This window comes from Notechis scutatus, unplaced genomic scaffold (genome assembly GCF_049901735.1).
Source record: "Notechis scutatus isolate UNSWTSFEM ecotype Mainland unplaced genomic scaffold, rNotScu1.2 NSCUCTG39, whole genome shotgun sequence".
NCBI lineage: Eukaryota > Metazoa > Chordata > Lepidosauria > Squamata > Elapidae > Notechis > Notechis scutatus.
Genome location: NW_028263116.1, coordinates 71,018 through 143,106, shown reverse-complemented (window position 1 = coordinate 143,106; position 72,089 = coordinate 71,018). Strand labels below are relative to the sequence as shown.

The following is a 72,089-nucleotide window of genomic DNA, read 5'->3' as shown; positions in this document are numbered from 1 at the left end:
ACTTAGGCCTTCTGAAACATTTTGGGATGTGGCTTCTTGTAATTCATTGAAAGCAAGAAACAAAACACAGATATAAAACCACTATTAGACCAATATCTTTAAGGAAAATTTAAGGCAGTTACATGAGGGAAGCTAAGAAGTAATTCTCCATCACAATCTTCTTCCAAAAGCTTTATTCAATTCCCACAACAACATAACTGTGGATGCTATCATGCTTCAAGGGGGGCTAGTATGATTGTTTCCCAATTTCTGGACAACCATCTTATCCATAACACCAACATCTGGGTCTCAACCATCCAGATTTGGAACAGTAGAAATTAGTGGGTATTTTCCTCTATTTTTTTTAAAAACATATTTCTGAAGAATATTAGGATGGTTGGCAAATTTTTTTCACTCAAATATATTATGAGGCTTATGGGTTCCACGACACAAATTCAATAATTATGAGACAACTGAACATTGTAATATTAAAAACCAATTTTTAAACACAATTATCTTCTTGATTAATTATTCCCATTTATTCTTATTGGAGCTCAGAATAATGATGTAATAGTTCAAAAAGAAAAGATTCATGGAAACTCTCTAGGTCCTAAAGTTAACTTGGAAATATAATCACAGCTAATGCATTGAAAGTCGCCTTCTTGTGTGACTCTACCGCAATACCTTTCTACAAATCCAGAAAATTATGAAAAAGTTGTTATAGAAGAGAAAAATGTCTGAATGTTAAATGAGAGTTTGCAGTCACACAGGTTCTCTGTATGTTTATTTTTCCAGTACTGTCCAACTTCCTGGTTTGTCTTATTTTCATGGGAATCTTCATGCAAAGCAAGAGTGACATGCTAAATTATCTGTCATAGTTTCACAGAGTGAGTGTAATAGGGATATATATCTGTGTCCCTATATATCAAGGTATTGTCTTATATGTCACATTGATATGCTGATATGAGGGAATAACACAGAATCCCCAAAGCACCCCCCAAAACCCAAACCCTTTCTATTATATGGAAAATAACCAATTTATCTTCATTCAAGATATAAATATCAGTTTTATTTTTTTATTAATTGCTCCTTCTTATTCAAATCAGGTCTCAGAATAATGATATAGCACTTGGGAGAAAAAATGCAGCCCAGCAATCCAGCTGCTGAAGCCAAAATAGAGAAGATCTCCACAGCAACCACGTATTTTCCCTTGGTGCTCAAATAGGTGGGAACAAATGACACCCAGACACTGCAAAAGACCAACATGCTGAAGGTGATGAATTTGGCTTCGTTGAAGCTGTCAGGTAAATTCCTAGCCAAGTAGGCCACTGTGAAAGTGACAGCAGTCAAGAGCCCCATAAAGCCAAGGACAGTATAAAACATGTATGAATGTAACCCTTCGTTACATTCTAGGACAATTTCTTCAACCATGGAATGCATGTCTGAATCTGGAAATGGGGGAGACATTGCCAACCACACTACACAGATGGTGAACTGAACCGTGAAGACAGATAGGACAATAATTTTGGCCATCCTTCTCCCCACCCATTTCCTCATTTTGGAGCCTGGCTTTGTGGCCATGAAAGCAAGAACTACTATGGTTGTTTTACCCAAAATACAAGAAAGAGCTATAGAGAAAGTGATGCCAAACGTAGTTTGTCGCAGGAGACATTTCACTCAATCAGGTTGCCCAATGAAGAGCAGAGTGCAAAGGAAAGAGAGCGGGAGAGCAATGAGAAGTGTGTGTAGGTGAGGTTCCTGTTGTTGGCTTTGACAATGGGAGTGTCCTGGTGTTTAATGAAGATTCCCAGGACCACAGCTGAGATGACAGAAAAGGAGACTGCAATCATTACCAAAGAAATACCCAACAGCTCTTGGAAAATTAAATAAGTTACAGTTTTTTGAAGGCAATTATCTTGACTCTTGTTTGGATATTGATCCTCTGAACATGGGAAACAGTCATCTAAGTCTGGGGAAAAAGAACAAATAAAACTGTTTCACAGAACCATGATAGGTTTTAAGTATGAAGAATTAATAGCATACTTTATTTACTAAGTTATTATGACTTAATATTATTTTTTTGAAAATAATATAGAAAATGCAGTAAAGTATACAACCTATCAGATAAGATTTTCAGACACCATAATACTTATACTTAATAAATTTATATTTATTAAATTATCCATATATTCAACATGTTCCTTTGTTTACCCATTTGGTCAGCTATCTTCCCTTCTGGACACTGTCTACAGTCATAGCAGCAGGATAATTTCCCTTCAATTTTTACCTTGCTGGAGCCAGAAGGACATTTCTCATTACAGATGGAAAGAGGCATTGTCTGTTATAAATAAAATGAGATTTCTTTCATATGTATAATGTATGTGTTGGGAGTGTCCATTTCATCAATTATACATACCCAAACTCTTCCCATCCTTATCAATCCTTAGTGTCCAATTTCACCATTTTCTTCCTTTTTTTTTTTTTTTGAAGTTTGGAATTGAAGCCCACACCTCATAAATTTGCTGAGTTTGGGAAACAAGCACCTGCTGTTTTTGATCTGAAATATTCATTTTAATATATATTTGCATTCTATTTTATCATATACCAATTTATCTTATTGCTTTGTCTTAGCTTATCTCAATTTCATTGCATAGAACTCAATGCTCATGCACTGATATGCTCAACTGACTAATCATAAAATCCAGTACTACAATTACTGAGATGATTTTGCATTGGAGATAATCAAAGGTTATGGGCATTTCAATTTTAAGTCACCCGTTTATATTTTAGCAGTTTATGTTCACATCACATATAAAAAATATTGAGGCTGCTAAATCCAAAGGTTGTTGTCATGATAGTCATTTAATCATTCATTTCTTTTTTTTTAAGTAAAAGTTTTATTGACTTTAACAACAAACAAAAACACATAAAACATAAGACATCAAACATAAAAGCATCATCCTCCTTCATAAATTTACAGACAGTGTATCGGTTGGTTTGCCACTCTTTTTTGTGCATCCATTTCATAGTCACCATTGCAATTATGTTACACAATAACTCATATTATCAATCAAAAATTATATATCCTAATATTATTATTAAACAGTCATTTGACTATAATTTTATTAATTCATACTTAAGCGAGATAACTATAATTTACTTAATTTATTTTATAACAAATCATAAAATCATACCAAGTCTATCTTAATAAAATTTTATAAAGATGTTATCAAAACAAAAGAAAACAAAAAAATGTATATTCATTATTATTTCCTAGGTTTCTAAATATTCTATTATTATATTGTATTATCTAACCATTGATAAAAAAGATCCCAAACTTCATAAAATTGTTTATCTTCTTGTTCTCTAATTTCAAATGTCAATCTGCTCATTTCAGCACATTCCAATATTTTCTTAATAATTTCTTCCTCTGATGGTATTTTCTCACTCTTCCAATTTTTAGCAAATACAATCCTAGCCGTTGTTAATACATTTACAATCAAATACTTTAAGTTTTTATTATATGTATCAGGTAAGATTTCCAATAAAAAAATCTCTGGTTTCAAATCTATATGTTTCTTTGTCATTTTTTCCAACCATATGCGAATTCTAGTCCAGTATTTTCTGGCCTCCTCACAAGTCCACCACATATGGTAATATGAACCAGCTATCTGATGACATTTCCAGCACTTTTCAGATTTATTCTTGAACATTCTTGCTATTCATGTCGGGGGAAAGCGCCACCTGTAAAACATCTTATACAAATTTTCTTTATATGCTGTTGACATTGTCATTTTATAATTTTGAGACCACAATTTTTGCCATTTCTCTAAATCAATCCCATATCCAAAATTCTTCCCCCAAGCAATCATTGTTTCTTTAACTTGTTCTTCCTCTAATTTAATTTCCAGCAAATAACTATATAATTTTTTAATCACTTTTTCATCAATACCTGTCAAAATCCTATCTAAGTCAGTCAATTTATCATAAAATCCTTCTGTTTTAGAATCTTTAAGATACCTTGAATGTATTTGCGCATATGAAAACCAATTCATCTTTATACCTAGTTCTTCTAAATTTTGCATCGTTTTTAAGTTCACCCTTTTCATCCAGTATTTCCCCATATCTAACTGTTTGTTCCTTCTTATATGTTATGGGATAAGAAAAAGCTTCAATAGTTGATAACCAAACTGGAATTTTCAAATAACATTGTTTCTTAATTTTCTCCCAATTCAACCATAACGATTCCCGTATGTAATGCCTTCTAAAATAGCCCTGTAATTTAGTTCCCTTATACCATAGAAAAGCATGCCAGCCCAATAATAAGTCATGTCCTTCTAATGTCAACAATCTAGTCTTTCTTAACTTTATCCATTCTTTGACCCACATTAAATTTGCAGCTTGGTAATACAACTCCCAATTAGGAAGGCCGAATCCTCCTCTGATTCTAGCATCTTGTAAGAGTTTTAATTTTATTCTCGCTTTCTTACCTTGCCATATATACTTCAACACAATTTTATTTAATTCTTCAAAGTAATCTTTACCTAACCTAATTGGTATTGTTTGAAACAAATATAAAATTCTGGGTAAAATATTCATCTTGATTGTTGAAATTCTACCTATCAATGACAATTGTAGGTTTTCCCATTTTTTCAGATCAGATGCTATCTGCTGTTTAAGTTTAATATAGTTATTCTCTTTCAATGTAATACATCTAGACGTCAAATGTATCCCCAAATATTTAACTTTGTTCGTAACTTGAATTTTCATATGAAGAATGTATGTGTTGGGATTGTCCATTTCATCAGTTATACATACCCAAACTCTTCCCATCCTTATCAATCCTTAGTGTCCAATTTCACCATTTTCTTTTCTTTTTTTTTTTCTTTTTTGAAGTTTGGAATTGAAGCCCACACCTCATAAATTTGCTGAGTTTGGGAAATAAGCACCTGCTGTTTTTGATCTGAAATATTCATTTTAATATATATTTGCATTCTATTTTATCATATACCAATTTATTTTATTGCTTTGTCTTAGCTTATCTCAATTTCATTGCATAGAACTCAATGCTCATGCACTGATATGCTCAACTGACTAATCACAAAATCCAGTACTACAATTACTGAGATGATTTTGCATTGGAGATAATCAAAGGTTATGGGCATTTCAATTTTAACTCACCCGTTTATATTTTAGCAGTTTATGTTCACATCACATATAAAAAATATTGAGGCTGCTAAATCCAAAGGTTGTTGTCATGATAGTCATTTAATCATTTATTTCTGTGGATGAATGAATACGTGATTTCTTAAAAACTGAAAAACGAGACACACAAGGGGCTAAACAGCATCCATGGTAGAAATGGTGTAGAACTTGTCTGGGGGAGCCATGGGATCAATGCTTCCAATTTGGACTCTTAGAAACGACTTGTTTGGAAATGTGACCCAATTAAAAACATCAAACCCAGTTTCAAATTCTCCATTGGGGCCAAAAGAAACCTGTTCTCCAGCACTGTTGTTAAAAGAGACTTGCTGCAAAAATGGTGGAGCTGAATGAAAAATCAAAATAATATAATTATTAACAGGATTCCTTGAAATCTTATGGAGAAATCTCAGTTCCTTCTGTTTTGCTTACAGTCAATGGAATGCCATTTTTTTCATTAATCTACACTGTTTTTAATTGAAAAACAAATAAATAAAAAATAATTGAGAACAATTTAAATTTGAAATTTTCTTCATGCTATTGATTGACAAAGTTTTTACCTTTGAAACTGTTAAATATACAGGTTGTAGATTAAATAAGATCTTTTACATATTATTTCATACATAAAGTACATATTCAGAGTTTTGCAGCATTAATTTAGCTCCAGAAAAATAAACACAGATGGCTGTGTTTATTTACAGCACTTATAAACATAATACGTAGATTTTATAAACCAGTTGTAGATTTTTCCAACATGCAGCAAACTCAGACAGAAACATATTGCAAGTCACTTCAGCAGACAAGCAAATTAGTTTGTCTTTTACTTTAGTTCAGCAGGCAAGCAGAAGAGAGAAGAAGTTCATTTCAATAGACAGATTCAGAACTCAATGGCTTCAGGGCTGCACAGCTTAACATAGAGCCATGCCTAGGCTACTTCTAGGTTCAGTTTCCATCCTAGGCTATTTTTAGTTTTGGTTTCCAAACTGTCCCCATTGGCTGATTTACTTACCATGCCTTTTCATTGGCTGACCTTGTTACCAAGCTCTATCCCAGTTCATGAATATACAACTTAAGTTATATATTTAAACTTTTTCAATATCTTCATTTTATTTTCAAACTTCATCCAATTTTGCATGTAAGATCTTTGTTATTCAGATCATTCAGATCATATTTGAAAAATAATGATAGTTTTTTTTTTTTAAAAAAAAAATATTTTCATCATATAACAAAGCCAATAATTATATGTAAAAGGATGGACCATGAGGGGAGGTATTTCATAAAAAATATGAAATACAAATAAATAAATATTCTTTCATTTTTTAACTGTCCAAAGAAGAAGGAAATGAGAAAAAAAATCCAGATTACAAACTAAGCAATGTGGTATATGCAGTACAATGCCGTGAAATATGTGGAGATTTCTTCATTGGGGTTCTCCACTCTTCTACTCGTTGTAGAATACCTTATGCCACCAGACTTGAAATTCTAAAACTAGAAAACCTTGAATTACGCCGTCTTCGGTCTGACTTAAGCATGGTATATAAAATCATACATTGCAATGTCCTACCTGTCAATGAATACTTCAGCTTCAACCATAACAACACAAGAGCACACAATAGATACAAACTCAAAGTAAACCGCACCAAACTTGATTGCAGGAAATACAACTTCAGCAATAGAGTGGTCAATGTCTGGAATACTCTACCCGACTCTATAGTCTATTCCCCAAACCCCAAATACTTTAACCTTAGACTGTCTACTATTGACCTCACCCCTTTCCTAAGAGGTCTGTAGGGGGAGTGCATAAGCGCACCATCGTGCCTACCGTCCCTGTCCTATTGTTTCTCTTATTCTTTTATTTTTCTTATATGTACCCATTTCATGTATTCACAACTATGTATACACTTATACTTATTATCTTGTAAACAATTGGCAAATCAAATAAATAAATAAATAAATAAATAAATAAATAAATAAATAAACAAACAAAACAACTCCTTCATAAAACAAAAGAGTCATCAAACTATATGTACCAATAACAACTCCAAAAACGAGAAAAAACAGATTACCCATAACAATAAGGAAGCTTCAATCCAAAAAGAGATAACTTTGGCGGAAAAACAAATCTGGTCATGTTTCCAACTTCAAAAGCTGATACAAAAATTTATGCCACCAAGTAAAGACTGAATGATGATTTCTCATTCATTTCCTTACTAATAGTAGAAATAAAATAATCAGCCAAAAATGTAACCTAAAGTTGGAACCCAAAATCAGATGTACACTAAATGTAGACTGATTTTTAGCTACATATCTTCCCAGCAAACAGCAAATTTTGAAGCTCCGGGTAAAGAAGATTCATTTTAGGAGGAGTAATCACAGTTTGTATGTTGGAGTTTCCAAAAGGAATGTTGGGAAATTCTGTATTTTAAAGAACATTTGAAGGTGGTGTGCAAAATAGTTCTTCTCTGCCTGAGGCTATAGAGATCTGGCACCAATCAAAATATTGTTTGTGAAGCAACTGATCAACACTGAAAATAAGAGCAAACTCCACTCCCTTCTAGTACTGTTGATGTTACCTAATTTGGTAATGAAACATCTGCATCTATGGTTCATATTGCTTTAATCACTATTTGTTAAGGAAACCACAACTGATTTATTTAATTGCACCAAACTCTAAATAAATCAGGAATGGAAAATCCTAAGCTATAGTGTAGACTCATGCTTCTCAACTTTGGCAATTTTAAGGTGCATGGACTTCAATTCCCAGAATTCTCAAGGTAGCATGTAGTTCACCCATCTTAAACTTGCCAAGACTGATTTCCAGCTCCATTATCCTCCATGCAGGGCAACCAAAGAAGACTATGTGACTATCAGTTTAAAAGAGGTTCAATCAGACATTCCAAAAAAAGAAGTTGGAGCTTCTTTTTTGGAAGAGCTTCTTTTTTTGAAGAACTTCATTTTTCGAAATGGGGTGGAAATGAGATTTTGCATTATAATGCAAAATCCTCACTTCTACCCCATCCAAGAGAAAAGATAATGCCATATCCTCATTTCTACCCCATTTCAAAATAATGATAATGCAAAATCCATTCCACAACACACACCAATCGCTCCCTAAATTCTACCCCATCCAAGAGAAAAGATAGTGCCATATCCTCATTTCTACCCCATTTCAAAATAATGATAATGCAAAATCCATTCCAGAACACACACCAATACCTCACTAACTTGCTTTCCAGCACTCTTCTCCTTCATGCAGGACAACAAAAAAAGACAATGTGACTACCACTGCAATCAGACTTCTGGCGTCTCCAGGGAATAAAGTTCTAAGTTCTGACTGAACTGACTGATTAGTGCAAGGGCAAAGTTGAAACCTTTTCACATTTAATATGTAAATGCAGCAAAATTGCACAAACTGATTACAAACCTAGACGCGACTAAGTTGCTAAATTAATCAACTTTTCATTATGTAAAAAATACAACTTACCTGTATTTGAAAGATCATGGGAACATAAAGTGAAAAAAGTTATTAAAAATGAGAAGACTCCAAGAAAAAGAATTTTAAAAAAACATGAAATATCACAACCTGGCCATCGAAACTATGCAATTATGAATGAAACATGTAATAGTGATACCCATTGTCATTGGGGCACTTGGCACCATGTATCATAGTTGATACCTGGGATGCTGGCAGCAATCCGTATCAAACATTAGCACCAGTCAATGGTATTTGTAATGCATTTTTGAATGTTTAATTGACTGAATTTCATGGTTAATGAATAAAGAATATTTATTTATTTAATTTATTTAATTTATATTGCTGTCTATTCGCCCATGGTGCCTCGAAGCAGCTTACACAGTGTAAAACCATATTTAAAATAAAAATAAAAAACAATAAAATCTAACAAAAAGAATCAAATAAATTAATAAAGTACAGTAGAACAAAATCTGGAAAAAAATAAAATAGATAAAAATCATAATCATAATTGGAATTAAGCTAAAATGTAGGGGAGGCTGGTTTTTTTATATTGATGAGTGTGGCATTTTTTTTACTTCTTAAATATATTGTCTTGTTATAAAAAGCATATATTCAGTTGTATTACAGCAGTCACATTGGCATCAATCCAGTAGTAATTATAAAAAGTTAACCCTAGGATGATTTACATAATTTAAAATTTTAAAGATAAGGGGAAAATAATGTCAATATGAACTATGGTTTCTGGAATGCGAATGAATAAAGGGTTGTTTAAATTGTACATTTAGAGCAAAATGTGGCTTGATTGACAATTGCGAAATGGATGAACTTATTTTATAATGCAATAAATGTTTTTTATCTTAAGTTCAATCCTTAACACCGAGATCTTCACTGAATTCTTATTTACTGCCAATTTATTGTTGGCAGACAGAAAATAACGGAAAAAAAAGACATTTATTTGTAAAAGTAAATTGCTATTTGGTTTATAATGTCCCCTTTATTTATTTATCAAATTTTTATAACACAGCTCCTCATGTGTTATACTCATGATTCTGAGCAGTGTTCATAATACAAGAAACTATATAGGAAGTCCTTGACTATGACCACAATTGAGCCCAAAATCTATGCTGTGAAGCAAGATAGTTTTAAGTGAGATTTGCCTAATTTTACAACCTTTCTTGCCACAACTGTTAAATGAATTGCTGCAGTTGTTAAGTAAGTAACTTCAGTTTTTAAGTGAATTTGGTTTTCCCATTGACTTTGCTTGTCAGAAGGTCCCAAAGATGATCACATGGCCCCAGGACACAGCATCATAAATATGAACCAGCTGCCACGCATCCAAATTTCAATTGCATGACCATTGGGATTCTGCAATAGTCATAATGTGAAAAACAGCCATCAGTTACTTTCTTCAGTGCCTTTGTAACTTTGAATAGTCACCAGTTCAAAAGTTACCAATGATTGTAAGTAAGGACTAGCTATATACAGTACAAATAGTTTTCAATGTACATCCACAATTTAGCCCAACAGGGCTAAATATGGAAATGCATGCTTGGATGATTCTAGGAATTGAGTCATTTGCTTGGGTAATCCCAAGCAGCCATGGTGAGCATAATTGTCACATAGGGAACATTTGGTGGAATTTTCTTTTTCCTTTAGAGTTTCTTTCCATATAAGGCATGTGCCGGAGTCTTGTGGTTCATTGGTGGGCATTTCTTTCTCTTTGGGTTGTGGTTTGGCATTGGATTTTTTTCCTGGCATGGAAGGTTTGTTGAGATGGTACGTTGATAAAATTGTTCAATCAAACAAGATATTTGGGTAATCAATATAGCCAATATCACACTAATTAATAAAATACAATAATCACGCTAGTCAAATAATTTCACTAAGCAACAATCAGCCTAATCAATTAAATACACTAAGCTCTAAATACAATCAGCCTAATCAAATAATTGTACTAATCACTAATCACACTGGTCAATTAAATTCACAAAATCATTAATTTTACTAATCAATTAAATTACATAAATCACTGATCATTTACACTGATCAGTAATCACACTATTTGCACTAAACATTCTAACCAAACTAATCTATCAAAAATAAATTGATTGATTAATTAATCAATTAATCAATTGATAAATTAATTATTTTATAGAAATTGTTTTACAGACATCATTATCTAATCATTGGTATAGGTCATGAGGTAGAAAAGTTATGTTTTGAGGTAATGAAGTAATCAGTGTTTAAGTATTGAAGTAATGAAATAGAATTTATTTATTTATTTAGTTCCAGTGCAAAATCATCCCAGTACAAACCATAGTAGTAATCTCTACTAATTACTCAGTGGGTCATATTATTAAAATGAGGATCAGACACAGTAAAATACAATAAAATTAGAGGAGATAAAACAGTAAAATAAAATGGGATATGGTAAAAAATAATGCAAGATATATAATGAAATGAATCCTAGAGATAGGAAACAGTAGGCACTTAAGTGAATTAATTACTTTTAAATATAAACTCAATTTGTGGTGTATAAGATATCCTATAAATTTAACAGTTCAAGTGACTAGATATATATTTGGGTCCTGAACAAAATAGAATCATTTTTGTTTGTTTCTTTGAAAACTAGTATTTCGTTTTTGTGAAGCAATATCTATATGTATTGAGCCCTTGATGAGCTGCCGTATAATGGACAAGTGATTAGGACATCTGAAGTAGTCAGGTATCCTTAACTACACATAATGACACTCTAGAAATGCTCATAGCTTAATGGAAAGAATCCATTTGTTGCAACAGAGTGAAACTATTTTTAAAATGGCTTGAACATGGTTTTTGGTGAAATCTCCTTAAACTTAAATTTATATTTGCCTCCCTGAAAGAAATTAAACAGGGAGCAGAAAGTCATTCTTTTAGCATAGACTTTCTGCCTATCCAGCTAACTAGTTATGGTAATCCAAGTAAAGGAATATGATTGCACTTTAAGCAGAAAAATCACCCTTTCACTGTTGATAGCATTTATGTGCTGTAGGGCAGCGTGTAAATTTAACAAATAAAATAAATAAAAATATTAAATTAAAAGGGGGAAGGAGATATTATTTTTATAAAAATTATATAACCTATATGAATAAAAGAAGAAAACAATATGACACAGAAAATTGCTTTGTAATTAGATTGCAGGTTTCTAAGAGGGAATTTATTTATAAGTGGCATCATGCACAGTTCAACTTAATAATTGCATAGAAACATTTTCCCCAAATTGTTGAACTATGGACAAAGAAAGGGTTAGGGCTAAAATTAAGTTAATAAGCATTTTTGTGGCAAGAGTTGAATGAGGGAATTATCAGCAAATCTTTAATGCAAATCATTAAGGAGAAGGTGTGGTTCTAGTCCTTCCACAACCACAGCTGAATGATTTGGGGCATCTTCTCACTTTAGAAACGAGGAAATAACAAATCACTTCTGAAAAACTTTGCAAGAAAACTTCTCCAGGCAGACTCTCAGAATTGACCACAATTCAATGGAAACAAGAAAAAAAGGAGCAGTTAAACAAGTGTTTCTTCAACCCAGCCAGTTTTATGAGGTATGGATTTTAACTCCCAACTTCAGCATGCTGGTTGGGGAAATAACAGAATAACTTGGGAGGTATTCTAGTCCAACCCCCTTTCCTCAGGAAACCCTACACCAGTTCAGACAAATGGTTGTCCAATCTCTTCTTTAACATGTTTCGTGTTGGAGGATGCAGAATTTCTGGAGCAAGCCATTCCACCCATTAATTGTTCTAACTGTCAGGAAATTTCTCCTTAATTCTAAATTGGTTCTCTCCTTAATTAGTTTCCATCCATTGCTTCTTAGCCTGCCTTCAGGTGCTTTGGAGAATAGGTTGAATGCCTCTTCTTTGTAGAAGGCCCTAAGATATTGGAAGACTGCTTGCAACTGTTCTTCATATATTTTAGCCTCCAATCCCTAATCATCTTTGTTGCATTTCTCTGCACTCTCCACATCTTTTTATATCGTGGCAACCAAAATTGGATGCAATATTCCGAGTATACTCTTTTTAAAATTTAAAACAAAAGAAAATGGGGAAATGGGACACTTAGTTTTGATGAGGATGTGAAAAGTTAGGGTATATATACCTGATAAAATAAACACTTCCAACCTTTTGCTGCATTTATTAGAATGACAAAAATGTATAATCATAATTCTAATGAAAAAGAACTGGAAAAAATTAAGAAATATAATGACCTGGATATCGAAACTATGCAATTATTGGATGAAACATGTAACAGTGATACCCATTGTCATCAGGGTACTTGGTACAATGTCCAAGAATTTTGCAAAATACATCAAGAATTTGCAGCTTCCTGTTATAATGCCAGCAAGCTGCAAAAGATTGTGCTACACAAAACAACATACATTTTAAGAAGATTCTTTTTTTTTTTTTGAAAACAATTTTATTGATTTTCTACAAACAAACAAGAAAACAAAACATTAAAACATCAACTCTCTTATATACGTACAGTGTGTCGGTTGGTTCATCAGTTTTCTGCATTCATTTCGTAGTCTCTATTACAGTTATGTTACATAACAACTCATATTGTCAATCCAAACTTATATATCCTAATATCTCTATAAATAAATCATTTGACTATACTTTTAATCATTCATGCTTTATGAGATAACAATACTTTAAACAGTTTATTCTATAACAAATCATATAATCATACCAAATCTATCCTAAAATCACTTTATAGATATAATGTCAAATAACATAGGCAAAAGAAAAAATAAAGGTATTCCTTGCTATCTAACTTTCTAAATATTCTATTATCATATTTTGTCATCTAGCCACTGATAAAAAAGATCCCAAAATTCATAAAATTGTTTATCCTCTTGCTCTCTAATTTCAAATGTCAATCTACTCATCTCAGCACATTCCAATATTTTCTTAATAATTTCTTCCTGTGATGGTATTTTCTCATTTTTCCAGTTTTTAGCAAATACAATCCTAGCCGCTGTTAACACATTTACAATCAAATATTTCAAATCTTTACTATATGTATCTGGTAAGATTCCCAATAAAAAGAACTCCGGTTTCAAATCTGTACATTTCTTTGTCATTTTTTCCAACCACATGCGAATTTTAGTCCAATATTTTTTAGAGTCCTCACAAGTCCACCACATATGGTAATATGAGCCAGGTATCTGATGACATTTCCAGCATTTTTCAGATTTGTTCTTGAACATTCTTGCTATTCTTGCTATCCACCTGTAAAACATCTTATACAAATTTTCCTTATATGCTGTTGACATTGTCATTTTATAATTTTGAGACTACAATTTTTGCCATTTCTCTAAATCAATCCCATATCCAAAATTCTTCCCCCAAACAATCATAGTTTCTTTAACTTGTTCTTCCTCTAATTTAATTCCCAGTAAATAACCATATAATTTTTTAATCACCTTCTCATCAGTACCCATCGAGATCTTATCTAGATTAGTCTGTTTATCATAGAATCCCTATGTTTTAGAATCTTCATCATATCTTGAATGTATTTGCGCATATGAAAACCAATTCATCTTTATACCTTGTTCCTCTAAATTTTGTATCGATTTAAGTTCACCCTTTTCATCCAATAGTTCCCCATATCTAACTGTTTGTTCCTTCTTATAAATTATAGGATAGGAAAATGCTTCAATAGTCGATAACCAAACTGGAATTTTCAAATAACATTGTCTTTTTATCTTCTCCCAGTTTAACCACAAAGACTCCCGTATATAATGTCTTCTAAAATAACCCTGTGTTTTAGTTCCTTTATTCCATAAAAAGCATGCCAACCCAACAGCAAATCATGACCTTCTAGTGTCAACAATCTAGTCCTTCTTAATGTTATCCATTCCTTAACCCACACCAAACTTGCAGCTTGATAGTACAATTCCCAATTGGGCAGGCCAAAACCTCCTCTAATTCTAGCATCTTGCAAAAGCTTTAGCTTTATTCTCGCTTTCTTACCTTGCCATATATACTTCAACATAATTTTATTTAAATCATCAAAATAGTCTTTTCCGAGCCTAATTGGTATTGTTTGAAACAGAAATAGGATTCTGGGTAAAATATTCATCTTAATTGTTGAAATTCTCCCTATTAATGACAATTGCAAGTTTTCCCATTTCTTCAAGTCTGTAGCTATCTCTTGTTTAAGTTTAATATAATTATTCTCTTTTAATGTGCTACATCTTGCTATCAAATGTATCCCCAGATACTTGACCTTATTCGTAACTTGGATTTTCAACAGGTCTGCCAGTTCTTCTCTTTGTCTCAGTAGCATGTTCTTTGTCAAAATCTTTGTTTTGTCTTTATTTATTTTCAAACCAGCCACCTCACCATATATCTCTATCTTTTCCAATAACTTTGGAGCTGTTTCTAATGGATCTTCCAAAATAAAGGCTAAGTCATCAGCAAAGGCTTGCAGTTTAAATTCTTCCTTTTTAATTTTCATTCCTTTTATGCTTTTATCATCTCTAATATTTCTATTCAACACTTCCAAAGTCAATACAAATAGCAAAGGAGATAGGGGACATCCTTATCTTGTGCCTTTTCTTATATTGATAAAGTCTGTAAGTTCTCCCTCCATCATTACCTTTGCTGTCTGTTTATTGTATATGGCTTCTATTGCTTGGATAAATTTTCTGGCGAAACCCATCTGTTCCAATAGTAATAACATAAATCTCCAGTTCACGTTGTCAAATGCCTTTTGAGCATCTAGGAATATCAAAGCCATTTGTTTTCAGGATGTGCCTCATAGTATTCCAAAGTATCCAAGATTACTCTCATATTGTCTCTAATTTGTCTCTTTGGCAAAAATCCATTTTGATCTGGGTGAATGAAATTATTTAAGTATTTTTTAAGTCTTTCTGCTAAAATTGAAGCAAAGATTTTATAGTCTGCATTTAATAAAGAAATAGGTCTATAGTTCTTAATTTGCAGTGGGTCAGCCTGTTCTTTTGAATAAGTGTAATATAAGCCTCTGACCATGTTTTGGGTATCATCTTCTTTGACATAGCTTCATTCATCACTTCTAGCAATGGAATGCTCAATGATTCTTGAAATGTTTTATAGAATTCTGCCGGAAGCCCATCTGGACCTGGTGCTTTCCCATTTATTTTTATTTATATATTTGATTTGCCAATTGTTTACAAGATAATAAGTATAAGTGTATATATAGTTGTGAATACATGAAATGGGTACATATAAGAAAAATAAAAGAATAAGAGAAACAATAGGACAGGGGCGGTAGGCACGTTGGTGCGCTTATGCACGCCCCCTACAGACCTCTTAGGAAAGGGGTGAGGTCAATAGTAGACAGTCTAAGGTTAAAGTTTTTGGGGTTTGGGGAAGAAACTACAGAGTCGGGTAGAGTATTCCAGACATTGACCACTCTATTGCTGAAGTCGTATTTCCTGCAATCAAGTTTGGTGCGATTTACTTTGAGTTTGTATCTATTGTGTGCTCTTGTGTTGTTATGGTTGAAGCTGAAGTATTCACTGACAGGTAGGACATTGCAATGTATGATTTTATATACCATGCTTAAGTCAGACCGAAGACGGCGTAATTCAAGGTTTTCTAGTTCTAGAATTTCAAGTCTGGTGGCATAAGGTATTCTACAACGTGTAGAGGAGTGGAGAATTATTATTTTGTTTCTTAAGTGCTTCAGTTAATTCCATCATTGTTATGTTGCTTTCTAGCATTTCTTCAGTCTCTTTAGGTATCTTCGTAGGTTAGCATTCTGTAGATACTGTTTGACTTTTTCCTCGTCAATATTCTCTCTTGTTTATATAGTTGCCCATAGAAATCTCGAATAATTTCCTTTTCCTCCTTATTACCATAACAAACTTGGCCTTGGTCATCTATTAACTGCAATATTTTTCTTGATTCTTTCTCCTTTCTCAATTTATATGCTAGCCATCTACCTGGTTTATTTGCATCTTCAAAATAATTCTGTTTAGCATTTCTGATTTTCTGTGCCAATTCTTCTTTCTCTATTAATTCCATTTTATGTTTAGTTATATCCAATTTCAATTTAATATCCTTTTTCTGTGGCATTTTCCGTAGCTCTTTTTCAAGTCTTTTATGCTCGTCTTCTAAAGATTTAGTGGCTTGCCTTTTCCTGATGTTCTTTTTTCTTATATAATCTATTATCAAACCTCTAGCATATGCCTTCATTGTATCCCAAACATTCTGTATTGAAGTATCTTATTTTTTATTTTCTCTAAAGAAAAAAGCCAATTCTTTCTCCATCCATTGTGTAAAATCTTTTTCCTTTAAGATAGTATTGTTTAATGTCCATCTCGATCTTTTTTTTGTCCCTTCCATTGGGCTATGATCTGCCAAAGTACTTGTTTCAATATTTGTCTCTTGAATATTAGATATTAATTCTGTTGAGATCCAAATCATATCCAATCTGGACCATGATAAATGTCTATTTGAATAGAAAGTATATTGTTTAGCTTTAACATTTCTTTCTCTCCAAATGTCTTTTTAAGGTTAATTCGTCTGTCATTTTAAAAAAAGATTTAGGGAGAGTCTTTCTATTTTGCTTTATTGTTGTTGCTATATAGTCCAGTTTATTGTCCACAATTCCATTAAAGTCTCCCATCATAATTATATTAACATAGTCCAGTCCAGTTACTTTCATATGTAATTTTTTATAGAATTCTTCTTGTTTATCATTCGGAGCATAAATTGCAATCAAGTGTATTTTTATATTGTTGTCCATTATTTCCACCATTAATACTCTTCCATCTTCATCAGTATAAATCAATTTTGCTGGGATGGCCTCTTTAATGTATAGAACCACTCCCCTTTTCTTACATTGAGTCAAAGAAGTAAATATTTTCCCTAATTTTGGCTGTATTAACAATTGTTCATGTTGTTTTTTGATATGTACTTCTTGTAGACAAATTATATCAAATTTAAATTTCTCTAATTTATGAAAGGTTTTCCTTCTTTTAACAGCTGAATTGAGTCCATTTATATTCATTGTAATCAATTTTTTTTCTTCCATGATTATGCTTTATATTTAGGTCTAACAGCTCTCGTGGATCTCACTTCAGGCTGTTCTTTACTATCCACCTGTCCACCTACTGCACCTTCCTCTTCTTCAGTCTCCAGTTGTTCCTCTTGAAACTCAATTAATGAGACCTCTTTCTCTGCCTCTTCTTCTCTCCTTCCAAAAAATTCTGCGTAGAAAAGTTCTGCTTTCTCAATTGAATCGATTCTATGTCTCCGTTCTTGCCACATAAACATTAATCCTTCTGGAATCAGCCATCTATAATTCACTTCCTTTTTCAATAGCATTTTGGTCAGGAATCGATATTCTCTTCTCGTCTCTCTCACTCTTCTGGGTATTTGTTTTAAAACCACAATTTCTTTGCCTTTGTATTTCAATGTCTTCTCTCTTACAGCTTGTAGTATTTGTGTTTTGATGGATTTTTTGGTAAATCTGATATGAACTTCCCTTGGTAATTTATTTCTCATCGCATATCTTGTAAAGACTCGGTATACCTCATCTATTCCATCCATCATCTTTTCCTCTGTAATTTCCAAAGCATCCACCAAAATTTCTATCATTATCGCAGCCAAAGTCAGGACATGAGATTGACTTTAAAAATACCAGAACTATCACCAAAACCGAACACTTCAACAACAGAATAATCAGAGAAGCCATAGAGATAGAAAAACGCCCACACAGCATGAATAAAAGAGATGACACCTCCCGCTTACCAGCCATTTGGAAACCCGCCCTCATGAACAGATGAGTACCTAACATGATGAATGACACCAGACCCACACCCACGAGGGCCACACAAGATGCCACCACCACACTTCCACATAAAAAGCAGACTCATCTACTCCATCCATCATCTTTTCCTCTGTAATTTCCAAAGCATCCGCCAGAATTTCTATCATTATCGCAGCCAAATTTTGTCCATTTTCTTCTTCTATATTCTGAAATCTGAGATAGAATTCTGACCTCTCCATCTCCCACCTCAACATCCCACTTTTATCTTGATCAACCACTGTTAATCTGCTGTCAATATTTCCAATCTTCTCCTCTCTTTGTTTACCTTCTTCCTCAATTTTTTGGAATCTCTCATCATACTTCACCATCATTTGTTGAATATTTTCCACTTTTTCATCAGTCTTCTCTGTTCTTTGTTCAATAGTGTCTATTTTTATCTTGAGATCTTGGATTCCTTGCATAATCATCTGTATATTCACTTTTTCTTGTTCTTTATCTTGCTTCAACATTGTCTGAATTAAACGTTGTCCTCCAGCTGGTGGGGAGGCAGAGGTAGAAGTAGAAATGTCAGAAGATATGGGTTTCCTGCTCATTTTGATGCTTCAGAACCTTCCAATTCTTTTTAGCTTTTAATCCAACTGGTAAAATAGCCAATTATAATCCAAAATGGAAAAATCCAATAATAAAAAACCCAATGACAAAAAGAAAGAAGGAGAAAAAGAAAAATCTTCAGGTTCTTCTAGACCAGGGGTGGGCAATTAATTTCTGTCGGGGGCCACATGGAAAATCAGATCTGCGTTCGAGGGCCGAACCAATTTTATAACAGGCCATTATAAAGGGCCCATTATAAAATGCAGCAAATTATATATAAGAACTTCCCAGGAACTTTCGGCTTCCTTTTAACTCGCGGGCACTCGCGCCTGGCCCCGAGCCGCATGGCGGAGGGGAAGCCCGGGGCGCCGCCAGGTCGCCTCCTCCAAGCAGCCCGCCCGCCCGCCGGGCTTCCCCTCCGCCACGCGGCTCAGGGCCAGGCGCGAGCGCCCGTGAGGAAAAAGGAAGCCGCAAGTTGCTGGGAAGTTGCTCGGGTTTCGGGCTTCAGGCTTAAACTTTGCACAGGCAAAGTTTGCAGGCGGGAGCATCTTCCCGCCGAGGAGCGGGAAGGGTTCCGCCCGGCGGGGGGCGGGCTGCTTGGAGGAGGAGACCCGGCGGTGCTCCGGGTTTCCCCCGCCGCGTGGCTCGAGGCCAGGTGCTCGTGCCCACAAGTTAAAAGGAAGCCGCAAGTTGCTCGGAAGTTGCTCGGGTGCTGGGAGCAGGCTTTTAAAGTGCCGCCCGAGCAGGACTGCCGAGCCAGGAAACGGGGCACCAAGGCAGGGCAAGGCTCCACCAGCAGCGGCCTAGCTTTAGGTGGCTCCAAGCAGCCCGCTCCAAGCAGCCCGCCCAACGGGCGGAACCCTTCCCGCTCCTTGGCGGGAAGACGCTCCCGCCTGCAAACTTTGCCTTTGCAAAGGGGCGGGCCATATTGGACAGACCAACGGGCTGTATGTGGCCCACGGGCCGTAGTTTGCCCACCCCTGTTCTAGACCCTAATCCAATTATGAAGTAGTCCACAATAAAAAATGAAAAATAGAAAAAAGAAAAAAGCCCCAAAATAATAATAATAATTAGGAAGAAAAAAAAAATAAGGAAGAAAAAGAAAAAATTCCTTTAGCTTCTTCACACCTTAATCCAATTGGGAAATCTCAATAATAAAAAAAAAGAAAAGAAAAGGCAGAGTGGTCCAAAAATATAAATTGAAAAAGCAAAAAAAAAAAAAAAATCCCAGTAAAAAAAAGGAGAAGAAAAGAAAAATAAAGAAAAATTCTGAGGCTTTCCTTTAAAATAAAAAGCAAAAATAAGAATATTACTAAAATTAAAGTTTACAGAGAGGCTGGTGAGTAGGGGTACTCAATTGAAAAAAGATAAGACAACACACTGCACTTTATTCATTTGTCCAAGGCTCTTACTATGACTCTCTTCTCCACAAGCTTCAAAGCCAAGCCTCAAGTGTTGAAATGTTGATAAGGGTCCAGGAAAGCACCTGTAATAATATTCTGCTGCGCTCTCCTCTATCTTATCAAATTAAAGTGACCTTGAGAAGTAGTCTTTTCAGGGTTCTTCTCCAATTCAAATAAAATATTTTCAAGCCTCTAGTTGGCAGTGTTACAGTGTTTATTAATACACTTTTCCTCCCCAGCCAGAAAAACATAATTTAAATTAAGCAATATATATATATATATATATATATATATATATATATATATATATATATATATATATATATATATATATATATATATATATATATATATATATATATATGGATCTTTGGTTATTCGGGTTTTCTCCCGCGTAAGATTCAAAGTATCTAGGCAACGCTTCGATGAAGTCTCATTCATCATCTTCAGGCTTGCTTCTTCGGCTCTGTGCTTCTCAGAGTGATGTGAGCTTTCAGCTGCTTCTTCCTTCTAACTGCCAGTGGGGGTGTGACTTGACTGGGTGGGGGCTTGGCTGCGTTCCGATTGGGTGGGGGTGTGTTCTCATTGGTTGGAGGCTTGGCTGTGTTCTGATTGGTTGTGGGGCTGGCCGTGTTCTGATTGGCTGCACGCGTTGAAGAACATAAGAACTCAATCAAAAAAGAAGAACCAACCTCTTCCCTGGTCCAACACCTCAAAGCCACAGGACATGAGATTGACTTTAAAAATACCAGAACTATCGCCAAAACTGAACACTTCAGCAGCAGAATAATCAGAGAAGCCATAGAGATAGAAAAACGCCCACATAGCATGAATAAAAGAGATGACACCTCCCGCTTACCAGCCATTTGGAAACCCGCCCTCATGAACAGACGAGTACCCAACATGATGAATGACACCAGACCCACACCCACGAAGGCCACACAAGATGCCACCACCACACTTCCACGTAAAAATCAGACTCACACCCACACAGAAGATGAGACACGACCACAGACCAGAAGCCGCACTGCAGCTGCATCACTACCCACTTCAAACCCATCTGAGCCATACATGAAGCGAACTGACCCCCACCATGAAGATGTGGCACGACCACGAACTCAAAGCCAAACAGCAAGATCCCAGCTCACCAGCTTAAATCCCCCAGCAGCTGGGACTAGCCTGAGCACGGCCAAGCCCCCACCTGAACAGAGCACGCCTCCAGCCAATCAGAACACGGCCAGCCCCCCAACCAATCAGAACACAGCCAAGCCTCCAACCAATGAGAACACACCCCACCCAATCGGAACGCAGCCAAGCCCCCACCCAGTCAAGTCACACCCCCACTGGCAGTTAGAAGGAAGAAGCAGCTGAAAGCTCACATCACTCTGAGAAGCACAGAGCCGAAGAAGCAAGCCTGAAGTGTGTGTGTGTATATATATATATATATATATAGCCTGAAGTGTGTGTGTATATATATATATATATATATATATATATATATATATATATATATATATATATATATATATATATATATATATATATATATATATATATATATAGCTATATATGGATCTTTGGTTATTCGGTTTTCTCCCGTAAGATTCAAAGTATCTAGGCAACGTTTCGGCGAGGTCCCACTCGCCATCTTCAGGCTGGTGCTTTCGGCTTAGTGCCAGTGCAAGCAGTATATATATATAGCCTATATATATATAGCCTTCAGCTATCATCAGGCTTCTGTATAGTGTTTGTCTGTGAGTCAGACTGTGAAAGTCTGATGGCAGATGAGATTCTGCCGAAACGTTGCTACAACTTTAAAAGCACCACTACTATGACGTGGGAAAATACCCGAACAAAGCTGAAGGCCATACATGTAAGTACCCGCGAAAACTTAAGAATATATATATATATATGTGTGTGTGTGTGTGTGTGTGTGTGTGTGTGTATGTATGTATGTATGTTTGTATATGTATATGTATATGTATATGTATATGTATATGTATATGTATATGTATATGTATATATAAAGAAATAAGGAAAAGAAAAAAAATCCAAGCCTCAATTTGACATCCCTTTACAAAACGCCGCTCATACAGTTTTGTAAAAAAAAAATCTCACAGATTTCTTCTTATATTCAGAGTGTCCTTTCAAAACTCAGCAAATTAACAACAAAAAAAAGAAGTTTCTCACCCAGCTGACACATTTAACTTTCAGCCTCTTCCTTTCCGGAGCTGTCCCGACTTCAGCAGCTATGGAGGCTGCCTCTCCGCCGCCAGCAAAAGGACTTCTCCCAGATCAAACCAGGGACTTGCGATGTCCCTGGGACCCTGGGAATGTGTCCTTCACGGTCACCATTTCTACGGGACGGTTTAGGTCTGTTAGGACCGACCAGGGGCAAAAATATCAGCTGCGATCTCGGAGCCCCGAGATTGCAGCTGTATCGCTGAGACGAAGCTCCGCCTTCTCCCCCATTTTAAGAAGATTCTTGTTGATACCTAGGATGCTGTCAGCAACCTGTATCAACCATTGGAGCCAGTCAGTGATATTTGTGATACATTTTTAAATGTTCAGTTGACTGAGTTTAATGTATAAATAACAATAACAATAACAATAACAGAATGATTATGTGAAACAAAGTACAGAAAAATTGCTGCAGGCTGTGAAAACAGAGAACATTATAAAAACAACAGAAACAGAGGCAGAATATAAGGAAATACAGCTGGAAGATAGATTAAACAGATGGAAAACCAAAGCTTTGCATGGACAGCACTTGAAAAACATTGAAGGAAAATGTGATGACAGCTTGACATGGGCATGGCTTATTCTTCCATCAAGGAAGAAATGGAAGGTTTAATACTTGCTGCTCAAGAACAAGCACTACAAACTAATCAGTGGTGGGATTCAAAAATTTTTACTGCCAATTCTGTGGGCATGGCTTGGTGGGAGTGGCTTAGTGGTCATGTGACTGGGTGGGCATGGCTGGGTAGTCATGTGACGGGGGCGTGACTAACTCCACATCACTCATGTCAAGGGGTGCCTTGCCTCGCCCGGCTTGCCTGGCCTCCTGAGCTCTTCTGGTCTTTGTCTATTAATCTGTCTACTACTACAGTGTCTGGTAGATTATCCAATGCCTGCCTGTCCTTCTGAATCTGGAACTCTCACAGATTCTTAGCTCTATTATTCTCCACAATCTTCTGTGGAAACTCCTTGATGACTGGCTAGAGAATTCTGGGAGTTAAAATCCATACATCTTTCAGTTGAGCGACACTGATCTAGCACTTGGGTTCCATCTAGTGTGGTAAATCCCTGCTACTATAGATCTGGTGCTTAGTGCCTGTTCTTGTGCTGTTATGATCAGTGATCAGTGCTGCCTTTTATGCACACACACTTCAGGAATAATTATAAAGATGATGATTTCTCATTCATTTCCTTACAAATAGTAGAAATAAAATAATCAGCCAAAAATGTAACCCAAAAGTTGGAACCCAAAATCAGATGTATACTAAATGTACACTGATTTTTAGCTACATATCTTCCCAGCAAACAGTAAATTTTGAAGCTCCGGGTAAAGAAGATTCATTTTAGGAGGAGTAATCACAGTTTGCATGTTGGAGTTTCCAAAAGGAATGTTGGCAAATTCTTTATTTTAAAGAACATTTGAAGGAGGTGTGCAATATAGTTCTTCTCTGCCTGAGGCTATAGAGATATGGAACCAATCAAAATATTGTTTGTGAAGCAACTGATCAGCACTGAGGGTAAGCCACTAATATATGAAAATAAGAGCAAACTACACTCCCTTCTAGTACTGATGATGTTACCTAGTTTGGTAATGAAACATCTGCATCTATCGTTCACATTGCTTTAATCACTATTTGTTAAGGAAACCATAACTCATGCTTCTCAACTTTGGCAATTTTAAGGTGCATGGACTTCAATTCCCAGAATTCTCAAGGTAGCATGTAGTTCACCCATCTTAAACTTTCCAAAAGTGAAAAATGCTGATCTTCAGAGAGGGATTTTTCCATTCCTCTTTTACTGGTTCTTACTTACTTATAAGCAATCATAATGCGAAATCCTCACTTCCATCCCATTCCCTCACTAACCTGATTTCCAGCTCCATTCTCCTCCATGCAGGGCAACCAAAGAAGACTATGTGACTATCAGTTTAAAAAAGGTTCAATCAGACTTTCCAAAAAAGAAGTTGGAGCTTCTTTTTTTGAAGAGCTTCTTTTTTTGAAGAACTTCATTTTTTGAAATGGGGTGGAAATGAGACTTTGCATTATAATGCAGAATCCTCAATTCTACCCCATCCAAGAGAAAAGATAATGCCATATCTTCATTTCTACCCCATTTCAAAATAATGATAATGCAAAATCCATTCCAGAACACACACCAATCCCTCACTAATTTGCTTTCCAGCACTCTTCTCCTCCATGCAGGGCAACAAAAAAAGACCATGTGACTACCAGTTCAATCAGACTTCTAAGGTCTCCAGGGAATAAAGTTCTAAGTTCTGACTGAACTGACTGATTAGTCTCCCAGCTGCTCGGGTTGCTGGTCCATTTGCAAGTACAAAGTTGAAACAGTGTCACATTTAATATGTAAATGCAGCAAAATTGCACAAAATGATTACAAAGCTAGACATTAAATTAATCAACTTTTCGTTATGTAAAAAATACAACTTACCTGTATTTGAAAAATCATGGGAACATAAAGTGAAAAAAATTATTAAAAATGAGAAGGTGAAGATCTTGTGGGACTTTCGAATATAGACCAGATCGCCATTTGGAACACAACATGCCAGATATTACAGTTGTCACAAACTGAAAAGTACAATTTATTGATATTTCAGTACTAGGAGATGCTAGAGTCCAAGAAAAAGAACTTAAAAAAAACATGAAATATCACAACCTGGCCATCGAAACTATGCAATTATGAATGAAACATTGTCATTGGGGCACTTGGCACCATGTTCAAGAATTTTACAAAATACATCAAGAAATTCCAGCTTCCTGCAATATCACTAGCAGAATTGCAAAAAACTGCTACTTAGAACATCGTACATCTTTAAAAAGTATTTAGTTCATACCTGGGGTGCTGGCAGCAATCCGTATCAACCTTTAGCACCATTCAGTGGTATTTGTGATGCATTTTTGAATGTTTAATTGACAGAATTTCATGGTTAATGAATAAAGTATGTTTCTTTATTTAATTTATTTAATTTATATTGCTGTCTATTCGCCCATGGTGCCTCGAAGCAGCTTACACAGTGTAAAACCATATTTAAAATAAAAATAAAAAATAATAAAATCTAACAAAAAGAATCAAATGAATTAATAAAGTACAATAGAACAAAATCTGGAAAAAAATAAAATAGATAAAAAATCATAATCATAATTGGAATTAAGCTAAAATGTAGGGGAAAGTTGTTTTTTTATATTGATGAGTGTGGCATTTTTTTTTACTTCTTAAATATATTGTCTTGTTATAAAAAGCAAATATTCAGTGGTATTTCAGCAGCCACATTGGCATCAATCCAGTAGTAATTATAAAAAGTTAACCCTAGGATGATTTACATAATTTAAAATTTTAAAGATAAGGGGAAAATAATGTCAATATGAACTATGGTTTCTGGAATGGTAACGAATAAAGGGTTGTTTAAATTGTACATTTAAAGCTAAATGTGGCTTGGTTGACAATTGCGAAATGGATGAACTTATTTTATAATGCAATAAATGTTTTTTATCTTAAGTTCAATCCTTAACACCAAGATCTTCACGGAATTTTTATTTATTGTTGTTTACACATGGCAGAGAGAAAATAAAGAAAAAGGAAGAAAAAGAAAAAGAAATTTATTTGTAAAAGTAAATTACTATTTGGTTTGTAATGTCCCCTTTATTTATTTTTCAAATTTTTATAACACACCTCCTCATGTAGTGATTCTGAGCAGTGTTCATAATACAAGAGACTATATAGGAAGTCCTTGACTATGACCACAATTGAGCCCAAAATCTACGTTGTGAAGCAAGATAGTTTTAAGTGAGATTTGCCTAATTTTACAACCTTTTTTGCCACAACTGTTAAATGAATTGCTGCAATTGTTAAGTAAGTAACTTCAGTTTTTAAGTGAATTTGGTTTTCCCATTGACTTTGCTTGTCAGAAGGTCCCAAAGATGATCACATGGCCCCAGGACACAGCATCATAAATGTGAACCAGCTGCCAATCATCCAAGTTTCAATTGCAATAGTCATAATGTGAAAAACAGCCATCAGTTACTTTCTTCAGTGCCTTTGTAACTTTGAATAGTTACCAGTTCAAAAGTTACCAATGATTGTAAGTAAGGACTAGCTATATACAGTACAAATAGTTTTCAATGTACAACCACAATTTAGCCCAACAGGTCTAAATATGGAAATGCATGCTTGGATGATTCTAGGAATTGAGTCATTTGCTTGGGTAATCCCAAGCAGCCATGGTGAGCATAATTGTCACCTAGGGAACATTTGGTGGAATTTTCATTATCCTTTAGAGTTTCTTTACATATAAGGCATGTGCCGGAGTCTTGTGGTTCATTGGTGGGGATTTCTTTCTCTTTGGGTTGTTGTTTGGCATTGGATTTTTTTCCTGGCATGGAAGGTTTGTTGAGATGGTACGTTGATAAAATTGTTCAATCAAATAAGATATTTGGGTAATCAATATAGCCAATATCACACTAATTAATAAAATACAATAATCACGCTAGTCAAATAATTTCACTAAGCAACAATCAGCCTAATCAATTAATTACACTAAATTCTAATCACAATCAGCCTAATCAATTAATTATACTAATCATTAATCACACTGCTCAATTAAATTCACTAAATCACTAATTTTACTAATCAATTAAATTACATAAATCACTGATCATTTACACTGATCATTAATCACACTATTTGCACTAAACATTCTAACCAAACTAATCAATCAAACAATAAGTAAATTAATCAATTGATAAATTAATTATTTTATAGAAATTGTTTTAGAGACATCATTATCTAATCATTGGTATAGGTCATGAGGTAGAAAAGTTATGTTTTGAGGTAATGAAGTAATCAGTGTTTAAGTATTGAAGTAATGAAATAGTATTTATTTATTTAGTTAGTTCCAGTGCAAAATCATCCCAGTACAAACCATAGTAGTAATCTCTACTAATTACTCAGTGGGTCATATTATTAAAATGAGGATCAGACACAGTAAAATACAATAAAATTAGAGAAGATAAAACAGTAAAATAAAATGGAATATGGTAAAAAATAATGTAAGATATATAATGAAATGAATCCTAGAGATAGGAAACAGTAGGCACTTAAAGTGAATTAATTACTTTTAAATATAAACTCAATTTGTGGTGTATAAGATATCCTATCAACTTAACAGTTCAAGTGTCTAGATATATATTTGGGTCCTGAACAAAATATAATTATTTTTTGTTTGTTTCTTTGAAAACTAGTATGTTGTTTTTGTGAAGCAATATCTCTATGTATTGAGCCCTTGATGAGCTGCCATATAATGGACAAGTGATTAGGACATCTGAAGTAGTCAGGTATCTTTAACTACACATAATGACACTCTAGAAATGCTCATAGCTTAATGGAAAGAATCCATTTGTTGCAACAGAGTGAAATTATTTTTAAAATGGCTTGAACATGGTTTTTGGTGAAATCTCCTTAAACTTAAATTTATATTTGCCTCCCTGAAAGAAATTAAACAGGGAGCAGAAAGTCATTCTTTTAGCATAGACTTTCTGCCTAACCAGCTAACTAGTTATGGTAATCCAAGTAAAGGAATATGATTGCACATTAAGCAGAAAAATCACCCTTTCACTGTTGATAGCATTTATGTGCTGTAGGGCAGCGTGTAAATTTAACAAATAAAATAAATAAAAATAATTAAAAGGGGGAAGGACATATTATAAAAATTATATAACCTATATGAATAACAGAGGAAAACAATATGACACAGAAAACTGCTTTGTAATTAGATTGCAGGTTTCTAAGAGGGAATTTATTTATAAGTGGCATCATGCACAGTTCAACTTAATAATTGCATAGAAACATTTTCCCCAAATTGTTGACTTATGGGGAAAAAAAGGGTTAGGGCTAAAATTAAGTTAATAAGCATTTTTGTGGCAAGAGTTGAGTGAGGGAATTATCAGCAAATCTTTAATGCAAATCATTAAGGAGAAGGTGTGGTTCTAGTCCTTCCACAACCACAGCTGAATGATTTTGGGCATCTTCTCACTCTAGAAACGAGGAAATAACAAATCACTTCTGAAAAACTTTGCAAGAAAACTTCTCCAGGCAGACTCTCAGAATTGACCACAATTCAATGGAAACAAGACAAAAAGGAACAGTTAAACAAGTGTTTCTTCAACCCAGCCAGTTTTATGAGGTATGGATTTCAACTCCCAACTTCAGCATGCTGGTTGGGGAAATAACAGAATAACTTGGGAGGTATTCTAGTCCAACCCCCTTTACTCAGGAAACCCTACACCAGTTCAGACAAATGGTTGTCCAATCTCTTCTTTAACATGTCTTGTGTTGGAGGATCCAGAATTTCTGGAGCAAGCCATTCCACCCATTAATTGTTCTAACTGTCAGGAAATTTCTCCTTAATTCTAAATTGGTTCTCTCCTTAATTAGTTTCCATCCATTGCTTCTTATCCTGCCTTCAGGTGCTTTGGAGAATAGGTTGAATGCCTCTTCTTTGTAGAAGGCCCTAAGATATTGGAAGACTGCTTGCAACTGTTCTTCATATATTTTAGCCTCCAATCCCTAATCATCTTTGTTGCACTTCTCTGCACTTTCTCTATACTCTCCACATCTTTTTTTTATTGTGGCAACCAAAATTGGATGCAATATTCTGAGTATACTCTTTTTAAAATTTAAAACAAAAGAAAATGGGGAAATGGGACACTTAGTTTTGATGAGGATGTGAAAAGTTAGGGTATATATACCTGATAAAATAACACTTCCAACCTGTAAGCTCTTCATGTGAAAGAATTCCAATTCCTCTTTCCATCTGTAATGGGAAATGTCCTTTTGGCTACAGTAAGGTAAAAATAGAAGGGACATTATCCTGCTGCTATGACTGTAGACAGTGTCCAGAAGGGAAGATAACTTACCAAATGGGTAAGGAAAGGAATATATTGAATATATGGAAGATTTAATAATATAAATGGGGTTGAATTTTTAATCAGTATTATGGTGACTGAAAATCTTGAGCTATCTAATCCTTAATAAATAACTGTAAAATGGATGGAATTGTTTTGTGGTGTAATAAATGTTTCTTTCTTGAGCTACATACTAAAAAGTGAAATCTCCATTAGATTGCTACTTATTGTTTTTTATAAATGGCAGAAGAAAAATAAAGAAAAAAGAACAAAAAATAAAAATAGCAGTTGTTTGTAAAAGTAGATTAGTATTTGATTTTAACTTCCATTTGTTGATTTATTCCATACTAAATTACAAAGATAGAAACTAAATGGCAAAATAGGATAACAGACAGTGCACTTCAATTAAATATCATATTGTGTCATGTCAAGACAGACCATTTTCTGTCATATAACATGATGTAGTAGGATCCCCCCTAAGGTATGATCCCCAGGACATTTGACTTTCTGGTCTTTTAAGGGCCTTCCAGAAAGATGACTTGATTGGGGCCAGCCACATCTTGAGAGCAAGAATGATCTCCAAGATAAGGCCAGGGCAGAAAGTGCTTTCCTGCTAGGTCCCACCTAACAAAATGCACAGGCTTATGGGATATGGGATCAATAAATCCTTCTAAAGCTTAAGTAATTGTTACAGTACCACTTTATAAGGTAGATCCTGTATTTAACAAAGGAGAGAACACTATGACCTCAACAGACATGTTTCTTTTTCTTTCTAATTGTATTTTGCTTTCTTCTTCATGGATATAACCTCCCACTGCACCATTTTCTACTTTGTGTATAAGTTTCAAAGGTTCATAGCAGTGTTGCAGTGAGCACTGAGATGTGGTAAACATGCTTCCTTCTGATATTCTTCAAAGACAGTACTTTTGGAAAAAATAATAGTACTGATTACTAATTAAGTATTGTCAATGTCCCTTCTACACTATCTCTCAAGGGAATTTCAGTAGACACTGACAAAATTATGACCCTAAGATTAAGACATTACATAGCATTCACATCTGCTTAGAAATATAAAGAACTGCCTGCATGGAGAAAAAGAAGGATTTGTGTTTGTTCTGTGATACATCCTTGTCTTAATTCCAGATAACCTTCATTGTTTTATCCTTAGTAACGTAAATGAGTGCCCAACCCATGGCTTTTGTTGAATGATAACATAGCAGTTGCTCTTTAATGTCTATAATAACTATATATTACACTGAGTTGGTTATGAGCAGGACCATGGTTTTATCTTTTTTCCCTACCCTGTTAATTTCTCCTAATTACAATTGCAAGCTCAGTAGTCCTCTTCCAGTCATTCACAAGTATTATCAGTCTGGAGACTTAATCATTGCTGCAATTATTTATCAAGTCTTCTTTCTTTCAAATGAGATCACTTTCCAAAGCCTTCCTTCTCATGAAGTACTTGATCGGTACATGTAAGTATCCCCCTGTTACTACTCCTCCAGCTCCTCTTCTTATTTTCCTTATTTCTACCTATACTGTATTATCTATGTTCCATTTTTCTGTTGAAATATTTCAGTTGCTAGTGGTCAGTATGCTAATCCAGTGTCCATGGTTAGCCATTTTTAATTCCATAACTGGGAGAAAATCAGCTTGTTCAATCACTGGAGGTTAAATTGAGACAAATCAACTTTCTAGGACACTAAAAAGATTGAAAAATTCAAAACTTGGAGATCTCTTCAGTATTATCCCAAGCTTCTTCACATTTCATCTCAACCAGAAATTAAAAAACTAAGCCCTCTGATATGTTTGAGAAACGTTTCTAGTTTTTAACAATTCTATGGTGGAAAAATGGAACTGACTTCCTGCTCTTAGAAAAAATTGGGCAAAATATAGACAAAACTGAAATCAAATACTACCTTAGCATCCAAATTCATTCTGGAAGAGATATTTTATCATGAATTTAAAATCTTAAGTACAGAAGAAGAATCTTAAATACAGAAGAAAGCAGGGTACAAATGCTTTCTCGGTTCGATTTTAGCTTACTGCTCCACCCTATCTATGATTCCCTATCATATAATCAAATTATGGTTTTCCAGATATTTGTTTTTGTGTGTAAGTATATATGTATGCATGTGCAGACACACATATATGCACACACTAAGTATGTATGTATTGTGTATATGTGTCTGTATGACAGACAGTAGATATCTTCAGACAGTAGATATTTTAAATGTGTGTGTGTATATATGTATATACACACACACATATATTTAAAATATTTACTGTCCGAATCTAAAGCAGAAGTATATTAATTCAGTTTATAATTCTCACTGAAGGTTCCTCACCCAAAATTACCAATACACTTTGGCTCTGGCATTTGCTGTAAAGGACATCAATGAAAATTCTGGGATTTTGTCCAATGTTAGCCTCGGTTTCCACATCGCTACCAACTATCCTGAGGATTATACAACTTACCTTTTAGCAATGGAATTTCTATCTAAAAAAGATAAATTTATCCCAAATTACAAATGTAATGACCAGACAAATATGGTGGCCATCATTGGAGGACCCTAGACTAAAACCTGTCTCAATATGGCAACTACTCTGTTCAACTATAAATTTCCCCAGGTGAGTAAAATATGGAGCAAGATGGAAAGTCCACAAGTGTATTATTTTCAAATGTTGAGTCCTGATAATCACTCCTATGAAAAGGATTCTGGAAGCAAAAAATATGCGTTATTTAATGATGAGGAAGTTAGTAGATATGAAGATTACGAAGAAAGGATTCTACTTTTTGCTTGATGAGCAGCACTAAATTTGCAGACATTATTTGGTAAAAATTTCATTTTTAGGAACTTGCCTGGAACACCCACTCAGGCCCAGTTAGTACATAAAGATATATGCATTAGTCCTTTATATATTTTTTCTAAAAAAACTCTGGATCTTCTGTCTTTTCCCCACTTAGATCACATTTGGATCACCATCCTTGACATATAATGACAATTCAGCACTTTTTGTAAAATGGATGTTCCCTGACGAGATCCACCAATTTAAAGGAATCCTGTACTTACTGTTGCATTTTGGATGGATCTGGGTTGGAATGATTTCTCAGTTTGAGGAAGATAGAGAGAGGTTCATTCAAAAGAGTCTTTCCATGTTTTCAGAGAGAGGAATCTGCTTTGACTTTACAGAATGTCTTCCCCAACTGATTTATGGTAATGAAACTGCTGAAATGGTGGAGGAAGCAGATAAATTATATAAAATAATCATGGGGAGTACAGTCATTGCTGTGATCTTTAATGCTGAAACTTCAAACATAGGGCCATTGAGGATGATGCTCTCTGTTTTAGATTCTGATGATATTCCAAAGGAGAGAAAAGCCAAAGTTTGGATCATGCCAGCTCAAATGGAATTCACCTCTATTCTAATGCAAAGACCCCTGCCCATTGATTTTCTGCATGGTGCAATTTCCTTTGCACTTCCTTCAAAAGAGCTAATAGGATTCCAACAATTTATGCAGACAAAAAACCCAATTTTTGAAAAAGACAATGGATTTATTAGGGATTTCTGGAAAGATGTATTTGAATGCTCATTTTCTAGTGATATTTCAGATGAGAATGATGAAAGGATCTGCACTGGAGAAGAGAAGCTGGACACTCTTCCTAATTCTGTCTTTCAGACCATCATGGGTGGACTTAGTTACAGCATCTACAATGCAGTCTATGTTGTAGCACATGCTCTGAGGGCCTTGCATGCCTCCCAACTCAAAGATGGTCAAAAATTTGATCCGAGGAGGCAGAAGCATTTCATTCAATCAACGTGGCAGGTAACATTTGCTAATGCAAAATAAAGGATGATCAGGTATAAAAGGACTGGCTTTAAAGGACTGTGTAGTAGACTGGAGATAGATGATGTGGTATCTCTCCCCTTCTGTTGAGAGAGAGCTGATCAATTTTGACATAGGGCCTCTTTGATCCGTCTTTCAAACCAGCAGTCTTCTCTGTCCAAAATGTGGACTTCGTTGTCTTCAAAATTGGTTTTTTAAATGCAGACTGTTGATATCCTCATGGGTTTACTTTCTCATGTTGTGCCATGTTTTATGAAGGAGTTGTTTTGTTTCCCCAATGAAGAAATCTCCATATATTTCATTGCATTGTACTGCGTATACCACATTGCTTAGTTTGTAATCTGGATTTCCTTCTTGTTTGGACAGTTAAAAAATGAAAGAATATTTATTTATTTGTATTTCATATTTTTTATGAAATACCTCCCCTCATGGTCCATCCTTTTATATATAATTATTGGTTTTGTTATATGAAGAAAACAATTTTTTTTTTAAAAAAAAACTATCATTATTTTTCAAATATGATCTGAATGATCTGAATAATAAAGATCTTGCATGCAAAATTGGATGAAGTTTGAAAATAAAATGAAGATATTGAAAAAGTTTAAATATATAACTTACGTTGTATATTCATGAACTGGGATAGAGCTTGGTAACAAGGTCAGCCAATGAATAGGCATGGTAACTAAATCAGCCAATGGGGACAATTTGGAAACTGAAACTAGAAATAGCCTAGGATGGAAACTGAAACTAGAAGTAGCCTAGGCATGGCTCTATGTTAAGCTGTGCAACTCTGAAGCCATTGAGTTCTGAATCTGTCTATTGAAATGAACTGCTTCTCTCTTCTGCTTGCCTGCTGAACTAAAGTAAAAGAGAAACTAATTTGCTTGTCTGCTGAAGTTACTTGCAATATGTTTCTGTCTGAGTTTGCTGCATATTGGAAAAATCTACAACTGGTTTATAAAACCTACTTATTATATTTATAAGTGCTGTAAATAAACACAGCCATCTGTGTTTATTTTTCTGGAGCTGAATTAATGCTGCAAAACTCTGAATATGTACTTTATGTATGAAATAATATGTAAAGGATCTTATTTAATCTACAACCTGTATATTTAACAGTTTCAAATGTAAAAACTTTGTCAATCAATAGCATGAAGAAAATTTCAAATTTAAATGGATCTCAATTATTTTTTATTTATTTGTTTTTCAATTAAAAAACAGTGTAGATTGATGAAAAAATGGCATTCCATTGACTGTAAGCAAAACAGAAGGAACTGAGATTTCTCCATATGATTTCAAGGAATCCTGTTAATATTTATATTACTTTGATTTTTCATTCAGCTCCACCATTTTTTGCAGCAAGTCTCTTTTAACAACAGTGCTGGAGAACAGGTTTCTTTTGGCCCCAATGGAGAATTTGAAACTGGGTTTGATGTTTTCAATTGGGTCACATTTCCAAACAAGTCCTTTCTAAGAGTCCAAATTGGAAGCATTGATCCCATGGCTTCCCCAGACAAGTTCCACACCATTTCTACCATGGATGCTTTTTGGCCCCTTGCATTTAACCAGGTGTGTCTCGTTTTTCAGTTTTTAAGAAATTGCCTATTCATTCATCCACAGAAATAAATGATTAAATGACTATCATGACAACAACCTTTGGATTTAACAGCCTCAATATTTTTTATATGTGATGTGAACATAAACTGCTAAACTATAAACGGGTGACTTAAAATTGAAATGCCCATAACCTTTGATTATCTCAATGCAATATCATCTCAGTAATTGTGGCTATTCTGTCTCAGTATTTTTCCATAAGACAAATCCTGCTCAGCACGTATACCTCTCAGAGCAAAGTTCACCAAGCTGACAGGAAAAAGGAGCTGATAAGATTATTTTCACAGAGGTCTGTGTCAGATAAAAGATGTGAAGACATGTTTAACAGTCAAAAAGTTCGTTACTTGTATCACGTAGCCTGGTCTCAAAGATAAAGTTTGTAACTTCTTTGTCTTCCTGCAATCCCCTCAACCCCCTCTTTGAATCAGTACAATAAAGAGGACAGCGCAGAGCAAGCTGGCAGCCTGAACAATCCATCTGTCTCAGGCTCAGCCGGGATAATTCCATCTGCCGCAGGCGATGTGCTGCCTCACCTGAAGAAATCTTTTTGTTTCGTGTCTTTCTTTCTTTGTGTTTTGCACTCACCCTTGCGAGGGCTCCACTAAATTGCTTTCTGAAAGGGATTCAGCAATCAACCAGAAGATCGAAATAAAGGATCGGTCGCTCGACGCGACAGCTGGGGGGCTCGTCCGGGATCCCTTGATTCGTCCGGGATCTCTTCAACTTTCTGGTTCCAAGGTGTGACTTCTGGCTAGAGGTGCATCGCCTTCACTCCCATTGCTACGCACCTGGCATAGGTTTCGTGCGAATCGTAAGTAATGGGCTCCTCACTTTCTCAAGTTTCGTCAGGGCACAGGGACGAACTTTATAGTCTAGTGAAGAAGGCTAATTCCTTTCAGAAAATTAATGGTACAACTGTGTACCCAATTTCGAAGAAATCTTTAAATAAATTTATAATTTATATTGAGGCGCACTGTCCAGCCTATCCATCTGCTGGAACTCTTAGCCATTCTCAATGGGAAAAATTAGGAAAATATTTACACGAAATTCCTAGAGCTCCCATGGATATACTTATCTCTTGGAGAGCAATAATGGCTGCTATAACAATTGTTTATTCATCTTCTAGTCTTCCTGAAACATCTTTTTCTCCTGTTTCCTCTGATTCCCCTTCTTCTCATTCAAAAACTTCTACAATTTCTTCCTTACCACCACCTTATCCTGACATTTCTTCCCCTCCTCCTTCCTCTCCTTCTTCTCTTCCTGATTTTTCTCCTATGAAACCTGTGGGAGGAATTATAACTAATCTTCTGTCATCACCTCTGTCTTTAGAAACAGAAGATCCTTCTGCTTATCCTATGACTATCATCCCTGGAGCAGCAGGAGGCAATGTTCATAGTAACATTGAGTTTAAAGTTTTAAAAATATAAAAGATGCAGTTACAACTTATGGACTGCATTCTCCTTTCACTAGGGAATACTTGATTCTTTGGTTACAGCTAATACAGTTATGTTATTGTATGACTGGAAAATGCTTTTTTCTATGCTTATGACTCCAGCACAATATGTTGTGTGGCAATCTGAATATGAAAAGGTATTGAGGCTGAAATTCGTAGGGGTTTGCCTGCTGGAGTAACTGTAGATCATTTAATGGGGAAAGGTCAATCCTCCACTTTAGCACAACAACAAAATTCTCCCCGTCATAGTTTTGCCATTATTCATATGTGTGCTATGAATGCTTTAAAGCGAGTGGATGATTCAGATTCGCAGTCCACTCAAGCATTTTTAAAAATTATGCAAGGTCCTGATGAGCCATATGCTTCATTCATTAGTCGGCTTCAGACAGCTCTAGATAGACAGATAGATAATTCTGTTGCCAAACAAGAATTACTTATAAAATTGGCTTTTTCTAATGCAAATCAGGATTGTCAAAAATTCTACAGCCAGTTGCTAATAAGCCAGGAGTTACATTGGCTGAGTTTTTACAACTCTGTAGAATTGTAGGAACAACTACTCATAAAATGGATATGCTTGCTACTGCTATCACTGCTTCATTACCAAATTCTAATTCTGCTTCCACTTCTCCTCCTGATGCTTTTGCTGTAACACGCAATGGCAATTGTTTTAACTGTGGCAAGCCAGGACATTTTAAAAATCAATGTCGTATGCCAGGGGTGGAACTGCTCTTCGTGGCCAAACCAGATGTCCACCTTCCTCATCTAAGCCAAAAACTATCTGTCCTCGCTGCAGGAAAGGCTATCATTGGGCTTCAAATTGTCATTCTAATCCTTCTCCTTCTCAGCCTTCGGAAACTAACTGAGGGGTCTTCAGCTAGCCCCGCTTCACAAAGGCTGAATTACCTGTCACAACATTCCTGTGGTATTGTTAGAGGATCTTGTGTATGATGATCCTGGTGCAGTTTTTACTCTTCCTTTAATTACAACGCTTCTCAAACCTTTACCTCCTTCCACACCTGTCTTGCTTATTCCCAATTCTTCTCTTACAATAGAGGGTGTGGTTGCAGCTCCTTACTTATATGATTCTTCTGCTCTTAATAATCTTGTATTGGCTGCAATAGGAGATCGTTGCTTTTCTTTAAAAAGGGACAGTAGTGGCAACACTTATAATTTTGCCTCTTTTGAACCACTTTCTTTGTTTGCATTACAGCAGCTGTTCAAGCTTCAAAACCAACTCTTTCTGTTACACTCAATGGTCGAATTTTTGAAGGTCTGATTGACACCGTGCAGATGTTTCTGTTATTCGTTCTTCTGAATGGCCCTCTTCTTGGTCTCTCACAGAAGCTTCTTCAGTGCAGGGTGTAGGTGGAGCTCAAGCTGCTAAGGTCAGCTCTCATTGGCTCTCTGCTTCTACTGAGCATTCTACTTTAACTGCTTATCTTAAACCCTATATTCTTCCTCTACATTGTAATCTATGGGGACGTGACTTACTTTCTCAATTTCAGGCTTACATTCAGATACCATAGTTTTTCTATTAAAATGTCTATTTCTCCTTTATCTCTTACTCTTAAAACCTCTATTCCTGTTTGGGTGGATCAATGGCCTCTTACAAAAGAAAAATTGGAGGCTTTACATCTTCTTGTTCATCAACAGTTATTAGAGGGACATATTGAACCATCCACCAGTCCTTATAACACCCCAGTATTTGTAATTAAAAAGAAATCTGGCAAATGGCGTCTCCTTAATGATCTCAGAGCCATAAATTTAATTATTCAACCCATGGGGCCACTGCAGTGTGGTCTGCCTAATCCTAATTTGATCCCAGCTGGATTTGATCTCATAATAATAGATTTAAAGGACTGTTTCTTTTCTATACCTTTGGCACAAAAGGATAGGATCATCTTTGCATTTACAGTACCAGAGCTTAACAACTCTAAACCCACATCTAGGTATCAATGGAAAGTTCTTCCACAAGGTATGCTTAATTCACCAACTATGTGTCAATATTTTGTCAATGAGGCTCTGCGTCCTTATAGATCTCAATTTCCTAATTTTCTTGTATATCATTACATGGATGATATCTTAATTGCTGCTGATGGGCCAAAGGGGACGGTTCAAAAACTTTCCCGATCCTCTTGACCACATTAGCAAAAGCAGGGTTAAATATAGCACCTGAAAAAATCCAGTCTCACTACCCAATGCAATATTTAGGTCACAAGGTTTTAGCTTCTACAGCATCTCCACACATTCCTTCACTCACACTTCCACAGCCAACAACGCTGGTTCAATTACAGCAGTGCTTGGGGGTTATTAACTGGGCTAGACCATATCTTGCTCTAACCACACAGATGCTATCACCACTCTTTCAAGCACTAGTAGGATTGAAAAATCCTGCAGATAAGGTCTATCTTTCAGATCAGCATCTAGAAGCTTTAAAACAAGTAAACACAGCCCTAGCAACCCAATGGGTAAACCGTGCACTCACAGATACACCACCTTCTCTTGCTATCCTTTCTACTCATCAACTACTGACTGCAATAATTGTTCAAATATCTAATACAAAAATCTTCATATCTTGGAATGGCTACACCTACCACACACTCCAAAAACATCTATTTTTACTAGAGCAGCGCAAATGGCTTCTCTTATAGAAAAAGGGCGTAAGAGAACCAAAGCTCTGATGGGAATGGATATTTTTACATTGTATATTCCTTTTAAGATCACTCAATGGGAACCTCTTTTTCAGACTTCCACAACACTGCAGGATGCGTTGGAAGATTGGTATGGCCAAGTGTCGTACCACCTTCCCTCTGATTCACGATTGCAGGTGTTGAGGACAGTTCCTTTTGTTTTACAATCACCTTTTGTCCAACAGCCATTGAAGGAAGGCTTAACTGTCTTTACTGATGGTTCAAAAATATTGGAGCATGTACATGGTATGAAAATGCTCAATGGCATAAACGTTTAACTACTTCACAATCATCAGGACAACAAGCTGAATTAGCTGCTTTCCTATTGGCGTTGTCTCTTTTTTCACAACAATCTTTAAATGTAATATCTGATAGCATGTATGTTACTCAGATGGTTGCTCATATTTTTGATGCATATATCTCTCCTGTTACCTCTCCCTCTCTCATGACACTTTTTTTGCAGCTTCAGACACTGCTGAAAAAACGAGGGAAACCTTTATTTGTAGCCCATATCAGAAGTCATCAGCAATTGCCTGGATTCCTAGCAAAGGCAATCATATGGCAGATGAGGCTTGTAAAATTATGGCCTCCTCTCCCCTTCTCCAACAGCTTTTATTTTCATCAAAACCTGGGGAGAGTCATGATTATTTTCATCAAAACAGGAAAGCCCTAGTGCAACAATTTGGAATTACATATCAAGAAGCCACAGCAATAATTCAGCAATGTCCAACATGTAGCTTGCAGGCCAAAGGTATCCCTGAAGGCGTTAATCCTAGGGGTACTCAAGCCTGTGATACGTGGCAAATGGATGTCACTCATTATCCTCCCTTTGCTCCCTGGAAATACATTCATGTATCAGTGGATACTTATTCAGGGTTTATTATAGCAACATTGCAAAGAGGAGAGGCTACAAAAATGTTATTAATCACTGTATTCGGTCATTCGTAACGTTGGGATGTCCAAAAATTCTCAAAACAGATAATGGTCCTGCTTATGTCAGTTCTCCCTTTGCTGAGTTTTGTCATAAGTGGGCCATCACATATAAGTTTGGCTTACCCTTCAACAGCCAAGGGCAAGCGATTGTGGAGAGATCGCATTTAACTTTGAAACAAGCCCTTGATCGGCATTTGGGGAAAAAGGCTCAGGCCCCCAAACCTCCCAACGTTGCAAAATATTTTAAATGTTTGTCTGTACACTCTTAACTTTCTCAATCTTACTGGCACTCCTCCTACCACAGCGGCTTCTCGCCACTTCACCAAGCCAGTAGTTCCCTCTTCCGTCCTCTTGTTTATTTCAGACAGCTTCCAGATCCTGCGTGGAAAGGTCCTGCACAGCTCATTACCTGGGGAAAGGTTACGCTGCTGTCCAACTTCCTGATCGAGTGCTTTGGGTTCCTGCTCGCTGTGTCAGACCTTACCATGGCAAACCTGACTCTAACCCTAATCTTTCTTCTGATATCAATACTTCCTGTCTTTTTCTCAATTTAAGGCATCTCCTGATGCTATTTTTGCTTTCCTTGCTGACACTGTTACCTTTATTTTTAAAGATAATCTTCTTTCTGCATGTAATTATGTTTTCCAACACAATGGTAGTTTTCTTTCTCCTACTTCTGACATAACTATTTACTATTACTATTCTCCTTGTTTAATAATTTTAACTATACATGTTACTCCACTTACTATAGGTTCTTATTCTTGCTTAGGATTTTTCACAATCACACTTATTTCAATCACACTGTTCTATTGCTTTCCACTTCTTCAGTGGCATCTACTCCACTATCCTCTGCTTTACTTACGTTGCCATCTCAAGCTAATTCTGAGACAACTTTTCCTGGAGATAAACTACGATGGCATCTTCGCTGCTGCTTTCCACCCTGTGATGTCACCAAATGCATATTGCATCATTCATCTTCCTGGGTTCCTGATCGCTACAAACCACCTGTCGTGGCGAAGACGCCACCTCATCCCTGATGACATCCATCGCAAGACTACAGCTCTCATTCGAGCTCGCCATCTTGGGTATCCTGCCTTCATCGCTGACAACTCCATCTCTAAGCAGTTTGCATCTCATGCTGTTTCAAGATTTGGCTATCGTCGCACTCCTCGAAGCATACAATCATCTTCTACAAATGAACATCAACCTCAAACTTACACCTGGACTATCCTTGATTTTCAAGGAAAAATTTTAAATAATTATACTAGATGGCCATGGTTTCCTCAGCTTTTCATGGGTTTTGCTGAGATGGGAACAGGAGTAGAATCATGAGCACAAAAATAAAGAAAAGGAGGAATTGTGGCTATTTCTGTCTCAGTATTTTTCCATTAGACAAATCCTGCTCAGCACGTATACCTCTCAGAGCAAAGTTCACCAAGCTGACAGGAAAAAGGAGCTGATAAGATTAGTTTCACAGAGGTCTGTGTCAGATAAAAGATGTGAAGACATGTTTAACAGTCAAAAAGTTCATACTTGTATCCGTAGCCTGGTCTCAAAGATAAAGTTTGTAACTTCTTTGTCTTCCTGCAATCCCCCTCAACCCCTCTTTGAATCAGTACAATAAAAGAGGACAGCGCAGAGGAAGCTGGCAGCCTGAACAATCCATCTGTCTCAGGCTCAGCCGGGATAATTCCATCTGCCGCAGGCGATGTGCTGCCTCACCTGAAGAAATCTTTTGTTTCGTGTCTTTCTTTCTTTGTGTTTTGCACTCACCCTTGTGAGGGCTCCACTAAATTGCTTTCTGAAAGGGATTCAGCAATCAACCAGAAGATCGAAATAAAGGATCGGTCGCTCGACGCGACAGTAATTGTAGTACTAGATTTTGCGATTAGGCAGTTGAGCATATCAGTGCATGAGCATTTAGTTCAATGCAAGGAAATTGAGATAAGCTAAGACAAAGCAATAAGATAAATTGGTATTTGGTAAAATAGAATGCAAATATATATTAAAAATGAATATTTCAGATCAAAAACAGCAGGCGCTTGTTTCCCAAACTCAGCAAATTTATGAGGTGTGGACTTCAATTCCAAACTTCAACATCCTGGCTGGGGAATTCTGGCAGTTGAAGTTCACACCTCTTCTACTTGCTGAAGATTGAGGAACAAATTAATTGAATTGAATTGAATTTTAATGAATTTAAAACAAAAGAAAATGGTGAAATTGGACACTAAGGAATGATGAGGATGGGAAGAGTTTGGGTATGTATAATTGATGAAATGGACACTCCCAACACATACATTCTTCATATGAAAGAAATCTCATTTTATTTATAACAGACAATGCCTCTTTCCATCTGTAATGAGAAATGTCCTTCTGGCTCCAGCAAGGTAAAAATTGAAGGGAAATTATCCTGCTGCTATGACTGTAGACAGTGTCCAGATGGGAAGATAGCTGACCAAATGGGTAAGCAAAGGAATATGTTGAATATATGGATAATTTAATAAATATAAATTTATTAAGTATAAGTATTATGGTGTCTGAAAATCTTATCTGATAGGTTGTATACTTTAGTGCATTTTGTATATTATTTTCAAAAAAATAATATGAAGTCATGATATCTTAGTAAATAAAGTATGCTATTAATTCTTCATGCTTATAACCTATCATGGTTCTGTGAAACAGTTTTATTCGTTCTTTTTCCCCAGACTTAGATGACTGTTTCCCATGTCCAGAGGATCAATATCCAAACAAGGGTCAAGATAATTGCCTTCAAAAAACTGTAACTTATTTAACTTTCCAAGAGCTGTTGGGTATTTCTTTGGTAATGATTGCAGTCTCCTTTTCTGTCATCTCAGCTGCGGTCCTGGGAATCTTCATTAAACACCAGGACACTCCCATTGTCAAAGCCAACAACAGGAACCTCACCTACACACTTCTCATTGCTCTCCTGCTCTCCTTCCTTTGCACTCTGCTCTTCATTGGGCAACCTGATCGAGTGAAATGTCTCTTGCGACAAACTACGTTTGGCATCATTTTCTCTATAGCTCTTTCTTGTATTTTGGGTAAACAACCATAGTAGTTCTTGCTTTAATGGCCACAAAGCCAGGCTCCAAAATGAGGAAGTGGGTGGGGAGAAGGATGGCCAACACTATTGTCCTATCTGTCTTCATGGTTCAGTTCACCATCTGTGTAGTGTGGTTGGCAATGTCTCCCCCATTTCCAGATTCAGACATGCACTCCATGGTTGTAGAAATTGTCCTGGAATGTAACGAAGGTTCAACCACAATGTTTTATACTGTCCTTGGCTTTATGGGGCTTTTGACTGCTGTCACTTTCACAGTGGCCTTCTTGGCTAGGAATTTACCTGACAGCTTCAACGAAGCCAAATTCATCACCTAGAGCATGTTGGTCTTTTGCAGTGTCTGGGTGTCATTTGTTCCCAACTATTTGAGCACCAAGGGAAAATACGTGGTTGCTGTGGAGATCTTCTCCATTTTGGCTTCAGCAGCTGGATTGCTGGGCTGCATTTTTTCTCCCAAGTGCTATATCATTATTCTGAGACCTGATTTGAATAAGAAGGAGCAATTAATAAAAAAACAAAACTGATATTTATATCTTGAATGAAGATAAATTGGTTATTTTCCATATAATATAATGGGTTTGGGTTTTGGGGGGTGCTTTGGGGATTCTGCGTTATTCCCTCATATCAGCATATCAATGTGACATATAAGACAATACCTTGATATATAGGGACACAGATATATATCCCTATTACACTCACTCTGTGAAACTATGACAGATAATTTAGCATGTCACTCTTGCTTTGCATGAAGATTCCCATGAAAATAAGACAAACCAGGAAGTTAGACAGTACTGGAAAAATAAACATACAGAGAACCTGTGTGACTGCAAACTCTCATTTAACATTCAGACATTTTTCTCTTCTATAACAACTTTTTCATAATTTTCAGGATGTGTAGATAGGTATTGAGGTAGAGTCACACAAGAAGGCGACTTTCAAAGCATTAGCTGTGATTATATTTCCAAGTTAACTTTAGGACCTAGAGAGTTTCCATGAATCTTTTCTTTTTGAACTATTAGATCATTATTCTGAGCTCCAATAAGAAGAAATGGGAATAGCTAATCAAGAAGATAATTGTGTTTAAAATTGGTTTTTAATATTACAATGTTCAGTTGTCTCATACTTATTGAACTTGTGTCCTGGAACCCATAAGCCTCATAATATATTTGAGTAAAAAAAAATCTTGCCAACCATCCTAATATTCTTCAGAAGTATGTTTTTTAAAAAAAGAAAAATAGAGGAAAATACCCACTAATTTCTACTGTTCCAAATCTGGATGGTTGAGACCCAGATGTTGGTGTTATGGATAAGATGGTTGTCCAGAAATTGGGAAACAATCAATACTAGTCCCCCTTGAAGCATGATAGCATCCACAGTTATGTTGTTGTGGGAATTGAATAAAGAGTTTGGAAGAAGATTGTGATGGAGAATTACTTCTTAGATTCCCTCATGTAACTGCCCTTATTTAGGATAAATGCCCTATCTTTACCATCTTATATCAATTGTGATATCACTCTCATACAGAATCCTTGGGTCACATATCATTCTGCTTGCTGAGATTGTATCTATGGTGTTTCATTTTGATTAATGTGGATTTTTCTAATGTGGTAAAAGCAATAATATTAGAAATAAATTCACTGTTGCTTTCATCTGCTGTTTGTTTATTTATGTGTATGTGTATAAGAGAGAGGAGAAAGAGAGAAATCTGCAGTTACAAATTTTCCTTAAAGATATTGGTCTAACAGTGGTTTTATATCTGTTTTGTTTCTTGCTTTCAATGAATTTCAAGAAGCCAAATCCCAAAATGTTTCAGAAGGCCTAAGTATTTTGCTGTATTTATTAGAATGACAAAAATGTGCTACTCAAAACAACATACATTTTAAGAAGATTCTTGTTGATACCTAGGATGCTGGCAGCAACCTGTATCAACCATTGGAGCCAGTCAGTGATATTTGTGATACATTTTTAAATGTTCATTTGACTGTTTCATGTAATAATAATAATAATAATAATAATAATAATAATAATAATAATAATAATAATAATAATAATAGTAATAATAATAGCAGCAACAACAATAACAATAACAATCCCCCCACAGGGGTGCCACCATGGCAGGGGGCTTAACTGTTCCAATGAAGCTGAGAGCTCTGCTGGCGGTAGTGCAAACTATCAGCAGATCCAACCATGTCAGAGAGGTCTAGGTTGAGGAGCAGAACTGAGTTCACCCCACAACCCATGGAATGAATCATGGTGAAACACAACCGAACAAAGTTTATACCAGTTCGGTCATTGCCCGGGTTAACAAAGACCGCATCGGGTGTTGGGGAACCTGGGCATCCATTGACTAGTGGGCTATAGGCCATGGGTCCTGTAGCTGAGCAACCAGGGCATAGGCTTGCATGGCTACTGGAAGCTGAACAACCTCAGAAGTGACAGAAATACACCATGTCAGAGAACCGCACTGTAATGAAATGCTACTACAAAGCAGAACCAGAAAAACGAGGCTACTAAAAAAGGATGTACAAATTATGGAAACAAGAATATCCAGACTCAAGGATAACTGAATTACGATTAGCCAATCAACGATGATTCATCACTCGGAACAAAGTGCTCAGTGAAGTCGAACTTGAAGAAATACTGAAAAATTGTGAAATGGGAACACAGACTGCTGAACAGCAGACTCCTGAAGTGGCAGCAGAAAATACCCCAATAACATCGGGAGCAACTGAACAGCCTGAATTCGAAGAAAATGTAGATATTTTGCAAAAACAGGATCAGCAAGGGCCTGAAGTCATCATTGAAACACCAGGAGTACTCAATGCCACGCAGCAAGAACTGAAAGCTAAAATCTTGGCACATGCAGAAGGAAGAAGATGCAGAAAGAAGAAGGCTTCCGACATTGAAGACTGTGCCTAGAAGATATTTGGCACCATTGATGATAGATGCGAACTATGCACTTGCAGCAGTCCAAATAACATCAATTGAACAAACAAATCAGCTTGCCTACAGTACAGAAGTCATAGTAACAGAAGAACTGGGGATTCAACAGCCGCAGCCCCCTAGAAAATCGACTGGAAAACCGCAGTAGAAAATCAGGTTGGAGTTGAAAATCAAGAGCCTGTGAGCAGATGCAAGCAACTTGATGCATTTGCAGGAGAAAAAGCTGAAGAACAGCAAGATCAAGAAACATCTGATAAAAAAATATGGGTTCAAGACAAGAAAAATTGATGAAGCATTGGAAATTGTGAAGCAGCAGATAACAGCAACAGCAAGAAAAATTGAAAGATACGAAGCCAGAGTCGTCCAGTAGAAACAAAATCAATTGTTCAAATCAGACCAAATATGGTTTCATCAGAGTCTGAATCAGACGGGGGATACAAAAATTGAAAAACCTGAAAAAAATGGCAACTACTCAGTTTTGGAAAGACCTATGGGAGACTGAGAAATGTTACAACAAAAATGCTGGGTGGATCAGAGACTTTGAGATGAAATTCTCCAAGAACAAAATGGACCAACTGGAAATAACTATTGAAATGATGAGCAACAGGGTGGAAAAAAGTCAGGAACTGGACATCGCCTGGCAATAATCAACTGCATGGCTTTTGGCTCAAATACCTGACCAGCCTGCACAGAAAATGGCAGAACAATTCAATGAGATGCTGCAGACAGGAAACATCAGTGAATGGTTAACAGCTGGGAAAACCTACTTGATACAGAAGGATCCAGCAAAATGGGCAACACCTGCAAATTACAGGCCAATAACGTGTCTGCCAACCATGTTCAAGCTGCTGACCAGCATCATAGCTGACAGGATCCAGGACTACCTAGAAGCAAATAACATCTTGCCAGTAGAGCAGAAAGGAAATAAACGAGGAAGCAGAGGCACAAAAGATCAGCTCCTAATCGACAAAATGATTTTAGAGAACTGCAAAAGCTGAAAAACAAATCTGCATACAACTTGGATTTACTACAAGAAAGCATTTGATTCACTACCGCACAGCTGGATCATCAAGTGCTTGGATGTCATTGGAATATGCAAGTGCATTGGTATTTCCACTGCAAATGCAATGAAGCACTGGAAAACAGAACTGTTTATTGGAAGTGAAAGCTACGGACTGGTCAATATCAAAAGAGGGATTTTCCAGGGTGATTCTTTGTCACCTCTGCTGTTCATCATCGCCATGACCCCCCTGTCAACAATTTTACAGAAAACTAACCTGGGTTATCAAACTGCTAAACATTCACAGAAAATGTCTCACCTGCTGTATATGGATGATCTGAAGTTATACGGAAAATCAGAAATTGAAATCCAGTCACTGACCAATACAGTTTGAATTTTCAGCACTGACATCAGCATGGAGTTTGGTCTGGACAAATGTGCCACAGTGGCACTGAAGAAAGGGAAGATCGTAGAAAGTGATGGAATTGAAATGCCCAATGGGCAAACCATCAAGTGCCACCAACCCGAAGCCTACAAATACCTGGGCATACTGCAGCTGGATAATATCAAGCATGGACAAGTGAAAAATGTGGTCAGCAAAGAATACACCCAAAGGGTCAGAAAACTTCTAAAAAGCAAACTGAATGGCGGTAACACCATCAAGGCTATAAATACTTGGGCCATACCCCTCATCAGATATACTGCTGGAATCATAAACTGGACACAGGCAGAGCTGGATAGCTTGGATAGGAAAACAAGAAAACTGATTACCATACACTATGCACTGCATCCGCATAGTGACATCAACAGGCTATATTTGCCCAGAAAAGCTGGCGGCAGAAGACTTTTGCAAGTGATGCAGACAGTCAAAGAAGAGAAGCATGCTCTGGCAGATTATGTGAAAGACAATGTTGAACCAGCTTTGATGGAGGTCAACAAGAGGAAGCTGCTCAAAGTGCAGCAAACCAAGAATTAATATAGAAAAACAGCGATGCAAACTCAGGCTGACGGCTGGTGTAACAAAGCACTGCACGGACAGTTCTTTGAAAAGATCCAAGGAAAAGTAGATAAGGAAAAGACCTGGTTATGGCTGACCAACAGAAACACTGAAGAAAGAAACAGAAGGCCTGATTCTTGCAGCCCAAAAACAAGCCATCAGAATGAATGTAATCAAAGCCAGAATAGAAAAATCTGCTGATGACCCCAAATGCAGATTCTGCAAAGAAGCGGATGAAACCATTGATCATATACTGAGCTGTTGCAAGACAATAGCTCAGACTGACTACAAACAAAGTCACAACACAGTTGCTCATATGGTCCACTGGAACTTGTGTCACAACTACCATCTGCCTGTAGCAATGAACTGGTGGGATCATAAGTCTGAAAAAGTGGTTGAAAATGAGCATGCAAAACTACTGTGGGACTTCCGAATACAGACTGACAAAGTTTTGGAACACAATACCCCAGATATCACAATTGTGGAGAAGAAAAAAGTGTGGTTCGTCGACATTGCCATACCTGGTGACAGCAGAATCGACGAGGAACAATTTGAAAAAGTCACCAGATATCAGGACTTGAGAATCGAACTGCAGAGACTCTGGCATAAACCAGTGCAGGTGGTTCCAGTGGTAATCGGCACACTGGGTGCTGTGCCTAAAGACCTAGGCAAGCACTTAAAAACAATTGGCGCTGACAAGATCACCATTGGTCAGCTGCAGAAGGCCACCTTACTGGGACCTGCTCGCATAATCCACCGATACATCACGCAGTACTAAACACTTGGGAAGTGTTCAACTAGTGATTTGCGATACGAAACCCAGCATGGTTATCTCGTTTGCTGTGTATACTGTCATTTTTGTGTATAATAATAATAATAATAATAATAATAATAATAATAATAATAATAATAATAATAATAATAATAATAATAATAATAATAATAATGATGATGATGATGAGGAGGAGGAGGAGGAGGAGGAGGAGGAGGAGGAGGGAGGGAGGAGGAGGAGGAGGAGGAGGAGGAGGAGAAGAGAAGAGAAGAAGAAGAAGAAGAAGAAGAAGAAGAAGAAGAAGAAGAAGAAGAAGAAGAAGAAGAAGAAGAAGAAGAAGAAGAAGAAGAAGAAGAAGAAGAAGAAGAAGAAGAAGAAGAGAAGAAGATTATTTGAACCAAAGTACAGAAAAATTGCTGCAGGCTGTGAAAACAGAGAACATTATAAAAACAACAGAAACAGAGGCAGAATATAAGGAAATACAGCTGGATGATAGATTAAATAGATGGAAAACCAAAGCTTTGCATGGACAGCACTTGAAAAACATTGAAGGAAAATGTGATGACAGCTTGACATGGGCATGGCTTATTCTTCCATCAAGGAAGACATGGAAGGTTTAATACTTGCTGCTCAAGAACAAGCACTACAAACTAATCAGTGGTGGGATTCAAAAATTTTTACTGCCAATTCTCTGGGCATGGCTTGGTGGGCGTGGCTTAGTGGTCATGTGACTGGATGGGCATGGCTGGGTAGTCATGTGACGGGGGCGTGACTAACTCCACATCACTCATGTCAAGGGGCGCCTTGCCTTGCCCGGCTTGCCTGGCCTCCTGAGCTCTTCTGGTCTTTGTCTATTAATCTGTCTACTACTACAGTGTCTGGTAGATTATCTAATGCCTGCCTGTCCTTCTGAATCTGGAAATCTCACAGATTCTTAGCTCTATTATTCTCCACAATCTTTTGTGGAAACTCCTTGATGACTGGCTAGAGAATTCTGGGAGTTAAAGTCCATACATCTTTCAGCTGAGAGCACTGATCTAGCCCTTGTGTTGATGTTACCTAGTTTGGTAATGAAACATCTGCATCTATGGTTCATATTGCTTTAATCACTATTTGTTAAGGAAACCACAACTGATTTATTTAATTGCACCAAACTCTAAATAAATCAGGAATGGAAAATCCTAAGCTATAGTGTAGACTCATGCTTCTCAACTTTGGCAATTTTAAGGTGCATGGACTTCAATTCCCAGAATTCTCAAGGTAGCATGTAGTTCACCCATCTTAAACTTGCCAAGACTGAAAAATGCTGATCTTCAGAGAGGGATTTTTCCATTCCTCTTTTACTGGTTCTTACTTACTTATAAGCAATCATAATGCAAAATCCTCACTTCCATCCCATTCCCTCACTAACCTGATTTCCAGCTCCATTCTCCTCCATGCAGGGCAACCAAAGAAGACTATGTGACTATCAGTTTAAAACAGGTTCAATCAGACCTTCCAAAAAAGAAGTTGGGGAGGGTGGAGCTGGCATCACAGCAATACAACGCGTGATCTTGATCCTCCAAGATCGCCTTCAAGATCGCCACTGCTGGATGGTCCCAACGGACCTAAACCATCCCGTAGAGACAGTGATCGATAAGGGCATGTCCTGTTGATCCCAGGGACATTGCAAACTCCCTGGTTGATCCAGGAAAAGCCCTTTTGCCGGCGGTGGAGAGGTAGCCATTTTAGCTGCTGAAGCTGGGACAATTCTGGAATGGAAGAGATTGAAAGAAAGTGTGTCAGTTTGGTGAGATGAACTTTTACTCATTATTTTTTGAAGAGAATACCCTGAAAGTTTTAAAGTGAAATTAAAAGTGAAGAGAAAAGAGTTTAAGCGGCAAAATTAAGCTAGTTAAAGTGAAAGGTTTTTTCCCCCCTTTTTATTGGAACTTTGAATTTGACAAAGCTTCTTAATTTTAAACTGGACTGGTCTTCTTTAAATTTTCTATTTTTGTTTTTATCTTCTTAACAATTTTTTTTGAAAGTCTGTTTTGATTAAGACTCTTCTTTTTGATTTGAGATTTACTCTTTTTTAAAAGGAAGGATTTCATTTTCTCTTTTTGTTCCTGGGACTGGATACATGAGGGGGGAGTGAAAGTGAAGGAAAAAAAGTAGCACTACCATCTAGAGGCTTGGATTTATTGTTTCTTTTTTCTTCTATTTGTTTATGTATTTGTGCTATACTCAAGGACTCTGAGCCTTGCACTGGAAAAGATAGTGGGATGAGCATGGCAGATTGTTTATGCAGGTGCCCATCTGTGAAACTATAGATAACTAGAGTCTGGAGTTGAAGTTGAAAGAAAGAAGACTGAAGTGACCTTGAAAATACTGGAATGAAAAACTTTTATTAAAGGGCCTTGGGTACTTAGTGGCAGTGGCTGACTTTACATTAGAACTGTTTGTTATTTTTCACTTCCTTTTTTACTCCCCCTCCAGTTGGATTTTTATATTTGGATTTCAACCTTTTATTCCAGGAACTAGAATGTAATTTTTTTTATTCTTTTTTGCTCTCTTCCTTTTCTCCTTCCTACTAAGAGAAATAATTGGATTAAGGTATACAAGTGCCTGAAGATTTTTTTCTTCCCTTTTTATTTTTTGGAATGGCAATTGTGCTCTTTGTTTTTCCTTTTCCTCTTTTTTTTCTCTTTTTTCTCTTTCTTTCTTCACAGATAAGTACTACAACATGAGCAGAATGACAACAGCCCCAGCTTTCTCAATACCAATAGCCTCTTCACCATCTGGAGGACAACAGTCAATACAGACAATCTTACAACAGGAGAAAGAGAAGGAGGTGACATTACAGATGATTATGCAAGGAATTCAGAAGATTGAAAAGAGAATGGAGAATATTGAGCAAAGAACTGAAAAGACAGATGAGAAAGTAGAAAATATTCAACAGATGATAAAGAAATATGAAGACAGATTAAAAAATATTGAAGAAGATATACAAAGGGACAAAAAAATTGGAGATATTGATACTCGATTGAGCAATATCAAGAAGGGCAGGTGTGAACCATTAGGATGGGAAATTGATAGATCAGAATTCTACCTAAGATTTAAAAATGTAGAAGAAGGAAAAGGTGAAAATCTTGCTGAAATAATGACAGAAATACTGGCAGAAGCGTTAGAGATAACCAAAGAGAAAATGATGGATGGGATGGATGAAGTATTCTGGGTCTATACAAGATATGCAATGAGAAACAGACTACCAAGAGAAGTCCACATCAGATTTACTAAAAAGATCATCAAGACACAGATACTGCAAGTGGCAAGAGAGAAAACATTAAAGTATAAAGACAAAGAAATTGTGGTGCTGAAACAGGTACCAAGAAGAATAAGAGAGATGAGAAGACACTTCCGGTTTGTCAGCTTCGCAAGCGGCAGGGATTCGCGATACTGCGCGATCCTGCTGCGCTAGGCTTTTGGTGCTCCGATCCGGACGGATTTGGAGCTAAGGCTGCCCTGCAGGGGTGGCTGAAGATAGGGGATCCGGATAGGGGTTTGGAGGTGTTGCAGACCCCTTCCTGGCTGGCAGAACCCCCTTTTCCCAAGACAGTTGCAGCGGCGGTCTGCAATGGCCGCCACAAAGAAGCTGGCAGCCGGGTAAGAATGCGGGAGGAAGAGGAGAAAGCCCTTGAAAAGAGAAAGTTTTTCTTGGCTCCCAGGACTCTAAGACATATTTAACAAAATTCCTGGAAATTATGGCTTTTGAATGATACCTTCCAGAAGAGAAAATAAGCAGCAATTTGGAGGTGCTGAAAGGAAAGTTTACTCTCCTTCCTACGGAATTGACAAGTGGATATTAAGAAACCTATCTTTTTCAGGTAAAAACTGGCTTTAAGTGATAAGTGGGAAGGGAGAGGACTAAAAAATATTTATATGCTAAGATTTTGTTGGAGGAGATGCCTTAAGGATTTGAAGACTGAAATATATTGCAATAAGGCTTTAAGATACAGATTTGGACTTTCTTTTTTTTTTTGATTGATACTACCCCAGGAAGAGAAAGTGAGAACTTTGCCTTGGCTTGGATTGATTGATGACTTTGGGGACTGTTCTATTTTTTTTTTTTTTTTTGTGAAATATCTTGGTTGTTGCAAGAAGAAAGAAGGGGGGGAAGAAAAGAAAAATTTATAATGGCTTTTCTGTTGAGGAACTGAGAAAAGAATATGAGCAAACAAAAAAAATGGCAAAGATGGTGTGAAAGAAGCCTTCCTTTTTTAGAAATGGTGCTTGCTAACTATCAACAAACATTACAACAGATGGAGACAGCAGAAGAAGAAGAAAGAGAGGAAGAAGCCATCTTTAATGAATTTCAGAATTTAACTAAGAAAGAAGGAAGAGGGAAAGGAAGGAAAATGAAGGACTTAAGATTTAAAAACATTTAAGAAAGGGGAAAAATAAGGTGCAAAACCAATATAATGATAGTAAACAAAAGGAAAAAGGAACACAACAGAGAAGGGAAGCCAGTAAGGCAGAGGCTAGAAGAAGGGGGGGTAGAAAGGTCTGGTGGGGGAAGAAAGGGAGGAAAAAGGTGCAGAAAAGCCACAAAGTTTTGAAACTAGATGGGAAAAAAGGAATCTTTTTAAGGGACAAAGGGTAAAGTATAATATCTTTAAAAAAGATTTTGCAAGGTACATAAGATGATATTGTAGCATTGTATTAGAAATAGAAAACTAAAATGGGTTAAGAGTTAATAAGAGATTAAAATGCTGAAATGTTTAGTAATGATTGATTTTAAAATTTAATAATATTAAAGGGAAGGTTTAGAATATTGAGCTTTAATTAAAGAGTTTAATAAGATTATGGTATTGATGTTATTATAAAATTTTTACTGTAGCATTTGTTTTTGGAAAAGGCAATGGGAATGTTATAAGATTCAATATTTAGATCTACTGCTTAACTATGTATTTAATCATTTTGGATTTATTATTTTTTGTTTATTTTAGAAAAAAAATTAGTAGATAGAATGTACCAAGCAGAATCGGATTGGGTATTGGGTGTTATTTTAAATGTTAATTTGATTAATTTAGGGGGGAGATAGAAAGGCATCATACTCTGATTAGTGATTTCAGGAGAAATTCTTTTTTTTTATTATAAGGAACAAGACAAAGGGACAATAAAGAATGGACAAAAGATACAAATATAATGACTCAAATTAAGATGGATTAATTAAGATAGAATTAAGAAGAGTGAAATGTGGAGAAGCTAATATAGAAGACTTAGAATGGTAAATAAAATAAGTAATGACATGTAAGATGAGCATGAATATAATTGAAGTCCATGAAGAGAGAGATACCTGGGGCCAAGTTACTTTCCTAAAAGGTTTTTTTTTATGTTTTGTGTGTTGTGTGTTTATGTTTCTGGGAGAATTAATAAAACCTTGCAGAAATATAGAATGAGAATAATGGTAACCAAGTCAGAAAGAAATAGAAGAAATAATAATAATGAAATTGAATAAGAGTAAAGAGAAGTAAAGAGAAACTGGATAAGAGGTATTTGTATGCTCATGTGGAAATGGTTTAAAATAGAATTATATTGTATAAAATAAGGTTTTATTTGACTTGTTAAATTTATAATGGAAAAAGGTTTAAGTATGTAATGGTTAATGATGATTTGTTTGTTTTTAAAAATTAATAAAACTTGTTTTTTTTTAAAAAAAGAGAGATGAGAAGAAAATACTTATTTTTGACCAAAGAGTTACTTAAAAGAGGAGTAAACTACAGATGGTTGATGCCAGAAGGACTCTTGTTCAACTGGCAGGAACAAAGACATAGAATTGACACAGTTGAAAAAGCTGAGTTATTCTACTTAGACTATCTTAGAGGAAAGGAGGAAAAAGCAAGAAAGGAAGAGTCATTAATTGAATTCCAGGAGGAGTGTATAGCAGTAATTGAAAAAGAAAAAGAAGAAGGTGCAGTATTTATTTATTTATTTATTTATTTATTTGATTTGCCAATTGTTTACAAGATAATAAGTATAAGTGTATACATTGTTGTGAATACATGAAATGGGTACATATAAGAAAAATAAAAGAATAAGAGAAACAATAGGACAGGGATGGTAGGCACGTTGGTGCGCTTTATGCACGCCCCTACAGACCTCTTAGGAAAGGGTGAGGTCAATAGTAGACAGTCTAAGGTTAAAGTTTTTGGGGTTTGGGAAGAGACTACAGAGTCGGGTAGAGTATTCCAGACATTGACCACTCTATTGCTGAAGTCGTATTTCCTGCAATCAAGTTTGGTGCGGTTTACTTTGAGTTTGTATCTATTGTGTGCTCTTGTGTTGTTATGGTTGAAGCTGAAGTATTCATTGACAGGTAGGACATTGCAATGTATGATTTTATATACCATGCTTAAGTCAGACCGAAGACGGCGTAATTCAAGGTTTTCTAGTTCTAGAATTTCAAGTCTGGTGGCATAAGGTATTCTACAACAAGTAGAAGAGTGGAGAACTCTTCTTGTGAAATATTTCTGGACTTTCTCAATTGTGTTAATATCAGATACGTAATGAGGGTTCCAGACTGATGAACTGTATTCGAGTATTGGTCTAGCAAATGTTTTGTATGCTCTGGTTAGTAGTGTGATATTACCAGAGAAAAAGCTACGTAGGATTAGGTTAACAACTCTTAATGCCTTTTTGGCTATGTAGTTGCAGTGGCTCTAGCACTTAGATCATTAGAGGTGAGTATTCCAAGGTCCTTTACAGAGCTTGGGTCATCAACAAGATCTTGGCTATTCAGCTTGTATTTTATTTTCTGATTTTTTTGCCAATATGTAGGACAGAGCATTTATTTGTTGAGATTTGAAGTTGCCATTTGTTTGACCATTCAGATACATAGTCAAGATCTTTTGTAGGGTAGCAGTATTGTCTGTGGTATTGAACAGCTTTACATCATCAGCGAAGAGAACGCAATTGCTCTTAATATGATCACAGAAGTCGTTTATGTAGAGTATGAAGAGAGTTGGTCCTAGAACACTGCCCTGGGGGACACCACTATTGACAGGTACTGGATTTGATAGGACGCCCGATTTTGACCATTTGTTGTCTGTTTGACAGGAATGCTTCTATCCAGTTATTCAGTTGTCCAGAGATACCATAGGATTTTATTTTTAGGAGTAGTTTGTCGTGTACCACTGAATCAAAGGCTTTACAGAAGTCTATGTAGATTGCGTCTATTGCTTTGCCTTGGTCAGTTGTGTCGTCCATATGTTTTTGCAGTGTAAGAGTTGCAGATTACAGGATAGTTTTTTCTGAAACCAAATTGTTTATTGGAGAGTAGGTTGTTTGTCTCTAAGTGGAGGATGATGGATTGGTTAATAATTGATTCCATGACTTTACAGGTGACGCAGCACAAGGAGATTGGCCTGTAATTTTCAACTAGGCTTGGGTCTCCTTTTGAAGATGGGGATGACTGTGGCTTGTGACCATAGGTTAGGCAAGGAGCTGGTCTGAAAGATTTTTCAAAGATTATGCTTAGAGGTTTGGCTATGGCAGTGGATAGCTTTCTTAAGAAGTAGGCACATATTCCATCCGGTCCAATAGATAGAGATGGTTTTAGATTGCGTAGTGATTTTTAACATTGTCTTCTGTGAAATCGATATGTATTAGATCATTGTTGTTATCTGTGGTACGGCTAAAAATACTGGGCATGATCCATTGCTGTTTACAAATACTGAGCCGAAGAATGTGTTAAAGATGTTGGCTTTAATGGTGTCATTGTTGCAGTCTTTACCATCAGGTCCTATCAAGGGAGGGATGGACCTTGAGTCTTTTAGTTTGTTGTTTACAAAATTGTAAAAAGCCCGGGTGGAATTGGTGCTTAGAAGGTTTTCCTCTTGTTTAATATGATAATTGGTGCATTCGGTCTTTATCTGGTGGCATAAATTTTTGTATCGGTTTTTGAAATTGGCAACGTGACCAGATTTGTTTTTCCGCCAGAGTGATCTCTTTTTGGATTGAAGTTTCTTATTGATATGGGTAATCTGCTTTTTTGTTTTGTTTTGGGAGTTGTTGTTGGAACATATAGTTTGATGACTCTTTTGACTTCAAGTAAAAATATGTTGTAATGGTCTTCAACGGTATTGCATCCAGTGAATAGAGATTGCCAATCAAGGGATGAGAGATCGTTGTCTATAAGATCATAGTTGCCTTTTTGAAGTTATAATTGGGGATTACATCATTGTGGTGATTTTTGTGTGGACATATGTTGAGACAAAAGTCAATCATATTGTGGTCACTACTGGAAAGGGTTCTTTAGTTTGTATTCCGTAAATTAAATTCAAACTATTGCAGAAGATGAGATCGAGGCAGTTGTTTAGTCTAGTATTTTTGGTTACTAGTTGTTCCAGTCCCAGATTTGTAATAGCATTGTAGAAGGTTGTGTGTATGATTTCAGTTGTACAATCATTTAGGGTCCAGTCAATATGAGGCAGATTGAAATCACCAAGAAGGATAAAAGGGTATGGGCAGGATGCAGCCCATGTTAGTAATGTATTTAGCTTGTTTACATGTTCGATGTCATAATCAGGTGCTCTGTAACATAGTAAGAATCGAATTGTGATATTTAAGGATAGTTCACAGATGATGGTTTCAGGAAGGCAAGCTCCTGGGTAACTTGGATATTTTTTAGATGTAAGGATTTTTATAGAATATACCAACACCACCTCCTCACGATTTTCACGATCTGATCGGTAAACATGATAGTCTCTTACTGTGGTAATGGAGTCGGGGAGAGATGCATTGAGCCATGTTTCACAGACAAATATAATGTCGAAGTTAGCCATATTTAGGAGGATGAGAAATTCAGGTATTTTATCCACGAGGCTTCTTGCATTGAGTAGTTTGCATTTAAGGCCGGCAGTAGTTGGAATTGAGGTAGTTGGGGGCGTGCGTGCCTAGTTTTGGGTGATGGTGGATGGGTGTAGGTGACAGTAGGTGGTGTACCCAGAGAGCAACGAGAATTAAGACCTACTAGAGCAATAACATCCCCCCCCAAAGCCTAACATGGATGAAAGAAAATTGATTACGATTAACATAAATGTACTTTATTTGGCTACCAAAAGAAGGAAAGTATTTCACAAATTAGAGAAATTAAAATTTGATATAATTTGCCTACAAGAAGTACATATCAAAAAACAGCATGAATATATATTGAAACAAAAAAACTTAGGGAAATTATTTACATCGTCGGCACGATCTTAAAAAAGGGGTGTGGTATTGTACATTAAAGATACAATTTTGGAAGAACTAATTCACACAGATGACGATGGAAGGATTTTGATGGTGGAAATAATGGACAATAATGTTAAAACACTTTTAATTGCAATTTATGGTTTGAATGATAATCAAGATGAATTTTACAGGAAATTACATATGAAAATAATTGAACTGGACTATGTTAACATTTGTATGATGGGAGATCTTAATGGAATAATTAATGATCAGTTGGACTATAAAATGCAGAAATCAACAAAGAAAGCTAGAAAGCTACTACCTAAATCTTTCTTTCGAATAACAGAAGAATTTAACTTAAAAGATGCATGGAAAGAGAGAAATCTGGAAAGTAAGCAATACACTTTTTACTCAAACAGACACGCATCATGGTCTAGAATAGACATGATATGGATGTCAGCAGAATTACTGGCTAACATACAAGAGATTGAAATAGAAACAGGCACCTGGGCAGACCATAATCCTGTGACAGTTATTCGGAAAGGTTATAAGAGGAGATCTAGATGGACTCTAAATAACACAATATTAAAAGAAAAAGACTTTAAACAGAAAATAGAGAAAGAACTTGCTTTCTTTTTAAAAGAAAATAAAAAAGAGGATACATCTTTACAGAACCTCTGGGACATGATGAAGGCCTCCACAAGAGGCTTGATAATAGACTATACAAGGAAAAGAAATATAAAACAGAAAAAAACTTTCAAAACATTGGAGGATGATTATAAAAGATTGGAAAAAGACCTACAGAAGTCCCCGCAACAAAGACATTAAAAACAAAATGGATATAATTAAACATAAAATGGGACTAATGTAAAAAGAGAAACTAGCACAAAAAATTAAAAATGCTAAACAGAATTACTTTGAAGATGCAAACAAACCAGGCAGATGGCTAGCCTATAAACTGAGAAAGGAAAGAGAATCAAGAAGGATTAGTCAATTAATAAATGAAGAAGGACATGTTTGCTATGGAAATGAGGAGAAGAAAAAAATTATACAAGATTACTTTGGAAAATTGTATTTTCAAGAGAATATTCAAGAAGAAAAAGTTAAGCAGTCTTTACAGAAAGCGAATTTACCCCAGATACCTAAAGACACTGAAACAATGCTAGAAGGGAATATAACGATGATGGAATTAACAGAAGCCTTAAAAAAGCAGAATGCTGGAAAAGCACCAGGTCCAGATGGTTTGCCAGAGGAATTTTACAAGGCTTTTCAGGAAATACTGAATCTTCACCTGCTAGAAGTTATGAACGAAGTTGTGCTAAAGAAAAGAATACTCAAAACATGGACAGAAGCATACATTACACTTATACCGAAGGAGGATGCAGACCTGCAGCAAGTTAAAAATTATAGACCTATATCCCTATTAAATTCAGACTATAAAATCTTTGCTTCAATTTTGGCAGAAAGACTAAAAAGATATTTAAATAATTTTATCCATATTGACCAAAATGGATTTCTGCCAAAGAGACAAATCAAAGATAATGTGAGAATTATTCTGGATACTCTGGAATACTATGAGGCTCATCCTGAAAAGCAAGTGGCCTTGATGTTCTTAGATGCACAAAAAGCCTTTGACAATATGAGTTGGTGATTCATTCTATTCCAATTGATACAAATGGGCTTTGGTAAAAAAAATTATCCAAGCCATTGAAATGATATACCATGAACAAACTGCAAAGGTTATGGTAAATGGAGAACTAGCAGAATCTATAGATATAAGTAAAGGGACAAGGCAAGGTTGTCCACTGTTGCCTCTGCTGTTTGTGTTAACATTGGAAGTGTTTTTTTTTTAAACAAATTTTATTGATTTTAAAGACAAACAAAACATAAGACATCAAAGTGTAAAACCTCCTTTCTCAAAAATTACTTATAAGTTTTAACAAGGCAAATAAAGCATTATTTTTTAAAGCATAGTTCCACATTATCACATTTCCATTTAAACACATATATATCTTTTCCAAATTTCTCATTATTTCTCCCTTCACTTTTATTCAATTATATTTCTTTCTATCAAGGTTTTATTAATTCTCCATCAAACATAAACACACAAAATACAGAACATAAAACAAGACATAAAAAGATAAAACCTTCTTAATTATTATTTATACATGTCTTTTCCAAATTTCTCTCCCTTTAGTTTTATTCCTCCAAGGTTTTGTTAATTCACAATCAAAACATAGCTAACCAAAACACAAAACATAAAACTTCTTTTGAAAAGTGGCTTAGCCCCGGGTTACATCTTTTTTAACAGACCTAAATCAAGTTCATGCTCACCTTATATACCATTCATATCTTATTAACCATTCTATATTTTCTATATAACTTCTCCCTTCTTTTCACTCTCTTAATTATATTTTGTTTATTTCATCTTATTTCAAAATCATTATGTTTGTATCTTTTGTCCGTTCTTTTCCAATCATCTATTTATCTCTTCTCTTTAGCAAAGAACTTCCCCTGTAATCACTTTTAAGGTGTGATGCCTTTCCCTAAAGTAACACTTAAAATAATACATAATTTCTATCCTGATTCTGCTTAGTACATTCTACATGTTGCATTTTGAGAAAAAAAAGAATAATAAACTTATAATATAATTAAGTATATAATTTCCATTCTAATTCTAATTCTATTAATAGTATAACTAAGCATTAATCATTTTACACATTCTCTTTGATATTTTATTAAATATTGAAATCTATCATTATAAAACATTTTAATATTTTAATATTTTGTTAAATCTTATAATATTCCAATAGACTATTTCAAATGCAAATACTACAATACTATCTTATGTACTCTTGCAGAATCTTTCTTAAATTATACATCCTTTATCCTTTATCTCTAAAAAAGATATCTTGTTTCAGACCATGGCTTTTTTTTCCCTTTTTCCCTCCTTTCTTCTCCAGTCTGATCATTTTGCCCCCCTCTCCTAACCTCCACCTTTTTAGCTTCCCCTCTCTGTTGTATTTCTCTTTTCAATTGCTTTCTAACATTGTACCTTTTTTCACCTTATTTTTCTTTTTCTTGGTTGTTTTATTGAATCTTAAATTCTCATTTTTCCTTCCTCTCTTCCTATTTTCTTTCTTAATCAAACTTTTTTTGTCCATTAAAAATGGCTTCCTTTTCTTCTTCTTCTTCTCCTTCTCCTTCTTTGTCAAGTATTTGCTGATACGTAGAAACCACCATTTCTAAAAAGTGGAAGACAGCTCCCAATGAATTCTTGCCATTTTGTTCTCTTTCTTTTAATTTTTCATATTCCATTTTTCGTTGATCCACAGATGGTGCCATTGTAAATTTTTAAGAACAACCCAGATGTTTTTAGTCTTAAAGTAATTTGCAAATGTCAAAGTTATCAAACAATCCAAACAGCCAGAAATTATTTCCTCTTCTTCTCTTTGCAACTTTTCCTCCTGGGGCAAAATCCCAAATATATTTTAAAGCCGTATTACAATTAGTTGTTGGTCTTATAATCTTCAAAGCGTCTCCTCCAACAAGTTTTTGAAAAAAAAATTTTAGTCCTCTCCTTCCCACTTATAACAAAGAGCTTGTTTTTACCTTAAAGAAGCAGGTTTTTCTGTGCTCATTTGCTTTCTCCGTAAGGAAGGGGAGTGAACTTTCCTTCAGCACTTTCACCGCTGTAACAACTTCTTTTGGAAACAAATGTATCAGTCCAAAAGTCAGTCTTATAATCTTCAAAGCGTCTCCTCCAACAAGTTTTTGAAAAAAAAATTTAGTCCTCTCCTTCCCACTTATAACAAAGAGCTTGTTTTTCTGTGCTCATTTGCTTTCTCCGTAAGGAAGGGGAGTGAACTTTCCTTCAGCACTTTCACCACTGTAACAACTTCTTTTGGAAACAAATGTATCAATCCACAAGTCAGGTTTCCAGGGTGTTTTAAAAGTAACTTAATGTCCCGGTCAGCCAAGAAAACTTCTCCTTCTGTCTTCCTCCTGCACAGTCTTATCCGGTTGAAGATTCCTTTGTGGCTGCCATTTCTAACAGCCGCTCCACCGCCTCAGGAAAAAGGAGTCTAGCCGGCTGGGGAAAGGGGGTGCGATATCCCCAGACCCCTGCCCAGATCTCCTCTGTCTTCCGCTGCCTCTTCGGGGCAGCGACAACCCCCAAATCCAATTGGATCGGGGGTACCTCAGCAGCGAGCACAGCAGGGACCCGCAGAGAAGCGGATTCCTGCCGCCGCCGAAGCCTTTCAACCGGAAGTCTCCCCCACATTGGAAGTGTTGAATAGGAACATTAGAGAAGAAAAAGAAATAAAAGGAATGAAAATCAAAAAGGAAGAGTATAAACTGCAAGCCTTTGCAGATGACCTGGTATTCGTTGCCTCTGTCCACTGTTGCCTCTGCTGTTTGTGTTAACATTGGAAGTGTTGAATAGGAACATTAGAGAAGAAAAAGAAATAAAAGGAATGAAAATCAAAAAGGAAGAGTATAAACTGCAAGCCTTTGCAGATGACCTGGTATTCGTATTAGAAGATCCATTGGAAACAACACCTAAATTAATACAAAAAATAGAAGAATATGGAAAAGTAGCAGGTTTGAAAATAAATAAAGATAACACAAAGATATTAACAAAGAATATGCTAGCAAGACGAAAGAAAGAGCTGGAAGAAGTTTTAGAAATACAGGTCACAAACAAGGTTAAGTATTTAGGGATATACATTACACCAACATGTAGCACACTGAAGGAGGACAATTATCTTAAACTCAAGCAGCAGATTGCGACAGATTTGACAAAATGGGAAAACTTACAATTATCATTGATTGGGAGAATATCTACAGTTAAGATAAATGTATTGCCTAGAATTTTATATCTTTTCCAGACAGTTCCAATTCGACTAGGGAAAGAGTTTTTTGAAGACTTAAATAGAATTGTGCTGAAATATATCTGGCAGGGTAAAAAAGCAAGAATAAAACTAAAACTGTTACAAGATGCAAGAATAAGAGGAGGGATTGCCTTGCCCAATTGGGAGTTGTATTACCAGGCGACAAGTCTGATGTGAGTAAAGGAATGGATAACATTAAGAAACAGTAGACTATTGACTTTAGAAGGGCATGACTTTCTGTTGGGATGGCATGCTTTCCTTTGGTACAAGGGAACTAAAACACAGGGGTATTTTAGAAGACATTACATTCGAGAGGCATTGTTTTTTAATTGGGAGAAGATAAAAAGACAATACTATACTAAAATTCCATTATGGATGTCTACTATTGAAGCTTTTTCTTATCCAATAATATATAAAAAGGAACAAACAGTTAGATATGGTAAGATATTGAATGAAAAGGGTGAACTTAAATCTATGCAAGCGTTGGAAGAACAAGGTGTAAAAATGAATTGGTTTTCATATTTGCAAATACAATCTAGATTTGACAAAGATGTTAAAACAGAAGGTATTTATGATAAGTTGACTGATTTAGATAAAATTTTGATGGGTACTGATGAAAAATTAATTGAAAAATTTTATGGACATTTACTAGAATTTAAATTGGAGGAGGAACAAGTTAATGATGATTGCTTGGGGGAAAAATTTTGGATACGGGATTGATTTAGAAAAATGGCAAAAATTGTGGTCTCAAAATTTTAAAATGACAATGTCAACTGTATATAAAGAAAATTTGTATAAGATGTTTTACAGGTGGCATCTACCCCCGACGAGACTTGTGAGAATGTTTAAGAATAAATTGGATAAATATTGGAAATGTCAATGCCTGGTTCATATTACCATATGTGGTGGACATGCTCGGACATAAAAAAAATATTGGACTAAAATCCACACGATTGGAAAAAATGATAAAACAACATACAGAATTTAAACCAGAGATCTTTTTATTGGGAATTATACTGGAAATATACAATAAAGAGCTGAAATTTTTGATTGTAAATGTTTTAACAGAGGCTAGAATTGTATTTGCTATCGTTGGAAAAATGATAAAATACCTATGCAGGAGGAAGTTATTAAGAAAATTATGGACTGTGCTGAAATGAGTAAATTGACATTTGAAATTAGAGAATGAGAAGATAAACAATTTTATATGATATGGGATTTGTTTTATCAATGGTTGGACAAAAAGACATGGTAATGTAATAGACTAGATAACTTTGTAATAGAAGTTTAATAGATTGATATAAAATATGATATAGACATATATAATCATTGGATGAAAGTATAATATAAATTTTAAAACAAAATTTGAAATATCTCATATAAAATGATGGAATAAATAGTTTAGTCATGGATGATTAATAACTGATAAATATATAAGCATGTGTTAGTTTGACAATGTGAAAATTGATATAAACTGGGAGTAATGACTACAAAAGGATAATACAAAAGATTTGTAACCAACTGACACACTGAATGTATATAAAATGGAAGATGGTTTTATGTTTTTATGTTTTGTTTGTATATGTTTGTCTTAAAAAAATAAAAACTTTTTAAAAAAACAAAAACAAAAAAGAAGTTGGAACTTATTTTTTGGAAGAACTTCTTTTTTGGAAAAATTTCATTATTTTGAAATGGGGTGGAAATGAGACTTTGCATTATAATGCAAATTCCTCACTTCCACCCCATCTAAGAGAAAAGATAATGCCATATCCTCATTTCTACCCCATTTCAAAATAATGATAATGCAAAATTCATTCCAGAACACACACCAATCCCTCACTAACTTGCTTTCCAGCTCTCTTCTCCTCCATGCAGGGCAACAAAAGAAGACTATGTGACTACCAGTTCAATCAGACTTCTAACGTCTCGGGCAGGGATGGGATCTGACTGGTATAACTACCGGTTCTGTCTATTAGTGTCACGCCGAGTCGCGGAAGTGCAATTTACAACCTGCTGAGCTGCCTGGACAGTTGAGCAGTGCTGCATGCAAGTGCGCAGCAGTTGGAAAAGCCCCTTTTTCTTGCTTTTTCAACTGCAGCTGTGTCGCGCAAAGCAGCTGAGTTGAAAAAGCAGGAAATAAAGGTCAGGTAATGGATTATTATCCTGTAATCTGCAACTCTTACACTGCAAAAACATATGGACTACACAACTTGATCAGGTCAAAGCAATAGATGCAATTTGCATAGACTTCTGTAAAGCCTTTGATTCAGTGGTACACGACAAACTACTCCTAAAAATAAAATCTTGTGGAATGTATTGTCTGGACACCTGCATAACTGGATAGAAGCATTCCTGTCAAACGGACAACAAATGGTCAAAATTGGGAGCATCCTATCAAATTCTGTACCTGTCAACAGTGGAGTCCCCCAAGGCAGTGTTCTAGGACCAACTCTCTTCATACTCTACATAAAATGACCTCTGTGATCATATAAGAGCAACTGCTTTCTCTTCGCTGATGATGTAAAGCTATTCAACACCACAGACAATACTGCTACCTTTCAAAAAGACCTCGACTATGTATCAGAATGGTCAATCAAATGGCAACTTCAAATCTCAACAAATAAATGCTCTGTCTTACATACTGGCAAAAAAAAAATAGAAAATAAAATACAAGCTGAATAGTCAAGACCTTGTTGATGATCCAAGCTCTGTCAAGGACCTTGGAGTTCTCATCTCTAATGTTCTAAGTGCTAGAGCCCACTGTAACTACATAGCCAAAAAGGCATTAAGAGTTGTTAACCTAATCCTACATAGCTTTTTCTCTGGTAATATCACACTACTAACGAGGGCATACAAAACATTTGCTAGACCAATACTTGAATACAGCTCATCAGTCTGGAACCCACATTACGTATCTGATATTAGCACAGTTGAGAAAGTCCAGAAATATTTCACAAGAAGAGTTCTACACTCCTCTACTCGTTGCAGAATACCTTATGCCACCGGACTTGAAATTCTAGACCTAGAAAATCTAGAACTATGCCACCTTTGGTCCGATCTAAGTATAGTATATAAAATTATATATTGCAATGTCTTACCTATCAATGAATACTTCAGCTTCAACCATAACAATACAAGAGCACACAATAGATACAAACTCAAGGTAAACCGCACCAAACTTGATTGCAGGAAATACGACTTCAGCAACAGAGTGGTCAATGTCTGGAATACTCTACCTGACTCTGTGGTTTCTTCCCCAAACCCCAAAAACTTTAACCTTAGACTGTCTACTATTGACCTCACCCCTTTCCTAAGAGGTCTGTGCATAAGCGCACCAATGTGCCTACCGTCCCTGTCCTATTGTTTCTTTTATTTTTCTTATATGTACCCATTTCATGTATTCATAACTATGTATATACTTATACCTATTATCTTGTAAGCAATTGACAAATCAAAAATCAAAATAAATAAATAAAATAAAATTGATAGACCATGGCAAAATGAATGGAAGTATTTTGAAACATAATAAATGTTTCTATCTTGAGCTGAAGACTCAACATAAAGCCTCAAAAGAGAGAAGCATTGTTGCTTTTAATATTACAAGGGTTATTTCCCATTAAAAAAATCCACAGTCCTTTGTTTCATTAGCAGAAAAGTATGACTAATCAAAGCTGTAACACTGTTCTAAAAATAGTCTACATGGACAAATGCTCTCTAAATTTTCTTCCCTTGCATGTCACTATGGAATGAAGAAGATTGTGGTGAGCAATGGAACTGGATTATTATATTTTACAGAAAACAAAGCCCAAATGACAAATTACTTGTAAGAATGTCATAAGAGTAGAACTATGTATATCCCTCCCTCCATTCATTTTAAATAGGAACATTATTGTATTCTAGTTAATATTGGAAAATATATCTCACAATGAATTTGACAGTTTTGCAGATGAAGAGTCTTAAAAAGAGAAAAAAACTCTTTCTCACTTCAATATTAGCCTATTCCTTTCTCATATCAGTGCTGCCAAATCCATACAACCTAGGGCTATAGTTTCTAGAGATCATATGCCAGATCCCAGAGTAAAAAATAAGATCCACATTTTCTGTATTTATACATATATGTAAAAATTAAAAATACCAACTGTATAATTCTGAAGCAAACATCATATTCACATAGTTTATAATTCTCACTTAAGGTTCCTCACTCATAATTACCAACACAATTTGGCTCTGGCATTTGCTATACAAGAGATCAATGAAAATTCTGGCATTTTACCCAATGTTACCCTGGGTTTCCACATCACTACCGACTATTTTGATGACATTACATCTTATCATTTAGCAATGGAATTTCTGTCTACAAAAGATAAATTTATCCCCAACTACAAATGTAATGATGAGACCAATACAGTAGCTGTCATTGGAGGACCCCGTACTAAGACCTGTGTCAACATGGCAACCGCTTTGTGTAACTACAAGTTTCCTCAGGTGAGATCAAAACTGGAACAGGAAGGGAAGTTCAACAGTTATTTATTACTCTCAAATGTTGAGTCCTCATGATAGGTCTCCTAAAACCTTAAGACAACCAGTCAGTTCATGATCTGCAATGGAAATCGCCACAGCTGTTCGTAAACACACTGTGAAACTTCCTGATGACAATGTGTTAAACTGATAAGAAAGGCTTTTTATGCCCTTTCTACAAAAGGAAAAGGTTGGCTTGTGCCAAGACTTGGAGACTGTCTCCAAAAAAAGACAGCAAGAGTGACAATTAAGAAACATACACATCATAGACTTCTCTTTGGAACATTTCTTTTTTGACTGTATTCTTTTTTCCTCATTTAGATAACATATGGATCAGCTCCACTGATGAATAAGGAAACAGCAGCACATTTTGTCAAATGGATGTTTCCAGATGAGATCCACCAGCTTAAAGGAATACTACATTTACTGTTACATTTCGGATGGATCTGGATTGGGTTGATTTCTCTGTATGAGGAAGATAGAAAGCGCTTCATTCAAAAGAGTCTTTTCATGTACTCAGAGAAGAAAAATATAATGTTTTTCCACACACGTAGATGTCTGTTTTCTATGCTCACAAGTTCATTATCCAAAGATCTGGAAAATTGCCTTCAAAAAACAATAACTTACTTGACTTATCAAAAGCCTTTGGGGATTTCTTTGAAAGTCATAGCTATCTCTTTATCTTTTATCTCAGCTTTAATATTAGGAATTTTCATTAAGCACTGGACAGTCCCATCATCAAAGCCAACAACCATAACCTCACTTATACTCTTCTCATCAGTTTTAGTACTGGGGATCTTCATTACACACCAAGACACTCCAATTGTTAAAGCCAATAATGGGAACCTCACTTACAGCCTTCTCATCACTCTCCTCCTCTCCTTCCTTTGCACTTTTCTCTTTATTGGGCAACCTGGTCAAATAAAATGTCTCACGCGACAAACTGCTTTTGGCATTATCTTCTCTGAAGCTCTTTCTTGTATATTGGGAAAAACAGCAATTGTTTTTCTGCTTTAATGGCCACTAAGCCAGGCTCAATGATGAGGAAATGGGTGGGGGCAGGGGTGGGATTCAAATTTTTTAACAACTGGTTCTTTGGGCGTGGCTTAGGTGGTGGGCGTGGCTTGGTGGTCACGTGACTGGGTGGACATGGCTCGGTGGTCATGTTATTGGATGGGTGTGGCCAATTCAATATCACTCACATCGAGACACGCATCTCCTCACCTGGCCTCTCATGACTGTGGGGATGTTGCAACAGTCGTAAGTGTGAAAAATGGTCAGAAGTCACTTTTTTCAGTACCATTATAACTTTGAATGGTCACTCTACATAAGCAAAGTACCAGCAAATAAGGGGGAAAAAATCTAGAGACGTACCTGAGACAGGAAGTGTAGTCCTGCCAAGAAAGTAATAAGGGTTAACGGAAAGGCAGTTTCTGTAAGCAACACCAGAATGTTTTCTTCCTGCCTTTCTTACAGGATTAGGCCAGTAATTTCTTCTAACAACCAGTTCTCTGAACTGCTTAGAATGTTAACAACCAGTTCTAGCAAATAGGTGCGAACTAGTAGAATCCCACCCCTGGGTAGGGGAAAGAATGGCTCTTTATATTGTCCTACCTTACTCCTTGATACAATTCACTATTTGTGTAGTGTAGTTAGCAAATTTTCCCCTTTCTCTGATTCTGACATGCATTCCATGGCTAAAGAAATTCTTCTGCAATCTAATGAAGGTTCAACTATTATGTTTTATACCGTCCTTGGTTTTATGGCATTGCTGACTGCTGTCAGCTTCACAGTGGCCTTCCTAGCTAGGAATTTACCTGACAGCTTCAATGAAGCCAAATTTATCACCTTCAGCATGTTGGTCTTTTGCAGTGTTTGGGTGTCATTTGTTCCTACCTATCTGAGCATCAAAGGAAAATACATGGTGGCTATGGAGATCTTCTCAATTTTTGCTTCAGCAGCTGGATTACTGGTTTGCATCTTTCCCCCCAAATGCTATATTATTATACCGAGACCTGATTTGAATACAAAAGAACAACTAGCAATGTGAATCAAGGCCTGGACTAGAATTGGGAAATATGAGTTCTAATCCTCCAGTAAGCTTTAGACCTCATCTAGTATGTTGTTGTAGGAATTGAGATATGTTTGAATAAGATGGTGTTGGAGAATTGCTTCTCACCATCCCTGATGTAATTCATCTTATTCATGATGACAAGTGCCCCATCCATAGACTCATAGACATTAACAACATCTATAGACTATGCAAAAAAAGATAATCAACCAACCCAAAGATAAACCCCAGCACTTCTCCACTAGTAATCAGCACTCAGATCAGCATAGATTAACTTCAAGGTCAACTTCAGACCAAAAATGAAGTAAGCAATACCCCAATCAAGAAATTGCCAAAGAGCCACCAGTAAACAGCTCACCAAAGACTGCCCCCCAAACAACACTCCTTACTAGTCCTGATTATATTACCTAGTTAGGGTAATGAAATATTTGCATGAAAACAAGCAAGTTCAGAGAGCACCAAGGACCCCTTGTTTCAACCTTGAGCTACAAATATTCTCCTTTTATAATATAATCCATATAGAATAAAAAATTAAAGTGGAATAAAAAGGTGCAAGAGATTACAATCTAATTAATTATGATATAACCAACTAGTAGGCTCCATTCTAACAAGAGAGCCCCAGGCCAGTTATCAAAATCACTTTTTAATGGCCTTCCAGAACACCAACTGGATTAGAAAAAAACTTTATTTCTGGTGAAACATTTTTTATAGGATGGGCCTCAAGCAAAAAAGAATTTCCTTCCTCTGAAATCCCCAACACTCCTTTTTTAAAAATCCCTAAAGACTTGGTTTTGTCATTGGGCTTGCAGATCTCAGGAACCTGTGATATCTTGAGGTAGCTCCATTGCTGATCAAATCTATTATAATTGGCTTTTCATAGCTGCTGGAATTAGATATGTCTAGTTTAATGAAAAGAAGGACAAGGGTTGACATGATAACAGTTTTCCAACATCTAAGGAGCTGCCACAAAGAAGAGGGGGGTCAACTTATTCTCACATTCACATTCACATAATAATGTTGAATTATTCAATGTTTGTTGACAAACATTATTCAGACACAATGTGATGGATATTTTGTCAAGGAGCACCATAGTCACACTGAGGGGTGGAGACAAGACCCCACTTAAACAATGAGTCCTGGCAGACACTATGTTGGGTATGGATCCTGTTCAGAGTTGACCAATGTTGACAAGGAAGGTCAAAACCTTGCACCTTTTGTGGAGAGTTAACTGTATCTGGGTGTTCAGCAGTCCATTTGGCTTTCCACTGTGTGTTGGTGTCAAAGTTGTTAGACATCTGTTGAGCAAGTTAGACATCTGTTGAGCAAGAGAGGACTTCCTGGATTTAAGCCTGCCAATTGATAGGTGAAGAAGATCAGCAAGCACAGAAAGAAGTGGGTTTCTTATAATTTTGTTGTATTCCTTCACTAAGGCTTCCTGCCTTCATAGAGCTAGTGGTGCAATGTGGCTCAAGGCAGGGAGCCAGCAAGTAGGAGTAGTTTTTATGCAACCACTTATGATCCTCATTGTATCATTTAGTCTAGCATCGATCTTGCTAGTGTGGGAGCTATTAAACCATAGGATTAAGTCACGGGATACTAAATAAGTCATAGGATACTAAATAAGCAATCAAATCATACTAGGAAACTAAATAAAACAATATAAATCATAAAGAGACAAGCAACAAGGTTATAGTCATAAGTGAGAGGAGATAGGTAATAGGAAGGATGAGAAGAATAATAGTAATACAGTAAACAGTTTGACAGTGTTGTGGGAATTAGTTGTTTAGCAGAGTGATGGCAGTCAGGAAAAAACTGTCCTAGTGTCTAGTTGTTCTGGTTTACAGTGTTTTTTTGAGGGTAGAAGTTAAAACAATTGATGTCCAGGATGTGAGGGGTCGATAGATATTTTCATAGCCCACTTTTTGACTGGGGCAGCCTCTTTTAGCCTTGTGCCTTAACTACACCAAATTAGCTCCCCAATTTCTACAAGATAAGCAAACATAACAAATGTTCATAGAATTGTGAAAACTGGATGTGAAAATATACAGCATCTAAGGCCAGTGAGATAGCTAATTCTGTGGTAAGAAATTTTTCCCAAGGTCTAGATTGTCCTTTTGTATTCATTTACCAAGCTATCATGTTATTACATGTTCAGAAAGGATCCTAGCAAAAGGAACACTAATTGATATTACACACTCATTTGTCAAGCAGTTTCCACTAGCTAAGATTCCAGGTGGTCCACATCAAAAAACAAGATTATCAAAAATATCCATGAACATACAATATTTCTCTATCATTTACGAATCCCATTCACAAACACCAAAAACTTCCCTTCACATGAAAATGAGACACCAATGGATAGTAGTCTTCAGGTACCTGGTATCCTCTACCCTGAAAGCATTATAGAAAAGAAACATTTAATGATCTTGAACACTGAGAAGGAGGACCAT

At 36.0% G+C, this 72,089-nt stretch overlaps 1 long non-coding RNA gene and 1 pseudogene across 1 annotated transcript; both read left to right on the top strand.

The window, feature by feature from the left end:
* Positions 1-47,009: 47,009 nt before the first annotated feature.
* On the top strand, positions 47,010-48,966 carry LOC148128643 (uncharacterized; annotated as a pseudogene).
* A 1,688-nt stretch (positions 48,967-50,654) lies between these two features.
* Positions 50,655-63,670, top strand: LOC148128642 (uncharacterized). The gene is made up of 3 exons (XR_015746217.1): positions 50,655-50,731; positions 51,654-51,735; positions 63,547-63,670. It is a non-coding gene; the product is annotated as an uncharacterized LOC148128642 (long non-coding RNA).
* The last annotated feature ends 8,419 nt before the right edge of the window (positions 63,671-72,089 follow it).